The sequence below is a fragment of the Mytilus trossulus genome, unplaced genomic scaffold (assembly GCF_036588685.1).
Source record: "Mytilus trossulus isolate FHL-02 unplaced genomic scaffold, PNRI_Mtr1.1.1.hap1 h1tg000343l___fragment_1__unscaffolded, whole genome shotgun sequence".
In the NCBI taxonomy this organism is placed as follows: Eukaryota; Metazoa; Mollusca; class Bivalvia; order Mytilida; family Mytilidae; genus Mytilus; species Mytilus trossulus.
In genome coordinates, this window is record NW_026963332.1 from 921,801 (window position 1) to 993,889 (window position 72,089).

At 31.8% G+C, this 72,089-nt stretch overlaps 3 protein-coding genes across 3 annotated transcripts; 2 read left to right on the forward strand and 1 right to left on the reverse strand.

Annotated features, from left to right (window-relative positions):
• The first annotated feature begins 1,114 nt into the window (after window positions 1-1,114).
• LOC134701769 (vinculin-like) lies at window positions 1,115-10,084 on the forward strand. Its single transcript, XM_063562892.1, has 4 exons — window positions 1,115-1,241; window positions 1,743-1,833; window positions 3,907-3,915; window positions 7,379-10,084. The coding sequence occupies exons 1-4, from the start codon at window positions 1,233-1,235 to the stop codon at window positions 7,552-7,554; spliced, it is 285 nt and encodes a 94-aa protein (XP_063418962.1). The 5' UTR covers window positions 1,115-1,232; the 3' UTR covers window positions 7,555-10,084.
• Window positions 10,085-15,849: 5,765 nt separating this feature from the next.
• LOC134701789 (uncharacterized) lies at window positions 15,850-18,160 on the reverse strand. Its single transcript, XM_063562911.1, has 4 exons — window positions 17,634-18,160; window positions 17,186-17,429; window positions 16,364-16,978; window positions 15,850-15,966 (listed from the first exon to the last, which is right to left on the reverse strand). Exons 1-4 carry the CDS (start codon window positions 18,158-18,160, stop codon window positions 15,850-15,852), a joined length of 1,503 nt encoding a protein of 500 aa, XP_063418981.1.
• A 38,047-nt stretch (window positions 18,161-56,207) lies between these two features.
• LOC134701790 (protein PML-like) lies at window positions 56,208-58,650 on the forward strand. The gene is made up of 3 exons (XM_063562912.1): window positions 56,208-56,294; window positions 56,858-57,053; window positions 57,845-58,650. Exons 1-3 carry the CDS (start codon window positions 56,208-56,210, stop codon window positions 58,648-58,650), a joined length of 1,089 nt encoding a protein of 362 aa, XP_063418982.1.
• Window positions 58,651-72,089: the final 13,439 nt, after the last annotated feature.

Sequence of the window (72,089 nt, forward strand, 5' to 3'; positions counted from 1 at the left end):
ATTATTAAAAAAGGTGTTTTTCTCTTAGTCTTTCCCTTTGATTATGATTTTCCTTCCAGTCACAAACATTTTACCAGGAAACAGCACAAGTTGATACTCCTTATGAGCATGAAAACAAATACCCTGTAATTTATATTTTCTGAAGGCAATATTTTAAACAGTATATATATTATAGATTAGTGTAAACGATGTATATAAGGCACACACCAATAGCATTGTGTAAAATCAGGTGCACAATCAGTATTTATATCTTACATGATAAAATCTTTGTATGATAACTCAAACAAATATGGAATACACCTGTCAACAGTTCTGGACCACAAATCTGAAAAGTAATTTCATCAACTATTAAATAATGCAGCAAAAATAACAAGTCATTTGTACACTTCAATGCAAAGACTCAACATTCTATCATCTTACTAATGCATGAAACACAATACTTGTTAAAACCTTAAATCAATTGATCTGAGGGTCTGTGGTTCTGTAAATAACTAAATACATGAAAAATGTAAACAAAATCTAAGCATGCTTGAGATGCAGAAAAAGTCTGTCAAATCTTAAAAATATTCAAATATATTCTTGTTAATTATGTAAAGACATTTTACATGCTTTAAAATGAATGGCAGAATGAAAATCTTTCATCTTAATACGTTGTATCGATTATTATATGATTGGCCATTTTCTTGAAATGTATATTAAACTTTCTTTCTGTCTTAGTCTGTTCTCAACTCTGGCTTTGCATAAAATGAAATTACAGTTAAAACATGCTAAAACATTAAGGCTATGAGAAGAAATTACTGTCATTTGAAATATAGAAATCTTAGAATGCATTTACTTCTAAAAAATAATGTCACAGAAAAAATATTTGAAGAAGAAAAAGATTCATAAAACTTTTCATGTTTGCAATGTCCACTTTTATATTTGTACATTATATTTTTTTTGAATCATATATCATAGGGTACCACTATATATTTTTTTAATCATGTATCATAGTGTAGCACATATCATTATTCCAATGTGAAATGTATCCTTTTATTACTTGTAATGATTATTATTGAAATAGTAAACTATCTATTGGAAGTATTGCATTATACAATAATTGACTGTATTTCTGTAGAGGTGAAGGTGGTTCTAAGAAGGATCTGATCGCCACAGCTAAGAATATAGCTGAGTCATCAACAGAGGTGGCCAAACTGGCACAGAAGTTAGCTGCTGAGTGTACAGATAAAAGGATGAGACTGGTAATATTATATATGCTACTGATGGTGCAAGGGCTTTAAACCAGTCAAGGTTGTTAAAAACTTCCATCATCATTTTTTATGTAAAAGCACAATCATATATCATGGTCGTTAATCTAAGAAATTGTGTGAAATGACATTACTTCTTTTACTTATGAATCATAAAAGAGCAATATGTTAAGATCTTTATAAAATTTTGCATGCAACTAGCGATTGTTGAATTTCATCTTAATATTGATGAGGGAGGAGCTAGATAAGGCCATCTTTTCTGTACCTTATTGTCAATTTGAATTTCAAAATGAAAGTATTTTAGATAAATTAAATAACATCCTTTGTTTAAGTTTGTAATACCATTACATTATTTAAAACCTAAATCCCAGAAGAATCTCTCAGTTTAGTAAATTTTGCTGGTGATTAGTTAATCAATGTTTTTGATATCAGTAATGGCATTTAGACCTGTTTTAAACTTTGATAAATATTTAAATAGATTTTTCCTTTTGACAGAACTTATTGCAAGTTTGTGAGAGAATTCCTACAATTGGTACCCAGCTAAAGATTTTATCAACAGTGAAGGCAACCATGTTGGGAGCACAAGGTATACACTTATTTATCAATCATCAGCCTACCTTCATTTTTAATATTTTTACATTAATTTTAAATCTTTGCAAAGTTTTTATATACATACTGTAGTGCAAATTGATAATTGTTTTATCAATATTGGTTAAACATTAGAAGTTTAACATTTGTTTTGCTGCTAACTTTCTTTTGACCAGGGCAGTGTAGGTATTGTTAAGTTAAGCTGTGATCTGACCATGTTCTATATATTGTAAGTATAAATGATGCTCCCATAAAATCCTGTGTGTCAGGTAACATAGTATATCTAGAAAAAAAAAAGACAGGAATAAGATATTTTATAAATTGTATGGATTCAGCTATTTATTTAACCTTATAAACTTATAACCAAGATAGAAAAAAAAATCATCAGAATTTTGTTTTTGTAAATAACACGTTTTAGAGTAATGAATCAGTCTCCTTTAGTATACTTTTAATAAAAGAAAATAAGTAAACCCAATGATATTTAAGGGAGATATGTGAGATTTAAGCATTGCAAGTATGGAGCAGGCATATCCAAATACAACATTAGGTCCTTTACTGTATTTCAAGGAAATGTTTAAAGCTGTTGATCCCATGAAAATGTCATAATGATTTATTTCTACCATAGAACCTGTACCAGCCCCAGATGGTGGTGAAATATCTTGCGGTAAAGTTAATTTAGCATGGGATGACCCTGACTTGTAGTTGATGACTAATAATTGAGATTTTTCCTAAAGTTTGTCAGTAGTGATGATTTAGATTTGACCAATGAATGCAGTTTTTACCAGTGAATTTCCTCCCAGCACGTTATAATGACCACCACTAATCCTTGTGATGTGATGTTTTCAAATATGTTCCTACTGTTCAAATTTTGTATTTAGGGGTACCTCAAGATGATATGTTGACCTAATTATTGCTATAATCTGATCAAACTATAGACCACAGTAAACATGGTACCCTTTGTTGTTATTCTTTCTGGTTTACCTTCAGTATCATTCCTATCAGTAAAGTATTAGATCACTTGGCATTTTCTTTTCAAAGCTATGAAATTTATTTGAATTTTTAAAACTACAAAAAAATTTCAGGTAGGACCATGGTAAATGTAAGGTAAATTTACCAGAATTATTCTGCTTCATTCCAGTAATATTGATTCTAATACCTTACAAATGTTTGAATAGCTTAAGTTCAGTTGATAAACAAAATAGTGAATAATAAATAAGGTTTAGGTTAATACAAATAGTCCTATGTTTAAAGTTGTTCTGAAGTTTTGATGCTGGCTTTTGATATGACCTTTAATTATTAGTTTTCCTATGAAGAAGTGTTAACAAATAAATCTTGTGGGTGTCATTTCTTTTTACATCATCTCCCCTCTTCCAAGTTTTACAAAGACAATAGGGGATAAGGAAAACAACTAAGTTGTGTGCTTTCTCCTTCATATTTAGCTAATTTGATATTCACATGATTTGACTCCAGATTGATGTGATAGCACTGATTAAATTATTATAATCAATATGAGTTAGGAATTGACATACAAAAGAACCAACTATTCCAGACAAATATAAAATCCCAACTTCCTGAGTTTCATATGTATTTTTTTCCCTGTAAAATTTAAAAAATATGATCCTTTTGAGTAGTTAAAAATTCATCCTTATCAGGAATGTTCAGATCCAATATTGTCAGAGCAAAAGATGTATAATAGGAAAATGTATGGGTTAAAATGTTTTGGATTAAAAAGCTTTGATAAGCTTTCTTGGTTCCACTTTCGAATATATTATATTGAACAAATCGTGGATGGTAGTGTAAATCATAAAGAGGTAAGAATGTTGAGTACCATAAAAGTTTTCATAAAGTAAATCTTAATGGTAGAACTTTTGCTGGATATTGAAAATATTTGTATATAGTTATCAAAATAAACATTTTGTCTGAATCAAAAAAAAATTATGAACTGACCATTTTATGTGTTGGTTTTTAGTGTTAGGTCTTTGTGGAGTAATTGTCTATTTGGCCATTATTCCATATCATATTCTTATTTGTATATAATAAGTAATATTTTATGTCTTTTATTTATGAACAGAACAGGAGTGTATGAATTTTATATTTTAATGCTTTTTAATTCTTTACTGAAATCCTCTGACCCGAATGTTGACCCAGGACAATACAAATGTTACTAACCAACATTGCATATTAAGCATCATGATGACTACTTTCTTTCAATAAGCTCTACAATTTTAATGACACAATGCCTTTGCTTTCTTAAATGCATGATGAATATTTTGCCAATTCTTTTAATGATAAACCTACTGTCAAGACTTAATGCAAATTGTTTTTTCATTGTTGAATTATATATTTTTGAACTAAAAAAATTATCAGTCCATTCACATGAATTTAAAAAAAAAATTAAGCAAATTTTTATTTTTTAATGAGATCAAAATTTTACATACAAGTTTTAATAAATGCAATACTTATTCCATTGCATTTATTAGATTAATTTAAATTTTGTCTATTTTGAAATAGTAAAATTATTGAAATTTTATTAAAGTATTTCAGAATTTAAAAACAGAAACTAAATACAGCTGGGTTTATCATTAAAGTACATAGCTTTGTATTGATTGACAACTAATATATGCTTTTTTGTTTTGTTTTTATTTCTGCCTGCTTCTGTAACCTGTTGCCATGGAAACAGAATCCAGTAAGTTTAAGCCACAAGTGATGTATTTAATATTAGACAAAGGAGAATATCGGAAACTCAGGCTTCTACAATAACTTGACTAATTTTACTTATTGCTGCTTGTTGGGATAAGAGAATAACATATTTCATTAATCAAATGCATTCTTATCATTTAAAAAAAACTTACTTCATATTTCATGCAAATACTTTTATGACAGTGTAGGACTTTTATACAATTAAATTTTGCAAAGTTATGCAGGAAAATGGGAGTTAAATTTCTTGATGTTACGGTTTGTAGTAAATGTTTTACACTTTAAATAATGCAATTTTCTGCCAAAAGAAATAAAAATAATGACTAGATATTGATATATATATTGTAGAACCCTGAATAATTATCATTACTTATTGTGGTTATGGTTTATATGTGTCTCTATTGTCTGCAGAGCATGTTGATTATTTTTTAAATTATGCCGTGGATTGATTTATTTTACGTGGGTACCAATTTTAGTGGATTTAGGAAAATTTACAATTTCTAAAATATTTGATTTCATGGTTTTACAAAAATTTGCATACAAGCCTATAGAAGTTTGTAATTTGTTGATCATTTAAATTCCTGGTTCACCTGTACCCACAAAATCCACAAAATTGGTATCCAGCAAATAATGATGAATCAACAATATTTCAAACAAATTAAGTGCTGATAAAACCAATTGAAGATCTCTAGCAGGGACATATAATATGTTTAAAACTGCAGCTGCTAGGCACAGCATGATTTGTCTTTTGTCTTGTTGTTGAGCATGATGCAGTGTGTTTTGACTTGGACGTGGTACTTTAATATTTCTATACTTTGACTAACAAAAATAAGTCTTCATCAAGATTATACATGCATTGTTTGATTTGAATGATTAAAAAATGCCCATTTCTGCATCTGCATCTTCATATGAGTATGTTTTAAACAATTTCATATAAGAATGAGTATTATATAGATTGGGCTTGGTGAATAATTGTATAATGATTGCAAATATGGTACAATTTTGCAAGTGGTTTATTATTTAAGTCAGTGTATGTATGTGAAAAGCTTTAAATTTTCAATTGTAAAAAATGCTTATTTGGATCAAAAGGATATAGATCTTTATCTTTGAATTATTGTTTTTACTTTGATGCAAATATTATTCAGATTTGTATAATATAAAGTAAAAAAAAATCACATTTTGTATTGTTAAACCAAGTCCTTATAAAAGAAATTCCTTAACAGTAGGTTTCGGCTTTTCTGTGGTGAAAAAAAGTGAAGAGTTTCAAAGTTAATGTTTTACTTTCAGTACACAATCCTTACACCTAAACAGAAGCTTTTATATGAAATTAATCTTAGACATGTAGTTTATTACAACCTATAAGAAACTCAAATGGAAAATTCTGAAGCAGTTTTAAGTTTATCAATTTATATTAAAGGTTTCTTAGATTCAAATGCTTTGATATTTTCTTGATTCAATAAATATAAAAAACAAAAAATTCAGGAATATCAAAATTCAAAAATTCCATTATGAAAACCATCCTTTTGCAAGTGAAATAAAAGAACCATGTACCCCTATGTTGCTCTAATTTCATTTGTCCAAGGGGAATAGTTTAGAAAAAAACAGATTTTCAAACTTGTTTAATCAATTGCTGATATAAACCTTTGATATAAGTTTGATTTAAATTTAACAATAATTATACACATGTGAGTGCTAACAACACAAAATTCCATATTTTATATTTCCAAGGGATATAACTTTTTTCAAAATAGTTGATCAGCACTGGTTTTCCAGCATATCAAAGACTTGTAATTCAGTGGTTGTGGTTTGTTTATGCGTTACATATTTGTTTTTTGATAATTTTGTCATATAAATAAGGCTGTTAGTCTTCTCGTTTGAATTGTTTTACATTGTTATCGGGGCCTTTCATAGCTGACTATGCGATATGGGCTTTGCTCATTATTGAAGGCCATGCGGTGACCTATAGTTGTTAATTTCTGTGTCATTTTGGTCTCTTGTGGACCTTTGTCTCATTGGCAATCATAGCACATCTTCTTTTTTTTATATTTACTGATATAAACCTCTGATATAAGTTTGATAAAAAATCTTGCAAGAATTTAACATGTGATAGTGCTTACAAGACTAAACAGACAGACAGATGAAAGCCTGGTATTTCTAAGTCTTTTGCTTTGCATTGCTTTGGGGACAATAAATACTTCTATAGAAGTTGATAAATTTTCATGAAGACAATTTTAGATCAATTGTTTTAACAAAATATAAATAATAGCATATACATATTGATTTCTTTTCGTTTTTCAAAATACTGTTGTGCAAAAATTAACTTCAAGTATAGGAATGTCCAGTTTAAATACGTCAGAATTAATCTTATAAGTTATTTCACCTGGATTAATTTATTTTTTCAGTCGTGAATTTATCAGTAATTTTAGTTAAATTTCTTATATATATCATTTAGAATCATTTAGTTAGTGCATTTCCAAGAAAATTATAAATAATTCTCAGTTATATTTAAATAATGTTGGCCACCTTGAAGAACATGTGATAAATTCTTATAGACAAGCAACACCTCTTTGATGTCAGTCAGTGAGTGGTCTTAGATTATCGCTTGGAGATTGTTTATCAGCTATAGAACAGGTGTATTTTACTGTTGTTTTCTCACATTTTGCATGAAGTGTTAGACTTAAGCACTTTTAAACTTGAAACACTAAAGCAATACAATTTGACCTTAAAAAATCTATTAATTATAATTGACCAATTTTTGTAAATAGGAAATTGCCTCTATGTAGAAAACTTTGGAAAAAACCCCACTCTTGTTTCTAAACTTTAAAACAAGTTTTCTTTGATCGTAGGTTCTGAAGAGGATCAAGAAGCCACTGAAATGTTGGTTGGTAATGCCCAAAATCTGATGCAAGCTGTGAAGGAAACAGTTCGTGCTGCTGAAGCTGCCTCCATCAAGATCCGTGTAGACTCGGGGTACCAGATTCGTTGGCATCGTAGAAGACCATGGTACACCACCACTTCTTAAGAAAACCAATGCTAGGATTTTTAAATTGATAGACAATACAAATGAAGATCAGATATATTTACAATCATTTTTATCGTATTCTTAGAAGAACTATTAAAGATACTGTTTTAGATATGTTAACAGAAAAAAGATGTTTTTTTTTTGTAAAGCATTTTTGTTATATTTGTAGTAATGAAAAAATTTGATAAATGTAATCATGGAATAATACATCTAATTTGATGTAAAATTAGTGCTTTTTTTAGATATAGCAAAATATGCACACCTAGTGACTGCTGATATTTTTTCCACATTTTTTAGATGTGTAAATGTTTTGCATGGTACATATACTGTATATTTGTTCACACTTTTCATTCATTATTTTAATATAACACATGTATGTGGGTTTATTGTCAGCATTAATTTACAGCTATCTGTTGGAATTTCTTTATGAAATATTAACTTAAACACCAAATGTTCATTTAAATATTGCTTATTGAATAACTACAATATGTTGAGTAACGTGACTATGAGCCTGGTACCATGTTTTAAAATTGCTTATTGTATAACTGCAATATGTTGGGTAACGTGACTTAGAGTCTAGTAACATGAGGCTAAACTTTGTTTTCAATCGTGTGAACAAATAGGTTTTTACCAAATTAATCTACACCCTAAAGTTGTTTTCAGTTGTTGAACTAGATTTCTGAAGAAAAAATTTGATATAATTATCATTCCTTTTTATAAGACAAAGTACTTAAAATATTTTTCAAATAGTGCCTGTGAAGTAAAAACAAGATAAGTGAATTAATTCTCTTGATAGAGCAATTTACCATCGTTCATATTAATTACCAATTTGTTTTAAATGTCAGTCCACCTGTGAAATAGCTTCATTTTGATATTTGAACACGCTTTATTTTGGAAAGTTTGGTATGTTTATTTAATAGTATATTGAGTTTTTAGTTCATTTAAACATGTGAAAATAAATGGTGCTATGTATATAGAATATGCAAATAAATATGTAGTTTTACATAGATTTCTATCAATATCAAATTTGATGCATTTTATACATTAATGAGAATGAATGATGATACATGTCTGTAAAATGATTATGATAAAATCAGCCATTTTGTGTAAATTCTTACAGAAATCTTTGTATGTCATGAATTACTTTAAATTTAAGTTACAAGTATGGTATTTGTTTTAAGGTGATACAAATCCTAACAGCTTTTGAAAATTAATGTCTATTCTATCTGAAATGGCTAATTTATTAGAAATACATAAAAACTTTTCCTCTTCTTGAGGTTTGGATATTTAAAAAAAAATCTTAATCTGCATTGATAATGTAAGGTTGGTTGGTATGAGTTGCATTACTGAGATAAATTGTACATTTTGAGAGAAAGCATGTTGAGATGTTATTATTTTTAGTTTTATTTAATATATTGCTTGTTTGGTTTTATTATTGATTAGAATTTGTTTTTGTTTTTGATTGGATATATCTTGATAGGATTTTTTTTACTATATAAAAGATATTATGAACTTTCTTTTTTTGCTAAATAATTGAAGTAATGAACTGTCATGGTATCAAGAATCTGACTGCAGAATAGAACATTGTTTTTTTTTGGTGTTCAGAAAATTCTTTTCTAAGCAATATCAATTAAAAAACTTGATTCCTGCATAACTTTGTACTTTATAATTTGAAAATATCTAAAGTTCTCTTGTAGGTTTTATTCATATAATGTGTTGACCATTAAACAACGATTTAAAGAAAAGATTTAAAAACTTAATGGAAATAATAGTAGATTGAATAAAAGATTGCATTTTCAAATAAAATAGCGTGTGTGGCAGTAATAATAAAAATATGTTTCAATTATAATGGGGATACCCCCTGGATGTGCCTTTTTTAATTGTGTTTACCTCTTCTGATCCATTTGATATTATTGCAGACTTGAGGAAAGAAAGAGTTTACATTTAAGAAGTTTTTTTATGTGTTGATTAAGCTAGAATATATACATCATAATGAAGAAAAATATTCTCATATAGTCACTTGTTTGTTTGGGTATTAAAAATCTTTGATAAAGAACGTAATTCTCAGTTTAAAAAAAAGTGTTCATTTGTAAATTTATGAGTTGTTTTAGATATAGTTTGACCTACTGTTTCACAAAAGCAAATTTAGTGGCACAATTTAATTTTGAAATACATATAGAGTGTTTTGGAATATATTTAAATATCATATATTAAGCATATGTAGATGCTATTACCACCTGATGTTGTTTACCTTACAAAACCAAAAAGAAATTCTCCTTTCATGTTACATTTGATATGTGTTATCCTCCTTTCAATATTTTTTTTAATTTGTTGGTTTTTTAAAGTTGAAAAAAAAACCACACAACTTAATTTTGTCTAAATTGTCAATCATAAATTTTACACTAGCAACGACTTGCAATACCATAGATAGTCTTTCATATTTACCCAGTTGTTAGTTTATATATAGCTATTGGCTTATTTGTACAAGATATACAACTTTACAACCAATAAACATTTTATAGAAATAGAATGCCTACATTTTTATGTTTTAATAGTACCCACCGCCCTTACGACTAGATGATATAATACTGATGACTAGTATGCCCCATGTGCATATAGAATCTACCACTGTATTGAGTGTAAATAAAGGCAACAGTAGTATATTGCTGTTCAAAAGTCAAAAGTTGATTAAGAGAAAACAAATTGGTTTAATAAACCAAAACCGAGGGAAACTCATCAACTGTAAGAGGAAAACTATAAAACAAAACACTTTAGTGCAACAAAAAACAAACGAGAATGCAACATACATAGAAATTAACTATTAGATAAAAACTGCCATTATATGATATTTATCCATTTGAGACATTTAAATTCTCGAAAATTAACCAACAGGTCAGTAAAGGATAAAAAAGAATTAGTGAAAATGTAACAATAGCTTTTACTTCAAAGTCCAATGATACTTCACTTTTTGCTGTCAATAAGACAATTGGTACATCAATCCACCATTTTCTGCATTAGAAAATGCCTGTATCAAGTCAGGAATATGACAGATGTTATCCATTTGTTTGATGTGTTTGGACTTTTGATTTTGCCTTTTAATTTTGGACTTTCCTTGATGAATTTTCCTCGGAGTTCAGTATTTTTGTGTTTTTACTTTTTAGACTACATGTTCAGTTAATCTCCTCAAATAAAGCTATAGAGAATTTTAAATGTGAAAAATTCAGTCAACAATATGTCTTCTTGCTTCTTGATAGTGTGAAGAATATTGGTAATATAACAATCACACATTTAAGGAATGTGAAGGATTGGTACTAGCAAACAGTTTTGGTCTCTACTATAAAATTAATGACCAAGTTATGGTTCCAATATTGAAAGTCTAATCAAATGAATTAGCATCAGTCTTCATTATACACAATATCCGAATAACATACTTGGTATTTACAAACCAAATTTTGTTTGAATTTTTCATTGTCTGATAAAGATTACTCCAGTTTTGCTTCACAATTACCAGCATTCATTTAGCAATTAAAAACAATACTTCAGTTAATGAGAAACTGCCCAGGGAAGTGTGAATGAGATGCATACATCCTTAAAAATACATAAATGACCTCTTAGTTTTTTTTATACCAGTTTGTTAAATCCTTTTACCGACTGACATTTTGAATGAGTGAGAATTTGCTTGACGATTGATGATTAAATGACAGGAAATGCTGGTCTTATCAACAATACCGGGCCTGATATTTTTTGAGTATATGTGAGTCCCTCAGTGTTTTTTTGTTATCTAGATTTGTAACTTTCCAATAGATTTAGTAGATTTGGACATAGATAAACACCTGTCAATTTCATTTAATGAAAAGATACTCCTAAACGACTGTCATACAAGTGAGAGGTTTAGCTAGCTATAAAACCAAGGTTAATTCACTATTTTCTTCATAAAAACATGTCTATGCCAAGTCTGGAATATGACAGTTGTCCATTCGTTTGATGTGTGTGAGGTTTTGTTTTTGACATTTCATTTGGGACTTTCCTTTTTGAATTTCCTCGGAGTTCAGTATTTTTGTGATTTTACTTTTTATACGACCGCAAATTTTGAAAAAATTTTCGTCGTATATTGCTATCACGTTGGCGTCGTCGTCTGCGTCGTCGTCGTCGTCCGAATACTTTTAGTTTTCGCACTCTAACTTTAGTAAAAGTGAATAGAAATCTATGAAATTTTAACACAAGGTTTATGACTATAAAAGGAAGGTTGGTATTGATTTTGGGAGTTTTGGTCCCAACATTTTAGGAATTAGGGGCCAAAAAGGGCCCAAATAAGCATTTTCTTGGTTTTCGCACTATAACTTTAGTTTAAGTTAATAGAAATCTATGAAATTTTGACACAAGGTTGATGACCACAAAAGAAAGGTTGGGATTGATTTTGGGAGTTTTGGTTTCAACACTTTAGGAATTAGGGGCCAAAAAAGGGCCCAAATAAGCATTATTCTTGTTTTTCGCACAATAACTTAAGTTTAGGTAAATAGAAATCAATGAAATTTATACATAATGTTTATGACCACAAAAGGAAGATTGGTATTGATTTTGGGAGTTTAGGTCCCAACAGTTTAGGAATTAGGGGCCAAAAAGGGACCCAAATAAGCATTTTTCTTGGTTTTCGCACCATAACGTTAGTATAAGTAAATAGAAATCTATGAAATTTAAACACAAGGTTAATGACCATAAAAGGAAGGTTGGTATTGATTTTGGGAGTTTTGGTCCCAACAGTTTAGGAAAAAGGGACCAAAAGGGTCCAAAATTAAACTTTGTTTGATTTCATCAAAATTGAATAATTCAGGTTCTTTGATATGCCGAATCTAACTGTCTATGTAGATTCTTAACTTTTGGTCATGTTTTCAAATTGGTCTACATTAAGGTCCAAAGGGTCCAAAATTAAACTTAGTTTGATTTTGACAAAAAATGAATCGGTTGGGTTCTTTGATATGTTGAATCTAAAAATGTACTTAGATTCTTGATTATTGGCCCAGTTTTTAAGTTGGTCCAAATCTGGGTCCAAAATTAAACTTTTTTGATTTCATAAAAAATTGAATAAATGGGGTTCTTTGATATGCCAAATCTAACTGTGTATGTAGATTCTTCATTTTTGGTCCCGTTTTCAAATTGGCCTACATTAAGGTCCAAAGGGTCCAAAATTAAACTAAGTTTGATTTTAACAAAAATTAAATTCTTGGGCCTCTTTGATATGCTGAATCTAAACATGTACTTAGATTTTTGATTATGGGCCCAGTTTTCAAGTTGGTCCAAATCAGGATCTAAAATTATTATATTAAGTATTGTGCAATAGCAAGTCTTTTCAATTGCACAGTATTGTGCAATGGCAAGAAATATATAATTTCACAATATTGTGAAATAGCAAATTTTTTTTTAATTAGAGTTATCTTTCTTTGTCCAAAATAGTAAGCAAGAAATATCTTATTGCAAATTTTTTTTTTTAATTGGAGTTATCTTTCTTTGTCCAGAATCAACTTAAATCTTTGTTATATACAATATACAATGTATATTCACTTTTTACTACCAACTGATAAATTTAAATAATCTTTACCATTCAGTGATAACAAGCAGTTTTTTTACATCTTAATATTTTATGAAGTATTTAAATGAGTAGTTATTGTTGCAAACTCCATTAGAATATTTTAATTGAGATTAGTTTTGGAATAAGGGAAAGGGGGATGTGATTAAAAAATTGGGTTCAATTTTTCTCATATGAAATTTCATAAATAAAAAGAAAATTTCTTCAAACATTTTTTGAGAGGACTAATATTGAACAGCATAGTGAATTGCTCTAAGAGAAAACAAAAATTTTAAGTTCATTAGAACACATTCATTCTGTGTTAGAAACCTATGCTGTGTCAACTATTTAATCACAATCCAAATTTAGAGCTGAATCCAGCTTGAATGTTGTGTCCATACTTGCCCCAACCGTTCAGGGTTCAACCTCTGCGGTCGTATAAAGCTACGCCCTGCGAAGAATCTGGTTGCCTTTGTTTTTGATAAGTTCAACTTGTTTTATTATAGCAGTTACTCTTATTCTCTTTATAATTAAACGGAGGGAACAAGTGATCTTTTAAACCCACAATTTTTTGCATCAAAATTCTGGTACCATTGGTCATGGTTACTGTTTTCGCTTTTTGCCTGTCTTTCCTTTGAGCTGAGACTACTATAACACATAGTTATAGTAGTCTCAGCTTTGAGTGCCCAAAATAATAGGTATACTTATATTTTGACACTAAAATGAAAATGGTAATTTAGAATTTTGAATGTGTTTTATAGTTGTTGGCACGCCTGCGCCCGACGGAAATCGCAGTATGCGAGACACATATATTACTATATGTTGGCGTAGCGTAAACCATTTGTGTAAAGCTTTATATCTCAGAAGGAAAAACATGGATGCTTCATACCTTGTATGCATATACCTTATTCGACGAAGTTTCCGGCTGCTCATTATACTTGACCTCATATCACGGTTCAGCCTTTTTTTGTTATGTGAATTTCTCACTTCTTTGAGTTGTTGTATTACTATGTTTTGTATATAAGTTCCTTGCAACTTCAACATGTCTGTCTTGTCGGTATCATCGGACCTTGACCTCACTGTAATGATTCATTAGACAATTTTAGGTTTTTATTGTTTTGATTTGTTTACCAAATACTTATACCAATAGTTCAGCTTTGTTTGGTGTAAGGGATTATGCGTGCAATTTAGATGCTCCTCATAACAGAATCTTTGTTCCCTTATAGGTTGGTCCAAACCCGTTTTTCCATGCATGATTCAATATCGATTTAAAACTAAATTTGTAGAACTGTATAGTACAGAAGGATGCATCTATAAAAAACATTAATTAGAAATTTGTCTATTTATCGAATAATTATAAGTGGAAATATCACAACAAGTTTAATTTTGTACCCTGAAGGTCCAACGTTGAATGTGAAGATAGGTGTTGACAAAAAAAAATGTTAAATCTAAGTTTTATTGAATAGATAATTGTTATAACAGTTAATAGACAATAATAGACAATACTTTATTAATAAACCTCAGACACATAGGTGTACAAGAGGACATCATATATACACGTATACACATGTTTGTACTCAATACATTCACACTAAACATAATAATGCTACATACATGAGAAAATATAGCAAATGTCAATTTACAAACTACCATAACTTTCAACTAAAAACCAACATAAATCACAAGTATCGTGTAAGAATTTTTAAAAATATTGCTAAGTTTTTGTAAAGTTCTACATGACAAAATGTTAAAAGCTGTTTCAATTTGTACTCCGTTGGATTTGCAGTATAATATTGTGGAATATATTTATTTCTAAGCAGTTTTATTTCCTGTTTTTGACATTTAAAAAGATAATGAAATTCATCCCCTATTCCAATTCCACAAAGATGACAAATTCGTGCATTTTTTGGAATTCCGGACCATCTTCCCGTTTCTACAGGAATTTTTAAATTTGAACATCTGAGTTTTGCCATATAAATCCTGTCACACAGCTTCAACTTTATCAAATAGGTTTCCAAACGAAATTCCTCTTTATAAAATGAATAAAATGCACCTCTTGAAGAGTTATTCATTTGTGAAAACCAATGTTGGATGAATTGATCATTCAGTTTTTGTGAAATAATGTTCTTTAATCCCAGTTTATCCAATGGAAGTTGATTTTGCCAAATAAAACTAATTCCATTTTCGTCAAATATGGATTTAACGTACGTAATCCATTTAAATTTTGTGGGGTTTTGAAAATGTAATTTGAGCATTAATTTATACATAATGGAAGATAACTTGTTATTTTCCGATAACAAGTTATTCCAAAACAACACCATTTTACGTTTAATAATGGTTTCCAAAGGGAATCTTCCGAGTTCCCCATACACCATATAATTTGGTGTACTGCTTCTTAATTTCAAAATGTTTTTGAAAAAATGAAGGTGTATTTTCTCAATGCTTTCTTTATTTTCAAATCCCCATACCTCTGAAGCATATAATAAAACAGGACTAACCAATGAGTCAAAAAGTTTAAGCTGCCAATCGACGGGAATACACATATTTTTTTATTTTTCGGTATAGAGCATACAAAGACTTCTGTGCTTGAACAAGAAGTTTTTTTCGTGCTGTACAAAAGCTACCGTTGTAATTGAAAAGTACACCAAGGTAGCAGTAGGAATCAACTATTTTAATTTTTTCACCATATATCATAAAATTCTGATTTCGTTTTACTTTCCTTTTACTAAAAATCACTGCTTTGGTTTTGCTTGTGTTAATCTTAAGCTTCCATTTTTTACAATATTCTTCAAAACATACAAGGGTTTTTTGTAATCCTTCTGCACTTTCAGACAATAGCGCAGTATCATCTGCGTACAGTATAATAAACAATTTAACATACATTTCTAATGATTCCAAGCACAGCTTTGAAATATTATTTAGACTTTCTATATTATTTTCCACAAAATAACTTTCTAAATCATTTAGAAACAAAGAAAATAAAAAAGGTGATAGATTTTCACCTTGTTTTACTCCTGTATGAGATATAAAAAATTCGGAAAATTCATTTCCTTTCTTGACACATGTTTTTATATTTTGATACATATTATAGATCACATTAAATAGTTTACCTTTAATGTTTGATTTTTGCATTTTTTGCCACAATCCTGACCTCCATACAGTGTCAAAAGCGCTTTTAAAGTCTATAAAAGTGCAAAATAGCTTCTTACCAAATGAAAAATATATAGTAATTAAAGAATACAATACAAATATATTGTCAACAGTAGAGAATCCTCTACGAAAACCTGCTTGTGACTTTGAAATCAGGTCTACGTGATCTGCATAATTATTTAACCTGTAATTCAACATAGCAGAAAAAGTTTTACTAAAGCATGAATTCAAAGTGATTCCTCTGTACATTTCGGGATCAGATCTTGATCCTTTATTTTTAAATATAGTAATCATGATTCCATTAGACCAACTGTCTGGAACAATTCCAGTATCTAAAATCAAATTGAATAGCTTAACATAAATTGGCATTAAATCGTCAATTGTATTCTTTATATACTCATTTAAAATTTCATCACTACCTGAAGCTTTGCCATTTTTTAAGTTTGAAACAACTTTTTTAATTTCATCTTCTGTTACTGGACTGTTTAAAAATAACTCAACATCGTCTGATAGAGTATCAAATTCCAAATCTTGTTCGAAATCATTTTCTGTCTCAACAGTTTCATTTAGTATTTTAAAATGATCATACAATGCTTTTAGAGATATATCGTCATTGTTATCTTTTTTTTTACTATCATTTAGATTATTAAGGATTTTCCATAGAGCTTTTGTGTCCTTTTTAGAAATGTTACGCAACTCATCAGCAGCTCTCTGTTGATAGTTTGCAAAAGATTTATTTAATGTTATTTTATGTTCTTTACTAGCTTGTCTCATTTTACTTCTGTTTTCAGCATTTTTCAAAAAACTATATCTCTTTCGAGCTTTATGAAATTTTTTTCTACTCATCGAGCATTTTCTATTAAACCAAGGTTTTGAATTTTCATGTTTGTAAAAATGTTTATGTTTATGTTTATTTACCTTCCCAAACGTTTCTGCTGCCGCATCTTTAAAATTTTTGCTGATATCTAAAACTATATTGTTTATATCATTATTTACGGACAATTCGTCCAGTTTATTCATAACAGTGGTCAAAATACCTTCAGGATCATTATGAATTCGATCAACGTATTCAGATTTCTGTTCACTTTTCCACCTGACAAAAGTTTTATCATTTCTATTGTTGATAACAATTGAATCTGATTTACTAAATGTGGCCTGAAGTCTAAAATTTATAAAAGAATGACAATCAGAATATAACGGTATAAAGTCAGCAATTTCAAAATAAACAATCAAAGGGAAGAGCATTGATGAAATAATTAAATAATCAACAACACTTGAATCGTTACATGTTTTCTCCCCAATATCTTTATCTGATCCAACTCTTGAATTTGCAATATATAAATTATTTTTTCTACACAACTCTAACAGTCTATGACCATACTTATTAGGTCTACATGTACACTGAGACACTCTTTGTAAGGTGATTTTGTTTCGAGTCAGATTCTCATAATCATACAAATAATCTAATATATCAGCATCACAATCTAAATCAAACATACTAACAACTGACTCGTCAGGTATAATATAATCGGGTAAAGACCCAGTTTTTGAGTTAAAATCGCCGACTAGGGCAATATAACTATTTTCAGTGTTTGTAAGGATATTCAATTCATTTTCCAATTCTTCAAAAGCTTCTATAGTAGAATACTTAGAATTTTCAGGTGGTACATAAACACAACCAAAAATTACATCTGAATTAAGTGACAAAATTGATTTCGAAAGTTTAAACCATAAAACAAATTGACTCGCAGTATTATAGAAATTCAACTCTTTTTCTAAACTCTTTCTATAAATAACAACTATTCCACCTGATGCTTTTTTAAATTTTTTTCCATTTTTTGTGACATAAATAAAATCGTCTGGTAAGTTTAAATTATCTAAATCAGTTAACATCGTTTCAACAAAAATACAGATAACATGTTCAAGCAAAATGTCAATGAAATCAGGAGACAATAGTCTTTTCTTAACGGTCCACAAACATTTAAAAAACAAATATTTAAACTATCATTGTTAATTGTATATTTCTTAATAAATAAGTATAAAAACAAATGTAGAATGTCTTATAGATATAGGAGGATATGGTGTGAGTGCCAATGAGACAACTCTCCATCCAAATAACAATTTATTAAAGTAAACCATTATAAATTCTAATGCAATTATTTTGTAACAATTGTTCTGATTGGATGACAGCAAGCGTAAAATTCTCTATCTCCTTGTCTGTAACTAAGGAAGCCGACATTTTGAATTTCGGAATATATTGACATGTTATTTCTACAATAATAAACAAAAAACTCAATTGTTGCGTCTAAAAATCTTCTTTTTATCAAATTTTATTGCATTCTGAAGCGGCACAGAAGCCAGAAAACGCCCGGTGTTTATGTTTGACGACGGAAGCATACCTATGACGTGTAGGGACCAAAGAAGATAACATCTTTTCGCGGAATTTTCTTTTATGAAGATTTTACACCGAAATAATGATAGAAATTTAATTATAAACTTGTTTTGCATTAGAATAGAGATAACTGTATTGTATTTGAAGCTTTTCGGACGTCCATTGGTAGTTTTACTGTCGCAAATACCCGTTTACCTGTCTCCGCTCCGCGTCGCCAGGTAAACTAAATTTGCGACAGTAAAACTACCGATGGACGTCCTTAAAGCTTCAAATGCAATACAGTTATCTCTTAATTTGCACAACAGTTCTAAGGAAGTTCACAGCAATCAACGCCAATCAATCTTTTTAAATTATAGAAAGTACGTCGGCAATGGACGAAGATCGTTGCATTAGTGATGGAAATGCCGGTGGACGTTGAATAACTGTGGAGATGGATCGTCCTCTTCGCTGATTGGTATCTACAAAAGATACTTGCATCCCCGGTATCGGAATAGTTCCCTGTATTCTAGAAATATCTGAGAATGACCCAAAAAAACTTGTTTCAGATTGGTCACCGATAATGCTCATATCGGTTGATTGCTTCTTTTTAATGTATCTTTTTAAAGAATATGCCATTGGAGTACCATTCTTCGTGTTAATATCTGTAAAATATTGTCTACCTTGATACTGTCGTTTAATATCTCTCCCTTGTATTTTAGTATCTGTCACGATGGTGGTAACATCCAATGGTAGTTCAGTTGATTGTGTCGAGTTACTTGCTATCTCAGGGAGTTGAATCGTTCTGCAATTCCACTGTCCTTGTGTTTCTCCTATACTTTGTGTATTTCTCCTCTCAGTAGACACATAAGTAACGCCTTCAGAAGATTTTCTCACACAAAACAGTTCTAAAAGATAGCCTCTCCTTGGTTCTGCGAGAATTCCGAATGCACAAGGCGTTAACAACACAAGCAATATCTCGGAAAATGAATATAACACATTGGAGTCCGTCTTCAAAGCACAATTAAGATTTGTAAATTCAGATGTGATGCGTAAGATACCAGGAACTATGTAAAAAATGGCTTGAAAAATCAACGATATCATGAATTGTCGTAGTAAAATAGAACTCTTTGGGTCATTTGGAAATGTTGATGTCCTGGCTAAAGGTCTGATTGAATTATATCTCCTACTTCGGACTTTGTATAAACCAGCAATTGTAACAATGTTTAAAATGATAGATATCATAAAAGCGGCGTCTTTTCCAAGAAAGTTTAAGACCCGAATTATAGTATTTGTCGAATCAGAAAAGTTGTTCACCCATAGATTCACAGCATATGCAATGGAGAAAACACTCATGATAACTATTGAAAAAAGGAGGTTAATTTTGGAAGAGTTCTTGTCATTCGTTTGATCATTAGATGAACTGAGTTTTTCCGATAGTTTGTAACGATATACATTTAGTATCAAAATACTCCACGTGTGTATGCCATCGAAAAAGAAATTCGTTGTCTCTGAAATAGAAAAAAATACAAATATCTTAAATAGAAGTCATTTAAACATGTAAACAAGTTCTTCTACAGTATACAATTATATTTATGATACATATTCATATAGCTAGTGAAGAAATTAATATACGATTTGCTGTCTTGTTTATTTTTATGATACTTATATTCATTAATTAAGTATACAATAGCTTGTCTTTTATTCTTCCTTTTATAATTTTCATTTCCATATTCTGTCCGCATGACCTTTTTTCACCCCTATAAATTTCCTGATAGCTTTATTTTTCTCTAAATCACATTCTATGGTGCAAACATGTTCTGAAAAATTAGTTATACAAATTGTAAAACAATTACATACAAAACAAGTTTCTGCTTAAAATCTCTCCTTTACATGTTTGTTTTACGTTGTTTGTCCGCGAGTCAGTAAATTTATTTCCATGCTTACCTGTGCCGTTAAGGAAATCTATATTGTTCGATATATCTTTATGTTTTCCAATAACAGAAGAGACAAGGATGCATAAGCCCTTCAATGTGTTTGCTAAACAGGCAACAACAATGGTTAAATCAGTCAACTTGCGACGTGCTGAATTTTTTGTTGAGATCCACAGAAAAATGCTGTTAAATATTGTTCCTAGGAAAAGTAAGATAAAGTTAACCCAGAAGTATACCGGATTATCAAAAGGGATATACATTATTGAAAAGTTAGGTAAAATCTAATACAGATTTATTTCCTCGCGACTTTATATCAGCAAGGCGATAATTGATGCTGTGAATTTTGTTTTCAGTTGTAGTTGGTGTAGCAAAAGGTCAATAAGAAAATGTGTAGGCAACAACTTTATGAATGATTTTACCAAACTTGTCTGTAACAGTACATCCTTCATATTGACATTTGAATACATTCCCACGCAAGTTTGAAGTAAGAATAACAATATAAATTTGTTGCATTTGTAGCAATTTTCTGTTGTTAAGCAGGATATGTACAAAAACCTAAATACACTAGGGTCAAGAATGAAAAGCCAAATCCACATAAGGTCGAATTAACCTACTAGAGATTTAACCTTAGTTTCTGTTTGTTTTTAGAACTTGTTTATAAACTGAGATAATAAGAATGGTATGTTGCAAATCATGAAAGTACCAAAGCACTGCCCACTGAACTTATGATACTCTTTCAGATAAGCTGTCTATCAGCAGCAATATCGACCGAGTACTGGTATATAGAAATAATAGGAAGTATACTCTTCTGAGAGTTATTCATGTTTAACTCCGCCACATTCTGTATATATGGGCCTGTCCCAAGTCAGTAGCCTGTAATTCAGTGGTTGTCGTTTGTTTATGTGTTACATATCTGTTTTTCGTTCATTTTTTGTACATAGGTTAGGTCGTTTCCTCGATTGACTTGTTTTACATTTTCATTTCGGAACATTTTATTACTGACTATGTGGTATGAGCTTAGATCATTGTTGAAGGCCGTACAGTAACCTATATTTGTTAATTTCTGTATTATTTAGTCTCTTGTGGAGAGTTTTCTTATGGTCAATCCTGCCACATCTTCCTTTTTTAAATAAATATCTCCAAATGTTGTATTTCAATAGTGCCATACTTGAACTATCTCAAAAACCATGACTTGCTTTTAGACCTAATATTGCCTAAATAAAAAAAAAAGATGTGGTGCAAATGAGACAACTCTCCACAATAATGCATAAGATAATGATTGGATCTGTATATCTTTATAACGACCACTAGCAAATACTAAAAAAAAAAGACGATTTCACTTATGCTCAAGATTGTAGGCACATTTTTTTTTAAGCAGCGGTATGCTACTTTTGCCTTTATTATTTGAAGTACTGCATTATTGTATGCACTATCACCTACACTCAGATTGCTATTCAGATTCAAAATTAACCAACATGTTGATGGCGTCTGTATCAAATTTATTTGTGTTTGTATGAAATTTTAATCAGTGGTGGTGTATAAAATTGAGAATGGAAATGGGGAATGTGTCAAAGAGACAACAACCCGACCACAAAACAGACAACGACAGAGGTCACCAACAGGTCTTCAATGCAGCGAGAAATTCCGGCACCCGGAGGCGTCCTTCAGCTGGCCCCATAACAAATATATACTAATGATAATGGACGCCATACTAAACTCCAAATTGTACACAGGAAACTAAAATTAAAAATAATACAAGACTAACAAAGCCTAGAGGCTCCTGACTTGGGACAGGCACAAAAATGCTGCGGGGTTAAACAGGTTAATGAAAAAAAGTGAACGCATAACAATATGCACATTACAATTCAGTTCAAGAGAAATCCGAGTCTGATGTCAGAAGATGTAACCAAAGAAAATAAACAAATGACAATAATACATTAATAACAACAGACTACTAGCATTTAACTGATATGCCAGCTATCAGACTTCAATTAAAATGATTGAAAGATTATGTCTCCATCATATGAATACCAGGCCCAATTCTTCCCGTTAGGGGTTTAGTATCATACCATCATTACATATATGAGAAGAACGTAACCCGTGACATGCCAACAACTGGTTTTTAAATTAATGTGTTTAGTATGTTTGTTATGTATGTTTACACAGTTTTAGCTGCTGGGTCCTAAGTATAAGTTACATTATCCAATTATGTCTGCATGAGTTGCTCGCCCAATTTTTGTCAATATACGAACAACTTGCATGCAAGTCGGAGGTTGAAGTAATGATAAAACCTGGTTAACCCATCATTTTCTCCAGAAAAAGGCTGAACCATGTCAGCATTATGATAGTTGTCTTCCATGCATCCGTTGGTTTATATTAAGTAACGTTTGAATCTGTCAGGGTTTATAGACGCCTGCCTTTTTGAATTTCCCTAGGATTTCGATTTTGTTTGTACAATCAATTTCATGGATTTAAAGAATCACAGGAATGCAACTTTGAATACTATTACAGAGAACCATATTATGAGTAACATCAGCTCTTACACAATCAGGTTGACAACAGCACATACAGACAACCATGATGACAACCGCACATGCAGACAACCATGATGACAACAGCACATACAGACAACCATGATGACAACCGCACATGCAGACAACCATGATGACAACAGCACATACAGACAACCATGATGACAACCGCACATGCAGACAACCATGATGACAACAGCACATACAGACAACCATGATGACAACCGCACATGCAGACAACCATGATGACAACAACACATACAGAAAACCATGATGACAACCGCACATACAGACAACCATGATGACAACAGCACATATAGACAACCATGATGACAACAGCACATACAGACAACCATGATGACAACAGCACATACAGACAACCATGATGACAACCGCACATGCAGACAACCATGATGACAACAGCACATACAGACAACCATGATGACAACAGCACATACAGACAACCATGATGACAACAGCACATACAGACAACCATGGTGACAACAGCACATACAGACAACCATGATGACAACAGCACATACAGACAACCATTATGACAACAGCACATACAGACAACCATGATGACAACAGCACATACAGACAACCATGATGTCAACAGCACATACAGACAACCATGATGACAACAGCACATACAGACAACCATGATGACAACAGCACATACAGAAAACCATGATGACAACCGCACATACAGACAACCATGATGACAACAGCACATACGGGCAACCATGATGTCAACAGCACATACAGACAACCATGATGACAACAGCACATACAGACAACCATGATGACAACAGCACATACAGACAACCATGATGACAACAGCACATACAGACAACCATGATGACAACAGCACATATAGACAACCATGATGACAACAGCACATACGGGCAACCAGGATAACAACAGCACATACACACAAAAAGGATGACAACAGCACATACAGACAACCAGGAGTAGATTTAGGTTCACACTCAAAACAACAAATCAAGAGCTACTAGTGTTACAGGCAAACTCCAGAAAAACGTTAAATATTGTTTCATCCTTTCTAGTAAGTGATATTTTTTTCCTTTTAAGTTTCGTAAACACTTGTAGAACTAATCATAAAACTTTGTAGTAAAACATATAAAAATCATGGAATCATTTTCATTGTTTGGAGATTATAAAAAGCGCCTTTGATGTTTTCGATAGATTATGTGTTTTTAATGATTTTGTTCAATTCGGTTGAATGTGATGGATTTTTAAGGCAACTTTGAAAGGGACACACATATGAATACACAAAACTTGTTGATGTAAAATAAATTTAATCAACAAGCTGCAGGTTTTAAAATGCAAATCAGTCGAATAATAAAACAAACGAAAGCCCACTATTACATACAGTTCAGTTTAAAACTGAAATTTCTGTATTAACAATTCCTCTTTTCCTTATGTTAAGTTTCCTTGTTTGAAATGGCCAGTGTTATATAATAGTTAAGTTTTCTCTTATATTTGAGTTCGAATTCACATACTATAAGACGTGTCACCGTACTTTTCTATCCCAAATTCATGCATTTGGTTTTGATGTTATATTTGTTATTCTCATCGGATTTTGTCTAATGCTTATTTCGTTTCTGTGTGTGTTGCATTTTAATGTTGTGTCGTTAATCTCCTCTTATATTTAATGCGTTTCCATCAGTTTTAGTTTGTTACCTCGATTTTGTTTTTTGTCCATAGATTTACGAGTTTTGAACAGCGGTATACTACTGTTGCCTTTATTTGTCTTTTATTAATTCCAAGAGGATCAATAAACAAGGGTTTCACCTAAGATGGAGTAAGTTATTACTTTAAGGTCTTCAACTGTTTTGGTTTCGAGTACTTTAGATGGAGGAATCCAGTAAATCGCTTTTAATAAGTTAGATACACGAAATTTATAAATGTTTAAATATTTTCCAACACTATTAACTTTACAACCTTTTAAGAAGACAAACAGTTTCCCAGTAAGTTTAAAAACTTTGACACAACTATATTTAGAAACCAAATAATAAACAAAGACCGTTATAATTAAATTTTTAATCCTCTCCCATTGAACGTAACATTTACCTTTTTGACATTTGTCAATGGATCCACAAAATAAAATATTCATATTGTGACTGCTGTTATTTAGAAATGTTATCTACATATAATTTAGAAATGGTTTTTTCGTGTAAAGAAGCTCGTGTCTGCATGTGCTTCTCTTATTGGTTGTTCCTTATCAAGAAGAGATACACGTGGCAGAACTCATCTTCGTTATTCTGTTTGGATAGAAGGGCGGTATTTTATATTGTGAAGCAAATATTAACTTTAATTGTGCTATACCATGTAATAGCTGACTTTTAGGCCTCAAGGAAAACTAAAGTCGCTTTGCTAGGGTTCAGGATATTTATTAATCAGTAACGTAAAACACCCTGTAATAACAATATAATAAAGTTATACTAATTTTACAGATCAAATATAAATTAGTAATACACATAATAAGTATAATATTCTTTCATTACATATAATGGTATTATACAAAACATTGCACTTCAAAAATACATTTAAGTTATGAACATAATGAGATCAAATATTATGTTTAATCATCAAATCATAGTATTAATGTCTTTACATATAATATTCAGTTGTTCAGATTAACAACATTGATAAATTAAACAAATATTAAAAGCATCTAAAATCAAGGGAAATAACTCTTTATCAAAACTATGTGCTTAACATACTCCATAGTTAATTCAACCTTTTAAACGAAATATATTATAATTCTAATAACATATTACTAATCCTTACCAACTTGTGGAGCAAGGTTGTTACTGTCATGGCACAAACCAATTCAATTATACATACTGGTATATCACACAGTGATATCTTTATAACAGCTTACCAGTTCTGTAAACCAAAATTACAATGTTAAATAACGGATTTTAATGAAACCGTATTTAAACATAGACCTAATTATAAAACATACAATATATTTAATGTCCTTGTATATAATAAACATAACTCGGACAATACTTTAAATATGTGCAGAAACGTAGTTCGCTATCTAATACAACTTTGTTTATGTTTTCTATTTATAATCAATCAACAATGTTATTGTGTACGGACTAGTTCACACAACTAATACACGGTGGTATTTAAAATCTACTCATAACAAAGTCTTATCGAATACACCTCAAAGTATCGATCGGAATGTGTGTACTTCCTAAACTGATTTACATATAGCTCTAACGAATGACTACCAGTACTTTATATAATAAAACAAGTGTATAATATATGCATTTTATGTTGCGATAATACTTTTCGGGATCGTAGAGAAAAATAACCTTTCATACCAAAAATCATTCAATCTATGAAAATATATTAGAAATATTAATAAAGAAGTAGATAAAGAAAACTCACGTCAAACTGTCAAGTCTGTCAATACAAATACAATCATGACTATTCTTTCAAACTATAAGTTCTCAAACACTTCAATGGCTACTGGACATAAACGTCTGTCCATTTCGACTCCATTAGTCCTTCTAACTCTAAACAAAGAACCTCGGAACTGAGCGGTAAAACTTTAAACTAACCAATCAAAACCAAGTAATCATGAATAATGTATGGAAACGTTTCAGTGTAATAAAAGTTTATATAATACAATATGGTTTGAAGTCTATTTAATATTAACATAATTATACATCTTTATTTTACAATTACAATATATACAAAATAAAGAGGCTACCACATTCTCCCCTGTGTTGGAAAAATGACTTCCACGTCATACGACTCCTCCTCCCTCTGACGAAGAAATGACGTTCTCGGCATTCTAAACTAGTATTTCTCTAAGATGTTTTTTTCACAATCTCAATGATGGTACGTGTGATGTCATTCTCCATTCCTCTAAACATTCCGTCTTTCAGTTGTCTTGTTAACCATTCTACTTTCTGTAGTCAAGTTGATGTTTGTCCAATAGCTTGTTTGGTGATATAGTCTTTCAAATATGCAGGTGGTTTTCTAATTCTTGTTCTTGATGGTAATTCTCTTGGTGGTGTAGGAAGTATTCTACGTCGTCTGAGCCTTGCTGGTTGTTGCTGTGTATTATCTTGAGCCGTTGTATTATCTGTGTCTGCCTCGGTATCACCTGATGTGTCTGGGAGCGTACTGCCATCCTGCTCATCCTGTTTGTCAGAAGTATCACCTCTGTCAATCCGGTCAGTCGCTTCTTGACCCGTTATCACATCAGCCCCAAGAGGTGGTTCACCAGTGTTTATCTGTACTGGAGGGATAACGTCTTGTCCAAAACCATTCTCTTGACTACCATCAACTAACAACTGATCGTCATCAGCCAAGTTGACAGTCTCTTGTTGCCCATCTACCACAGGTACAGCATCACTGTTAGTGTTGCTCTGTGCGTCTTCCTCTGGCAAATAAATTATATAGCCCTGCTCTGACTCCTCGTCCGATTCTGTGTCAGTTTCCTCTTTGGTACTGTCGGAGTTCGTCTTCTTTTCCTCAAGGACTGTCTTTATAGGCGGTTTCCTTGGTGCAGGGTTTCTCTTAGGCTCTACAGCCTTTTCTAAACCGGGCAGATGTCCAATTGGTAGAAGGAGGTTCCTATGCAATGTTCTTTTGCGTCCTTCTCCATTTTCCTTCTGGACCACATAAACAGGTATGTCTCTGTTAGGCTGTCTAACAATTCTGTATGTGTCCTGTTCCCATTTATCTGCTATATTATGCTTCCCTTCGAATGCAACTACTAACAAGTACACGATCTCCAGGTTGCAAAATGGCTCCACGGGCTCTTTTATCATATCCTTCTTTCTGTCTTCCTTGTGCTGTCTTTGCTGAACGAGATGCAAGTTCATATGCTTTCTTCAGACGCTCCTTCATTGCTTCGGCATACTTTGTAGATGGTTCTTTAGTACCAGTATCCTCAATCCCAAATGCTATGTCCACAGGCAAACGTGGTTGTCTACCGAACATTAAAAAGTACGGCGAAAATCCAGTGGTTGTCTGTTTGGTACAGTTGTACGCATGTACGAGTCCAGCTACGTGGGACTTCCAATCTTTCTTCTGCGTAGTCTGCAGAGTTCCAAGCATATTCAATAAGGTACGATTGAATCTCTCTGTAAGTCCGTTACCCATAGGATGGTAAGGTGTTGTTCGAGACTTTTCCATTCCTGTAATGTTGCAGAGTTCTTTGATGATCTTGCTTCCAAAGTTCGCTCCTTGATCAGAATGAATACGACTTGGCAATCCATAATGTACAATGAAGTTGTTGAAAAACGCATCTGCTGTGGTTCGTGCGGTCTGGTTCTTTGTAGGAACTGCTAAAGCATATCTCGTGAAGTGGTCTGTGATTACCAAGATATCTTCATATCCTCCTTTTGATCTTTCAAGTTTCAGGTAATCCATGCAAACCAGTTCTAAAGGTTGTGTTGTTTCTATGCTGATAAGTGGAGCTCTATCATTCGGAGGTTGTTTTCGACGAATACATCTTTCGCAGTTGGTAATCCAGTTCTCAATGTCTCTGTTCATACCATACCAGATGAAGCGGTCACGTACCAATGATAAGGTCTTGTCTCTTCCCTGGTGGCCCATGTCATCATGTAAAGATGTGAGAACTGTGGATATGCAGTTTTCTGGGAGAACTAGTTGTCTTGAAGTTTCACCATCAGCTTCTATCTCTCTATACAACACTCCGTCTATAATCTTCAACTTCTCGTAGTTGTTCAGGAACCAGTTGTTGAGTGGTGAATAACTCAGCTGTTGTTTATCTGGTTTACGATGTTCACTTATCCAATATATCCAGTCTTTGATGAATCTGTCTTTGCGTTGTTCGGCTTTAACATCAACTAACTTCTGAGATGGTAATGAAGGATCCACAGATGCATCTAGAATAATCGATAGGCTCTTGTGATGAGGTTGAGCATGTTGTAGGTTACAGATGGCCTTCACTGACTCTGGTTGAATGGTTTCAGTACATCTAGACAATCCTGGAAGTCTAGATAATCCATCGGCATCTGCATTAGCCTTTCCTGGTCTGTATACAATGTTGAAATTGTAAGATGACAGAGCTGCTATCCATCTGTGTCCGGTAGCATCGAGTTTAGCTGACGTCAAGACGTAGGTGAGTGGATTGTTGTCCGTTACTACAGTGAAGGTATTTCCAAAGAGGTAGTCATGGAACTTCTCTGTCACTGCCCACTTTAAAGCCAAGAACTCCAATTTGTGGACAGGGTAATTCTTCTCGGATTTACTCAAACCTCGACTGGCATAAGCAATGACTATCTTCTTCTCATTCTGTTCTTGATACAACACAGCACCTAGTCCAAGCATCGATGCATCTGTATGAAGTTCAAAGGGCTTGGAGTACGATGGAAATCCAAGGATCGGGTGGCATGTGAGCTTTGACTTCAGTTGTTGAAATGCATCTTCTTGTGATTTTCCCCATATCCATGATGTGTTAGCTGGTTGTAGTTTCGTCTTGCGCTTTCGTGTCTTCTTAGGTGGTGGCATAAGATCAGTAAGTGGTCTGGCAATCTTCGAAAAGTCTTTGATGAACTTCCGGTAGTATCCAATGAATCCCAGAAACTGTCTTACCTCATCTGCAGATGTTGGAGGTGGCCAGTTGACAACTTTCTCTATCTTCGCTGGGTCGGGTTGTATACCATCTCTAGATACTATATGGCCAATGTACTTCACCTTTTCCTGGAAAAATGCGCACTTCTTTGGTGAAAGCTTGAGTCCACTTTCTCGTAGTCTCTGTAGAACTCTTTGTAGTCTATCTAGATGTTCTTCGTAGGTATCTGAGAATATAATCAGGTCATCAAGGTAGATGAAACAGATGTTCAGGTGCAAATCGCCAAGGATTTCTTCCATCAAACGTTGATAAGTGGCTGGACTGTTGACAAGTCCGAATGGCAGTCTGTTGAATTCATAAAATCCAAGGGGTCCTACGGTGAACGCTGTCCGTTGTTTATGGGTTTCTTCTAGCTCTACCTGATGATATCCACTTTTCATGTCTAGAACTGTGTAAAAGTTGTTTCCTCCCAGTGCATCCAGTATTTCCTCGCTTCTTGGCAATGCGTAGGCGTCTTTTTAGGTGTTCTGGTTCAATTGACGATAATCTATGCACATGCGCAGCTTTCCGTCCTTCTTGCGGCATAAAACAACGTTCGACGACCATGGTGAGTGAGAGCGGCGGACAATCCCAGCAGCTAATAACTGTTGCAGATGGTCACGTACTTCGTTGATCATTGCTGGAGGAATACGGCGATGTCTCTGCTTGAAAGGTCTTTCATCCATGAGATCAATGCGGTGATGAACTGCTGTACTATGGCCAATGTCTATGTCGCTCTTGCTGAAAACATCTTTGAACTGTTGGATCAAATCTTTACCTTGCTGTAATTGCACATCTGACAAGTTCGTTGGCATGGTAACTTGATGTGTAGGATCATCATCTAAATCAGCATCTATCTCTATATCAGCTACGGAAACTGGCTGTATCTCGCATAAGATGGCATTCGGCGAAATAGTAACTGTCCTAGTGGTGACGTTGCTTATGTGAACTGGAATAGTGCCATTGTTTCTGTAACTGTATGACAACAAGGTAGGAGCCACATCTAAGTCAGTTGGAATAGCTGCTTTCTCAGTAGGTTGTAGCATAGCACATACTGTGTGGTACGGTAACTCATGATCTGTGTAACCTTGTACAATTACATCTCTGTTTGGAAGAATCTTGATGGTCTTTCCTTCAGCTGATTTTACAAGTCCCAATTTATTTGACCTCTTCTGAAGTTCTTTCTCTCTCAATAGCAAGCATCGAAAGGTAAAGTACCAGTTGGTATGTAGGTTGACATCTTGAAGAAACCTTGAACTTAATCGTAACTTGACATCTTCCATGATTTCCTTTAATATGTTAGTACCAAGTAGTAGTGGAACCTCTCTGTTGTAATTGCTGTCAGGTACAACCAAAAATAAACAAAGATGACGACTACCATTTGTTGCTGCTCCTGGTAACTCTATGCTAGCTGTGATGTATCCTAAGTATGGCATATCTTTTCCATCAGCACATTCTATCTTGATGATCAGGTCCAATGGTTGAATAGGCTGATCTTGAAGATATCTGTTGTAAAACGTCTCGCTAACAGTACTAACTGTTGATCCTGTATCAAGTAAAGCTGATGTTGTAATGTCGTTGATCTTGACTGACACTTCGTTTGGACTTCCAAGTAAATCAGGTAATTCTTTAGATGACTGTTGCTGACAAGAGGCATAAGTACGGTCTTCAGCACCAATCTGTTGGAAGTTGTATGCCTTTCGAGAGTGATCTAGTATAACTCGACATCCTATGGCTATATGACCTTCATTTCCACATCTGTAGCATACGAAAGGCTTCTTTCTATTGTCAAAAGGTATGTATGGTTCATGTGGTAATTCCTGTTGCTGTGCTATATCATGTTCCTGATCATACCAATACGGCTTTTTCTTTCTACGTGATCGTCTACGTTTCTTTTTAGGTTGTTGGTTGAATATGTTGAGATCTTCTTCATATCTATCAAGGACGTGTCCAAGTCGTAATAACTCCTGCTTAAAATCCGAACTCGACATACTAATCTAAATAAATGTGAAAGTAAAAATATCAAACAAAAGTCTGAATGTGAATGAAATAATCTGTAATAAATCTATGTTCTATTCAGAACTTTCAGAATTCAAATAAAGTATGTAAATAAATCAGATATAAATCTGCAAAAGAGAATAAGAATCAGTGCAAAGTGAAAAGTGAAAAGAATAAATCAATAAAGTATGATGAAATAATTAAATCTGAAACTAAATTCAAGTAATTAAAGTAAGATCCTGAAATTCAAAAGTAATTATGTGAAAATAATCAAAACATATAATCAATATATCAAAAGAAATGTAAATATAATATATGACAAATATGATTAATAAAATCTGAAAAAGAAAATTTTATTAATAGAATCTCATGTACCTAAACAAGAATGTGAGAATTATAAAACTTTTACGTTTATAATCTCAACACAAAGATTACAACAATACAAGTGTTACAATGTAAGTATGTTTAAACAATCACAACAATCACATGTATCAATCACAATCAATGTAATGTATGCACTATAGATCAACAATATATGTATGTGTATCAATTTTCCAAAAAAATAAAAAAACGTTTTCAAGTTCCAAGATACTTCAAATCTCAACTAAGGACAATCCTAGTATGCTCAATGCTTATTGAACAAACTAACCTCCAAATCTGAAACAACGCACAGTATGAACAACAGTTCTTCAAATCTCAAATGACCAAAGTGAAACTACAAACAACAAATCAAACTACAAATATCTCACTCGACTATAATAAACTATCAATGTATAAGTCGAATGTCTAATTAAAGTCAAAGGAAAATCAGTATAAGTATATTAGTATCAAATTAATCACTTATATTCAAATACTCAATCAGTCATGGGATATTTCAACAATATGGTTATCACATAAAACTAATAACAAGTTATTGCTATATCATAATACTACACCAATATTATATCACCTTCTCTCTATGTATACAAACAATTTATAAAATATTTATCAGTATGTACTCATGTGAACATGAACAATCACATCTATGTTTAAAAAAATATTATATACAAAATCACATATTCAAATTCAAAATCTAGATATTACCACATATTATTCAATAATATGACATGATTATGTGTTTCACAAACTCATGGCTACTTGTGAGTCAGCCAACATAGATATAATATACTATCCCTGTATACAAAAAATAAAAATGAAAATCCTAAGTGTGTATGCAAGTGTTCTGTTTTTATTTCATCAATGCACAACTACAACTACTAAGTTCCAAGTATGAACTTCTATGTGTGTAGTATAAGTTGTGTATTGTAATAAATCAACTATGTAATAACACTAAGTGATACTAAGTCATGTAAGTATCAACCAAATATCTAAGTCCAAATGTAAACAAGTATAAACGTAACTAAATATGAATGTACCCAAGTATGAATGAACCTAAGTACAGATGCACCTAAGTATGCACGGAAGTGTAAGTTAAATCGGGTATCAACTGTAGTGTAATGCTAAATGTGTATGTGTAATCGAGTATCAATGTATCAATGTATGCTATCAGCAAATACCAAGTACTGTATGTATACTAGTGTATGTGTAAACTAAATTCAACTTAGTGTGTGTAATGTTTAAATCAGAAATAAAACATTAAAATGTATACAGGAATAATATATAAATGATTTACCTTCAATATGCACTAAGTATTCCACAGTATCAACTTCAGATCAATGTTAAACAATGATATCAAAATCAAATAAATTTCAAATTCACAATCACAAAATAACTAAGTTCTATTTCCAAAATTGAAAATCTTAAGTTCGATTACTATTTAAAGTAATTTCCGGGACACATGTACTGAACTGCACTGTTGTCTTTCGGTGTAGAATGTAAACATCCGGTAACACGCACATGTAGTTCTTTTGTTGATAAACAACACGTGGTGGACATCTCATGTGATCACAACAAACCATACTTCCGGAAACACGTGGTAACTATTGACATCGTAGGTAAACTCATCAGATTGCTCCTAGCGGTGATCTGTGCCATCAAAACCGGTAGTGGGTGCCAAATGTAATAGCTGACTTTTAGGCCTCAAGGAAAACTAAAGTCGCTTTGCTAGGGTTCAGGATATTTATTAATCAGTAACGTAAAACACCCTGTAATAACAATATAATAAAGTTATACTAATTTTACAGATCAAATATAAATTAGTAATACACATAATAAGTATAATATTCTTTCATTACATATAATGGTATTATACAAAACACTGCACTTCAAATATACATTTAAGTTATGAACATAATGAGATCAAATATTATGTTTAATCATCAAATCATAGTATTAATGTCTTTACATATAATATTCAGTTGTTCAGATTAACAACATTGATAAATTAAACAAATATTAAAAGCATCTAAAATCAAGGGAAATAACTCTTTATCAAAACTATGTGCTTAACATACTCCATAGTTAATTCAACCTTTTAAACGAAATATATTATAATTCTAATAACATATTACTAATCCTTACCAACTTGTGGAGCAAGGTTGTTACTGTCGTGGCACAAACCAATTCAATTATACATACTGGTATATCACACAGTGATATCTTTATAACAGCTTACAAGTTCTGTAAACCAAAATTACAATGTTAAATAACGGATTTTAATGAAACCGTATTTAAACATAGACCTAATTATAAAACATACAATATATTTAATGTCCTTGTATATAATAAACATAACTCGGACAATACTATTCTTTTATTCTACTATTTAGACTTTTATATAAGACTTTTAAATTAGTTGTCATCTAGATTGGAACTTTAAGCTTCGATTTAGTTTCCTTCCTTGGATTTAAGAAACTTGGATTTAAGTCAAGTTAACTTGGATATTTGTATTCCTTTTTCACACGTGATAACTTTTTATTGTAACATTATAATCAAGTTCCATTATCAACATTATGGCTACCAGAAAGTCGAAGAGACAACCGAAAAGAAAAATGCATTACGAACGTACGCCTGTAGACTCTAGCGAGGACCCATCCACGTGGAGTAAGACAAAACTCATCCAATAATTAAAGGGGATGGATATAGAAATTATTTAATAGTAATATCAAATCCAAACGAAAGGAGGCAACCGTAATTGAAAATGTATCAGAAGTAAATGTTATTAGTTTTTCGAGATATCGGAACTCAACAATTCCCCCGACGCAACACCCAATCATCAATCCAGATCCGGAGGCTATTCCGATGAGCAACATATGTAATGCTTTCGTGTCTATGTCTCAATGCTTTACGAGTTACCGTTACCCAACTTATTTGTTTACCCAACGGCAAAGAGATTTGTAATAACTTTAATAGATTCAGAGGGTGTCAAAAACGCACCTGTTCTTTCTTACATGTTTGCACCAAATGCCGTTCGCCAGGACATTTACAGGCTCTATGTGGAAAACGTCCATCAACAACTTTTTCATCCAATCAGACACCTCCGATTGACAAAGAAACTCCTTAGACATCTCGTAAAATGCGACTAACTAAATTTGATATGCACGGTACAACCTCGGTCAATGTCAAACAGTTTGAAAATCAACTTATGAATTATCTCGACAAACATTTCGTTGATTATTTATGTAATGGGTTACAATATGGATTTGATACTATGAATAAATAGGATAACATTAAAACAAAAGGATGTAGAAATGATTTAAGCGCTAGGTCACAGAAAGATACAGTTTCAGACCTTATTAACAAAGAACTATGTAACGGTTTCGTTTATGGTCCGTTTGAAAAACTACCTTTTGATGATTATCGAGCAAGTCCGTTAGGAGTTGCAGAGGGTAAATATTCTTTCAAAAAGCGACTGATTTTAGACTTGTCCGCACCGCACAACGATACACACGTTAGCATCAACAATCTTATAGACAAAGATTTGTGCTCTTTGTCGTATGTTAAGATAGATGACGCAATTCGTCTCATTACTAAATACAGGGAAAGGGAAAGTTCGACATTAAAAATGCATTTAAAATATATCCAGTGCTCCCGAATCAATGACCATTATTTTGTTTTAAATGGGAATCTCTATTATTTTTATGTGCGATTGTCATTCTGATGCTGAAGTAGCTCAAAATGTTTTGATAATATCTCTACAGCGATTTGTTTTAAAGCAGAACATAATAACAAAGTTAAACATATTCTACATTTACTGGATGACTTCCTTACTGCTGACCCTTCAGAGTTCGACCATGCTATTTATCCGATTAAATGTTCTACCTGCAAACAAAGTTGAAAGAATTTGCAATTATAATTTCCATAATTCAAAAGACTACATGTACGAAAAGAGAATTACTTCAACATTTAGGCCATTTAAACTTTGCATCACGTGTTGACAGGTAAATCTTTTGTTTCCAATCTTATAAAATTATCCACGAAGGAAAAAGAATTTCATTTCGGTGTCAATTTGCGCAAGGAATTTCGAGTTGACCTAGAATTTTGGCACCGATTTCTACACAATTGGAACGGAATAAACATGTTAGAATTATACACTTCTAATTTCGATTTGGAACTATAAACTGCATGATGCCTCTTCTACAATTGTTTACGGAGGTTATTATCAAGAAAAATGGTTTTGCTCGACATGGCCAAAAGAATTACCTTCTTTAATAAACGATAATGTGACAATGAGGCGACTGTAGCAATTGTTAAAAAAGGGAAGATCAAAATGTATCAACATTATGAAGCTTATGCGACAGTTAACGTGGTGAGCATGTGTAAACAACTTCCAGGTAACTGCAAAACATATTGAGGGTCGTAAAAATAACATTAGTGACGCTTTATTTCGTTTGCTTCGCTCCACATGCAGAAAAGCTGCCACACAACTGCCAGAGTGTTTACGAAGTGGTGTTGAATGAAACAGTCAAACAATTATGGACACATGCTGTTTCTAACTCAACAAGACCTTTGTATAATATAGGGTTTTCTCACTTTGTCAGATTTTTGTTGCTAAATGGTATTACATGTAATTCACACGATCTACCTCTTATATCAGAGGACGTTCTCCTCTTTTTTTTTTTTTATAGAACATTGTTTTAAAGTTTTGAAACTCAAACACACTACTATAAAAATTTACTCATGTGGTATAAAACATGCTTATCGAAGTCAGGATATCATGATCCTTTAGAAACGCCTCATGGCGAATTTTTACCAAGACTCACTCTGATTTTAAAATCTGTTAAACGCATACAAGGCTCACAAACTAGAATAAGGTTGCCGAATACTTTTCCAATTTTACAGGCAATCTGTTTCAGAATGAGAAGAGGCGTGTTTGATAAATATATTGATTGTTTGATAGAAACAACATGGAAAGTTGCGTTTTTTGCCTTTTTGAGATGTGGAGAATTTACCGTCATGAATGTTGATAAGTTTGACCCTCTAACTAGCTTGTGCATATCTGATATTATTTTAAAGATTGATTATGCTATTCTGAGACTTAAAGAATCTAAAACTGATCCATTCCGAAAGGGAATAGATATGAAGCTTTTTAAAATAAATAACTCTATCTGCCCTTTTTGGCTATAAAGAGATATATATTTAGGCATTCTGAATTTGGAATTCCATCTGATCCGCTTTTTATAACAGGTAAAAGGGAAGCTTTAACAAGACAATTTTTTTCTAGTGAAATTGAAGAATATTTTAGACCTTTGCAGTTATGAACCAAACTTGTATAATGGTCATTCGTTCAGATCTATATGATCAAAGTACTTGGTCGATGAAAATCAGATATTTATCGAAGATATATCAAAATTCCCCCAACTTCTATCAAATATGCTCAACAAAGTTAAACTGAGTCGTAAATTTATTTTTATATTTGTATATACTCATTGTGTTATATAGGATTGTTTCCTTATGTATATTAATACACTTTATTTTTAGCTTACGCGGTTAATTTTTACTTGTCTTTGAAACATGTTAATTATTGTTGATATATTGAAGGCTTAACCACATCACATCATCCTTTCGGGCACTCAGTTGATTCTCATCTGAGTTTTTGGACATTAATGAAAATTTATTGTCTGGATCTATAAACCAAATTTCATTTATTCGCCCAAGAATTCATTTGTCTCATCACCACCGTCAGTTTAACTCGTTCGGCAGCCATGCTGCGCTGTCTAAAGCAGTAGGGAGCCACGCTGTGCTCCCTCGGAACAATGATGTGTTCATTCGAACTAACGGGTGTGTCACTGCCTTTAAAAATTGCTTCTCATGAATGCAAATAAACTTTTAAGACAGGGACGGGTCACAATCTATACATAGCTGAGATGATTCCCAAGGGCCAAAAATAATTGTATAATCATAAACTTATGTAAATATATTGAATAAAATTTGGTAGTCTGTATTCTCAATTTTATGTTTAGAAGTACTTGATTTTCCAATGGGTGATGTTGACCGCAAATCGCCAATGAGACATATTGATTACTCTCACGGTCTTTATAAATGATCTAAATATTTATTTGTTTTACAGTTTGACTCACACACATATTATGTTCTCTACAGATGTCTTTACTTTTGCGGTCAGTCAAAACTTTGATGTATCACTATTTAATTAGTATTTGATAGGCACGTGCATAGTATGAAAGAGATATCCCGGACATTAAGCTGTTCTTCATCTAATTATAGAGTTTCGAATGTACATGGAATCTTGGGTCATTTAAATCTTACTATCAATTTATATAAAGACTTAAAAAATCTGAGGGAATCTCGTTTAGTCTTTGTTTTCTCCTTGGTTTTCATTGTTAATGTCTAGTGAGACACAGAATAAGTGTCCGTTTGTTAGTCACCAATTTTGTTATGTCTATCGTAGAATTAGTGCGTCGATTTCAGAAGAACTCTTTCATATTTCTGTCAGGAGCATACACGTGTTAACAAAGTCAATAAAAAGAGACACGAGATGTACAAATAAGCATGGAAAGATTAAAAGATAGAACATTCTAAAATGCACGAGGTCAACAATGTGTTTTTTGTTTCAGTTGAAAAAATAATTTTACATTTTGAGGTTACACATGTAGATAGTCATAAAACTGATTTTCATGTGATACATTCTTGTTTTTCAGTTCAAACGAGTAAATATGTTAACATGGTTAATGTATACCACATTCAAACAACGTGTGATTCTAATTGTCTGGCATGCTACACAAATCTTACTAACTGTAAAAATCAAAATGAAGTGTCAGTTTAGTTATTAAGAAATTTATAACATGGAATCACAAGGTAATAGGATTAAAATTGATTTGAACAAGGTGTCATGATCATACTCGTTAAAGTCTTAAGAAACCTCAAATTAAAAAAAAAATATGCATATGTTTTTTTTATAACTAAATGGATAGTTTTCATTATACAACTTATGTACATATACTTTTTTCTGAGGAAAATTCTTTAATTTGTCCACATTTAGAAGAAGTTTACTTATTTTTAATTGCTTGCTTCCAGCAAGCAATTCGCCGACATATTTTCCGTATGCATAGTGACCCGAGCGTAACCCTCCTCGTAAAAATCCGGTGACCACAATACGCATGGATCTTTCATTGAAATAAACAAATATCTGATTATACATGTTAAACACGTGCTCAATACCCATGCTTTTTGTGATTTGTTTACTATAAGGTTACAATCGGTAAAATTCGGCTTCAAAACACGGCTTTTAATGAGCAGCCATATTAGTTAAATCATAACAAACAGAGAGAAAAAAAATTGACTATTATATGATATATTTGCGAAAATAATGATAAAATCGTGCACAGAGGACTAAGTTTCTGATGCACACATGCATTGGTTCAGGAATTGGACAAACATTATTTTTCACCACTCACTCGTGACTTTATTAAAGTCCGTATTGGACACGAGACACACAATAATGTGTGAAAATATCTAAATTATATTCGGTCAACAATGTGACTTATATTAACAGTAAGATAATTGAATTTACCCTTTGAAGAAAAACGTACTTATAAAACTACTTTCATGTAATAAAGTATGCACTTAAAGTCACAAACGAGCAAATATGCTCAGTTATATTACATCACAAAAGAGTGATTCTTATTCTCTCTCTCTTGTAATTAAAATTTTGCTAACTGTTAGTTTTATAGTAAAAAAAACTAAATATGCAAAATATCGAGAACTTCTTGGAAATAAGAAAAATAATTTAAATCTGTCAAATTGTTTTGAACAACATGACAAAGTTTGAATTAAGTGGTGCAAGTAAATTGAAAAATTTGCATTTCTTATTAATACCTTTATTAAATAACTTGTGTGAGAAAAACGATGTTACTGATGTTGATTTAATAATTCCTTTTGTAAGAAAAGATTTTTGGGTTTAGTAATTGTTGTAAATATTTCTTCTTTCAAGTTTCAAAATCATTATGAGATATTCATTTTGGGATTTATTCACCTTTGTAATGTAAATAGAATTCCAGTATATTGGCCACCGTGTAGCAATCTTATTAATGCAAAAGCAGACATTTTTTTCAGGAATCATGGAACGGTTTTCTCACTTTGTCAGATTATTTTGCTAAATAGTATTACATGTAATTCACACGATCTACCTCTTATATCAGAGGACGTTCTCCTCTTTTTTTTTTATAGAACATTGTTTTAAAGTTTTGAAACTCAAACACACTACTATAAAAATTTACTCATGTGGTATAAAACATGCTTATTCGAAGTCAGGATATCATGATCCTTTAGAAACGCCTCATGGCGAATTTTTACCAAGACTCACTCTGATTTTAAAATCTGTTAAACGCATACAAGGCTCACAAACTAGAATAAGGTTGCCGAATACTTTTCCAATTTTACAGGCAATCTGTTTCAGAATGAGAAGAGGCGTGTTTGATAAATATATTGATTGTTTGATAGAAACAACATGGAAAGTTGCGTTTTTTGCCTTTTTGAGATGTGGAGAATTTACCGTCATGAATGTTGATAAGTTTGACCCTCTAACTAGCTTGTGCATATCTGATATTATTTTAAAGATTGATTATGCTATTCTGAGACTTAAAGAATCTAAAACTGATCCATTCCGAAAGGGAATAGATATGAAGCTTTTTAAAATGAATAACTCTATCTGCCCTTTTTGGCTATAAAGAGATATATATTTAGGCATTCTGAATTTGGAATTCCATCTGATCCGCTTTTTATAACAGGTAAAAGGGAAGCTTTAACAAGACAATTTTTTTCTAGTGAAATTGAAGAATATTTTAGACCTTTGCAGTTATGAACCAAACTTGTATAATGGTCATTCGTTCAGATCTATATGATCAAAGTACTTGGTCGATGAAAATCAGATATTTATCGAAGATATATCAAAATTCCCCCAACTTCTATCAAATATGCTCAACAAAGTTAAACTGAGTCGTAAATTTATTTTTATATTTGTATATACTCATTGTGTTATATAGGATTGTTTCCTTATGTATATTAATACACTTTATTTTTAGCTTACGCGGTTAATTTTTACTTGTCTTTGAAACATGTTAATTATTGTTGATATATTGAAGGCTTAACCACATCACATCATCCTTTCGGGCACTCAGTTGATTCTCATCTGAGTTTTTGGACATTTATGAAAATTTATTGTCTGGATCTATAAACCAAATTTCATTTATTCGCCCAAGAATTCAGTTGTCTCATCACCACCGTCAGTTTAACTCGTTCGGCAGCCATGCTGCGCTGTCTAAAGCAGTAGGGAGCCACGCTGTGCTCCCTCGGAACAATGATGTGTTCATTCGAACTAACGGGTGTGTCACTGCCTTTAAAAATTGCTTCTCATGAATGCAAATAAACTTTTAAGACAGGGACGGGTCACAATCTATACATAGCTGAGATGATTCCCAAGGGCCAAAAATAATTGTATAATCATAAACTTATGTAAATATATTGAATAAAATTTGGTAGTCTGTATTCTCAATTTTATGTTTAGAAGTACTTGATTTTCCAATGGGTGATGTTGACCGCAGATCGCCAATGAGACATATTTATTACTCTCACGGTCTTTATAAATGATCTAAATATTTATTTGTTTTACAGTTTGACTCACACACATATTATGTTCTCTACAGATGTCTTTACTTTTGCGGTCAGTCAAAACTTTGATGTATCACTATTTAATTAGTATTTGATAGGCACGTGCATAGTATGAAAGAGATATTCCGGACATTAAGCTGTTCTTCATCTAATTATAGAGTTTCGAATGTACATGGAATCTTGGGTCATTTAAATCTTACTATCAATTTATATAAAGACTTAAAAAATCTGAGGGAATCTCGTTTAGTCTTTGTTTTCTCCTTGGTTTTCATTGTTAATGTCTAGTGAGACACAGAATAAGTGTCCGTTTGTTAGTCACCAATTTTGTTATGTCTATCGTAGAATTAGTGCGTCGATTTCAGAAGAACTCTTTCATATTTCTGTCAGGAGCATACACGTGTTAATAAAGTCAATAAAAAGAGACACGAGATGTACAAATAAGCATGGAATGATTAAAAGATAGAATATTCTAAAATGCACGAGGTCAACAATGTGTTTTTTGTTTCAGTTGAAAAAATAATTTTACACTTTGAGGCTACACATGTAGATAGTCATAAAACTGATTTTCATGTGATACATTCTTGTTTTTCAGTTCAAACGAGTAAATATGTTAACATGGTTAATGTATACCACATTCAAACAACGTGTGATTCTAATTGTCTGGCATGCTACACAAATCTTACTAACTGTAAAAATCAAAATGAAGTGTCAGTTTAGTTATTAAGAAATTTATAACATGGAATCACAAGGTAATAGGATTAAAATTGATTTGAACAAGGTGTCATGATCATACTCGTTAAAGTCTTAAGAAACCTCAAATTAAAAAAAAAAATATGCATATGTTTTTTTTATAACTAAATGGATAGTTTTCATTATACAACTTATGTACATATACTTTTTTCTGAGGAAAATTCTTTAATTTGTCCACATTTAGAAGAAGTTTACTTATTTTTAATTGCTTGCTTCCAGCAAGCAATTCGCCGACATATTTTCCGTATGCATAGTGACCCGAGCGTAACCCTCCTCGTAAAAATCCGGTGACCACAATACGCATGGATCTTTCATTGAAATAAACAAATATCTGATTATACATGTTAAACACGTGCTCAATACCCATGCTTTTTGTGATTTGTTTACTATAAGGTTACAATCGGTAAAATTCGGCTTCAAAACACGACTTTTAATGAGCAGCCATATTAGTTAAATCATAACAAACAGAGAGAAAAAAAATTGACTATTATATGATATATTTGCGAAAATAATGATAAAATCGTGCACAGAGGACTAAGTTTCTGATGCACACATGCATTGGTTCAGGAATTGGACAAACATTACTTTTCACCACTCACTCGTGACTTTATTAAAGTCCGTATTGGACACGAGACACACAATAATGTGTGAAAATATCTAAATTATATTCGGTCAACAATGTGACTTATATTAACAGTAAGATAATTGAATTTACCCTTTGAAGAAAAACGTACTTATAAAACTACTTTCATGTAATAAAGTACATGTATGCACTTAAAGTCACAAACGAGCAAATATGCTCAGTTATATTACATCACAAAAGAGTGATTCTTATTCTCTCTCTCTTGTAATTAAAATTTTGCTAACTGTTAGTTTTATAGTAAAAAAAACTAAATATGCAAAATATCGAGAACTTCTTGGAAATAAGAAAAATAATTTAAATCTGTCAAATTGTTTTGAACAACATGACAAAGTTTGAATTAAGTGGTGCAAATAAATTGCAAAATTTGCATTTCTTATTAATACCTTTATCAAATAACTTGTGTGAGAAAAACGATGTTACTGATGTTGATTTAATAATTCCTTTTGTAAGAAAAGATTTTTGGGTTTAGTAATTGTTGTAAATATTTCTTCTTTCAAGTTTCAAAATCATTATGAGATATTCATTTTGGGATTTATTCACCTTTGTAATGTAAATAGAATTCCAGTATATTGGCCACCGTGTAGCAATCTTATTAATGCAAAAGCAGACATTTTTTTCAGGAATCATGGAACGGTTTTCTCACTTTGTCAGATTTTTGTTGCTAAATGGTATTACATTAATTCACACGATCTACCTCTTATATCAGAGGACGTTCTCCTTTTTTTTTATATAGAACATTGCTTTAAAGTTTTGAAACTCAAACACACTACTATAAAAATTTACTCATGTGGTATAAAAAATGCTTATTCGAAGTCAGGATATCATGATCCTTTAGAAACGCCTCATGGCGAATTTTTACCAAGACTCACTCTGATTTTAAAATCTGTTAAATGCATACAAGGCTCACAAACTAGAATAAGGTTGCCGAATACTTTTCCAATTTTACAGGCAATCTGCTTCAGAATGAGAAGAGGCGTGTTTGATAAATATATTGATTGTTTGATAGAAACAACATGGAAAGTTGCGTTTTTTGCCTTTTTGAGATGTGGAGAATTTACCGTCATGAATGTTGATAAGTTTGACCCTCTAACTAGCTTGTGCATATCTGATATTATTTTAAAGATTGATTATGCTATTCTGAGACTTAAAGAATCTAAAACTGATCCATTCCGAAAGGGAATAGATATGAAGCTTTTTAAAATAAATAACTCTATCTGCCCTTTTTGGCTATAAAGAGATATATATTTAGGCATTCTGAATTTGGAATTCCATCTGATCCGCTTTTCATAACAGGTAAAAGGGAAGCTTTAACAAGACAATTTTTTTCTAGTGAAATTGAAGAATATTTTAGACCTTTGCAGTTATGAACCAAACTTGTATAATGGTCATTCGTTCAGATCTAGTTCCGCAACTATTGCATGGAAAGCACGCGAAGAAGATCATATGATCAAAGTACTTGGTCGATGAAAATCAGATATTTATCGTAGATATATCAAAATTCCCCCAACTTCTATCAAATATGCTCAACAAAGTTAAACTGAGTCGTAAATTTATTTTTATATTTGTATATACTAATTGTGTTATATAGGATTGTTTCCTTATGTATATTAATACACTTTATTTTTAGCTTACGCGGTTAATTTTTACTTGTCTTTGAAACATGTTAATTATCGTTGATATATTGAAGGCTTAACCACATCTCATCATCCTTTCGGGCACTCAGTTGATTCTCATCTGAGTTTTTGGATATTAATGAAAATTTATTGTCTGGATCTATAAACCAAATTTCATTTATTTGCCCAAGAATTCAGTTGTCTCATCACCACCGTCAGTTTAACTCGTTCGGCAGCCATGCTGCGCTGTCTAAAGCAGTAGGGAGCCACGCTGTGCTCCCTCGGAACAATGATGTGTTCATTCGAACTAACGGGTGTGTCACTGCCTTTAAAAATTGCTTCTCATGAATGCAAATAAACTTTTAAGACAGGGACGGGTCACAATCTATACATAGCTGAGATGATTCCCAAGGGCCAAAAATAATTGTATAATCATAAACTTATGTAAATATATTGAATAAAATTTGGTAGTCTGTATTCTCAATTTTATGTTCAGAAGTACTTGATTTTCCAATGGGTGATGTTGATCGCAAATCGCCAATGAGACATATTTATTACTCTCACGGTCTTTATAAATGATCTAAATATTTATTTGTTTTACAGTTTGACTAACACACATATTATGTTCTCTACAGATGTCTTTACTTTTGCGGTCAGTCAAAACTTTGATGTATCACTATTTAATTAGTATTTGATAGGCACTTGCATAGTATGAAAGAGATATTCCGGACATTAAGCTGTTCTTCATCTAATTATAGAGTTTCGAATGTACATGGAATCTTGGGTCATTTAAATCTTACTATCAATTTATATAAAGACTTAAAAAATCTGAGAGAATCTCGTTTAGTCTTTGTTTTCTCCTTGGTTTTCATTGTTAATGTCTAGTGAGACACAGAATAATTGTCCGTTTGTTAGTCACCAATTTTGTTATGTCTATCGTAGAATTAGTGCGTCGATTTCAGAAGAACTCTTTCATATTTCTGTCAGGAGCATACACGTGTTAATAAAGTCAATAAAAAGAGACACGAGATGTACAAATAAGCATGGAATGATTAAAAGATAGAACATTCTAAAATGCACGCGGTCAACAATGTGTTTTTTGTTTCAGTTGAAAAATAATTTTACACTTTGAAGTTACACATGTAGATAGTCATAAAACTGATTTTCATGTGATACATTCTTGTTTTTCAGTTCAAACGAGTAAATATGTTAACATGGTTAATGTATACCACATTCAAACAACGTGTGATTCTAATTGTCTGGCATGCTACACAAATCTTACTAACTGTAAAAATCAAAATGAAGTGTCAGTTTAGTTATTAAGAAATTTATAACATGGAATCACAAGGTAATAGGATTAAAATTGATTTGAACAAGGTGTCATGATCATACTCGTTAAAGTCTTAAGAAACCTCAAATTAAAAAAAAAATATGCATATGTATTTTTTATAACTAAATGGATAGTTTTCATTATACAACGTATGTACATATACTTTTTTCTGAGGAAAATTCTTTAATTTGTCCACATTTAGAAGAAGTTTACTTATTTTTAATTGCTTGCTTCCAGCAAGCAATTCGCCGACATATTTTCCGTATGCATAGTGACCCGAGCGTAACCCTCCTCGTAAAAATCCGGTGACCACAATACGCATGGATCTTTCATTGAAATAAACAAATATCTGATTATACATGTTAAACACGTGCTCAATACCCATGCTTTTTGTGATTTGTTTACTATAAGGTTACAATCGGTAAAATTCGGCTTCAAAACACGGCTTTTAATGAGCAGCCATATTAGTTAAATCATAACAAACAGAGAGAAAAAAAATTGACTATTATATGATATATTTGCGAAAATAATGATAAAATCGTGCACAGAGGACTAAGTTTCTGATGCACACATGCATTGGTTCAGGAATTGGACAAACATTATTTTTCACCACTCACTCGTGACTTTATTAAAGTCCGTATTGGACACGAGACACACAATAATGTGTGAAAATATCTAAATTATATTCGGTCAACAATGTGACTTATATTAACAGTAAGATAATTGAATTCACCCTTTGAAGAAAAACGTACTTATAAAACTACTTTTATGTAATAAAGTATGCACTTAAAGTCACAAACGAGCAAATATGCTCAGTTATATTACATCACAAAAGAGTGATTCTTATTCTCTCTCTCTTGTAATTAAAATTTTGCTAACTGTTAGTTTTATAGTAAAAAAAACTAAATATGCAAAATATCGAGAACTTCTTGGAAATAAGAAAACTAATTTAAATCTGTCAAATTGTTTTGAACAACATGACAAAGTTTGAATTAAGTGGTGCAAATAAATTGAAAAATTTGCATTTCTTATTAATACCTTTATTAAATAACTTGTGTGAGAAAAACGATGTTACTGATGTTGATTTAATAATTCCTTTTGTAAGAAAAGATTTTTGGGTTTAGTAATTGTTGTAAATATTTCTTCTTTCAAGTTTCAAAATCATTATGAGATATTCATTTTGGGATTTATTCACCTTTGTAATGTAAATAGAATTCCTGTATATTGGCCACCGTGTAGCAATCTTATTAATGCAAAAGCAGACATTTTTTTCAGGAATCATGGAACGGTTTTCTCACTTTGTCAGATTTTTGTTGCTAAATGGTATTACATGTAATTCACACGATCTACCTCTTATATCAGAGGACGTTCTCCTCTTTTTTTTTTTATAGAACATTGTTTTAAAGTTTTGAAACTCAAACACACTACTATAAAAATTTACTAATGTGGTATAAAAAATGCTTATTCGAAGTCAGGATATCATGATCCTTTAGAAACGCCTCATGGCGAATTTTTACCAAGACTCACTCTGATTTTAAAATCTGTTAAACGCATACAAGGCTCACAAACTAGAATAAGGTTGCCGAATACTTTTCCAATTTTACAGGCAATCTGCTTCAGAATGAGAAGAGGCGTGTTTGATAAATATATTGATTGTTTGATAGAAACAACATGGAAAGTTGCGTTTTTTGCCTTTTTGAGATGTGGAGAATTTACCGTCATGAATGTTGATAAGTTTGACCCTCTAACTAGCTTGTGCATATCTGATATTATTTTAAAGATTGATTATGCTATTCTGAGACTTAAAGAATCTAAAACTGATCCATTCCGAAAGGGAATAGATATGAAGCTTTTTAAAATAAATAACTCTATCTGCCCTTTTTGGCTATAAAGAGATATATATTTAGGCATTCTGAATTTGGAATTCCATCTGATCCGCTTTTTATAACAGGTAAAAGGGAAGCTTTAACAAGACAATTTTTTTCTAGTGAAATTGAAGAATATTTTAGACCTTTGCAGTTATGAACCAAACTTGTATAATGGTCATTCGTTCAGATCTAGTTCCGCAACTATTGCATGGAAAGCACGCGAAGAAGATCATATGATCAAAGTACTTGGTCGATGAAAATCAGATATTTATCGTAGATATATCAAAATTCCCCCAACTTCTATCAAATATGCTCAACAAAGTTAAACTGAGTCGTAAATTTATTTTTATATTTGTATATACTCATTGTGTTATATAGGATTGTTTCCTTATGTATATTAATACACTTTATTTTTAGCTTACGCGGTTAATTGTTACTTGTCTTTGAAACATGTTAATTATCGTTGATATATTGAAGGCTTAACCACATCTCATCATCCTTTCGGGCACTCAGTTGATTCTCATCTGAGTTTTTGGATATTAATGAAAATTTATTGTCTGGATCTATAAACCAAATTTCATTTATTTGCCCAAGAATTCAGTTGTCTCATCACCACCGTCAGTTTAACTCGTTCGGCAGCCATGCTGCGCTGTCTAAAGCAATAGGGAGCCACGCTGTGCTCCCTCGGAACAATGATGTGTTCATTCGAACTAACGGGTGTGTCACTGCCTTTAAAAATTGCTTCTCATGAATGCAAATAAACTTTTAAGACAGGGACGGGTCACAATCTATACATAGCTGAGATGATTCCCAAGGGCCAAAAATAATTGAATAATCATAAACTTATGTAAATATATTGAATAAAATTTGGTAGTCTGTATTCTCAATTTTATGTTTAGAAGTACTTGATTTTCCAATGGGTGATGTTGATCGCAAATCGCCAATGAGACATATTTATTACTCTCACGGTCTTTATAAATGATCTAAATATTTATTTGTTTTACAGTTTGACTAACACACATATTATGTTCTCTACAGATGTCTTTACTTTTGCGGTCAGTCAAAACTTTGATGTATCACTATTTAATTAGTATTTGATAGGCACTTGCATAGTATGAAAGAGATATTCCGGACATTAAGCTGTTCTTCATCTAATTATAGAGTTTCGAATGTACATGGAATCTTGGGTCATTTAAATCTTACTATCAATTTATATAAAGACTTAAAAAATCTGAGAGAATCTCGTTTAGTCTTTGTTTTCTCCTTGGTTTTCATTGTTAATTTCTAGTGAGACACAGAATAATTGTCCGTTTGTTAGTCACCAATTTTGTTATGTCTATCGTAGAATTAGTGCGTCGATTTCAGAAGAACTCTTTCATATTTCTGTCAGGAGCATACAGGTTAAAAGGAAGTAAATATAGATCGCTGGCGCCACCTAGATTTTACATCCAAGATAATAGGTAGAAGTAAATTTATTTTCTGCTGCCTTGGTAATTAGAAATTAAAATTGAAATAGTGAGAAATGTGTGTTGGCCATTGGTGTAGAAATAGCGAGAAATTTAGAGAAAACTCTCTAAGACTAGTAAGATTTTCTGTGCCAAATTAAGCAAGGGGTGTTCTTCATTCATACTATTTCGAAAATTCCGGAACCGTTGAGTACCCTTAAAAAATGCCATTTTTCTATCAAAAAAGCGGCGGCACCATATGTGTTTGACCATTGCAATTACACCCAAAGGTGTTGATAATTCAGAATTCGAAAAAAAATTTAATGGATCTTTGATAGTGAAAAGGCAGGACCAAATAAGGCTACCATTGTCGCCTATGTAAATAATTACTTCCTTGTAACCTAAAGCAAAATGACGATTTCTGGCGCATCACTGTATTTTTCGAGATATTTTAGAAATTGAATCGGTAAATTAATAAGGTACTAAGTGATTAACTATATCAGAAGAAAATTGCTGATCGCCGTGAAACTATAGTCTATATCAAATTTTTACTGTTCTTTTGTTCTTCTGTCTCAGGGGTAGGGTTCATTGATTTACTGTAAAAACGAGAATTCTGTCAAGGACTCTGTCTTTGATAATTTCTCCTCATCCTCGATAACACTGAATGTATTTATGCACATCTAACAAAAGGGGGCCTATTTTTGCTCATATTAGCGATTTTGTTTTGCATTTTTATGGCTAAAATGTGCCAAAATGACCGTAAAATATTAAAAATGAGGTAAAAAATCAAAGGCCATACATGTTTCTCCTTAGTATCGTCGAATTGAATATTCTGAACACAATTCATATAAAACACATAACAGCAATCATGAATTCTTAGTTTCAGCATTTTTATAGTCTATTTCATAAAATATTTTGACTCTTATGCAACGGTGTCCATATATTCGCGATAAATCCATATAATTTGGACACAGTTATTAAATCACCAGCCTACAGTCTTTAATAGACTTCAATCGAACTTCATTAATCAAAAACCGCGTTTTAAATATAACCAAACAGTCAAAATAAGCTGGTCAATGGCCCCAAGTCTGTAAAAAGTAACGTTTTCTGTAAAGGGGGTACTTGTAAAGAAAGTCATTTTAAATGGTGAATAATTGTCTCTTTAATCCAAAAATTTGAACTTAAGCAGCAGTAGTATATAGTAATCGACTAACGTAAAGATTGTCCGATTTTATTTCAATATGTGTCAGTATAGGTTAAAAGGAAGTAAATATAGATCGCTGGCACCACCTAGATTTTACATCAAAGATAATAGGCAGAAGTAAATTTATTTTCTGCTGCCTTGGTAATAAGAAATTAAAATTGAAATAGTGAGAAATGTGTGTTGGCCATTGGTGTTGAAATAGCGAGAAATTTAGAGAAAACTCTCTAAGACTAGTAAGATTTTCTGTGCCAAATTAAGCAAGGGGTGTTCTTCATTCATACTATTTCGAAAATTCCGGAACCGTTGAGTACCCTTAAAAAATGCCATTTTTCTATCAAAAAAGCTGCGGCACCATATGTGTTTGACCATTGCAATTACACCCAAAGGTGTTGATAATTCAGAATTCGAAAAAAATTTTAATGGATCTTTGATAGTGAAAAGGCAGGACCAAATAAGGCTACCATTGTCGCCTATGTAAATAATTACTTCCTTGTAACCTAAAGCAAAATGACGATTTCTGGCGCATCACTGTATTTTTCGAGATATTTTAGAAATTGAATCGGTAAATTAATAAGGTACTAAGTGATTAACTATATCAGAAGAAAATTGCTGATCGCCGTGAAACTATAGTCTATATCAAATTTTTACTGTTCTTTTGTTCTTCTGTCTCAGGGGTAGGGTTCATTGATTTACTGTAAAAACGAGAATTCTGTCAAGGACTCTGTCTTTGATAATTTCTCCTCATCCTCGATAACACTGAATGTATTTATGCACATCTAACAAAAGGGGGCCTATTTTTGCTCATATTAGCGATTTTTTTTTGCATTTTTATGGCTAAAATGTGCCAAAATGACCGTAAAATATTAAAAATGAGGTAAAAAATCAAAGGCCATACATGTTTCTCCTTAGTATCGTCGAATTGAATATTCTGAACACAATTCATATAAAACACATAACAGCAATCATGAATTCTTAGTTTCAGCATTTTTATAGTCTATTTCATAAAATATTTTGACTCTTATGCAACGGTGTCCATATATTCGCGATAAATCCATATAATTTGGACACAGTTATTAAATCACCAGCCTACAGTCTTTAATAGACTTCAATCGAACTTCATTAATCAAAAACCGCGTTTTAAATATAACCAAACAGTCAAAATAAGCTGGTCAATGGCCCCAAGTCTGTAAAAAGTAACGTTTTCTGTAAAGGGGGTACTTGTAAAGAAAGTCATTTTAAATGGTGAATAATTGTCTCTTTAATCCAAAAATTTGAACTTAAGCAGCAGTAGTATATAGTAATCGATTAACGTAAAGATTGTCCGATTTTATTTCAATATGTGTCAGTATAGGTTAAAAGGAAGTAAATATAGATCGCTGGCGCCACCTAGATTTTACATCAAAGATAATAGGTAGAAGTAAATTTATTTTCTGCTGCCTTGGTAATTAGAAATTAAAATTGAAATAGTGAGAAATGTGTGTTGGCCATTGGTGTTGAAATAGCGAGAAATTTAGAGAAAACTCTCTAAGACTAGTAAGATTTTCTGTGCCAAATTAAGCAAGGGGTGTTCTTCATTCATACTATTTCGAAAATTCCGGAACCGTTGAGTACCCTTAAAAAATGCCATTTTTCTATCAAAAAAGCTGCGGCACCATATGTGTTTGACCATTGCAATTACACCCAAAGGTGTTGATAATTCAGAATTCGAAAATTTTTTTAATGGATCTTTGATAGTGAAAAGGCAGGACCAAATAAGGCTACCATTGTCGCCTATGTAAATAATTACTTCCTTGTAACCTACACGTGTTAATAAAGTCAATAAAAAGAGACACGAGATGTACAAATAAGCATGGAATGATTAAAAGATAGAACATTCTAAAATGCACGAGGTCAACAATGTGTTTTTTGTTTCAGTTGAAAAAATAATTTTACACTTTGAAGTTACACATGTAGATAGTCATAAAACTGATTTTCATAGGATACATTCTTATTTTTCAGTTCAAACGAGTAAATATGTTGACATGGTTAATGTATACCGCATTCAAACAACGTGTGATTCTAATTGTCTGGCATGCTACACAAATCTTACTAACTGTAAAAATCAAAATGAAGTGTCAGTTTAGTTATTAAGAAATTTATAACATGGAATCACAAGGTAATAGGATTAAAATTGATTTGAACAAGGTGTCATGATCATACTCGTTAAAGTCTTAAGAAACCTCAAATTAAAAAAAAAATATGCATATGTTTTTTTTATAACTAAATGGATAGTTTTCATTATACAACTTATGTACATATACTTTTTTTCTGAGGAAAATTCTTTAATTTGTCCACATTTAGAAGAAGTTTACTTATTTTTAATTGCTTGCTTCCAGCAAGCAATTCGCCGACATATTTTCCGTATGCATAGTGACCCGAGCGTAACCCTCCTCGTAAAAATCCGGTGACCACAATACGCATGGATCTTTCATTGAAATAAACAAATATCTGATTATACATGTTAAACACGTGCTCAATACCCATGCTTTTTGTGATTTGTTTACTATAAGGTTACAATCGGTAAAATTCGGCTTCAAAACACGGCTTTTAATGAGCAGCCATATTAGTTAAATCATAACAAACAGAGAGAAAAAAAATTGACTATTATATGATATATTTGCGAAAATAATGATAAAATCGTGCACAGAGGACTAAGTTTATGATGCACACATGCATTGGTTCAGGAATTGGACAAACATTACTTTTCACCACTCACTCGTTTCATATGACTTTAATAAAGTCCGTATTGGACACGAGACACACAATAATGTGTGAAAATATCTAAATTATATTCGGTCAACAATGTGACTTATATTAACAGTAAGATAATTGAATTTACCCTTTGAAGAAAAACGTACTTATAAAACTACTTTCATGTAATAAAGTATGCACTTAAAGTCACAAACGAGCAAATATGCTCAGTTATATTACATCACAAAAGAGTGATTCTTATTCTCTCTCTTGTAATTAAAATTTTGCTAACTGTTAATTTTATAATAAAAATAAATAAATATGCAAAATATAAAGAACTTCTTGGCAATAAGAAAATTAATTTAAATCTGTCAAATTGTTTTGAACAACATGACAAGGTTTGAATTAAGTGGTGCAAATAAATTTCAAAATTTGCATTTCTTATTAATACCTTTATCAAATAACTTGTGTGAGAAAAACGATGTTACTGATTTTGATTTAATAATTCCTTTTGTAAGAAAAGATTTTTGGGTTTAGTAATTGTTGTAAATATTTCTTCTTTCAAGTTTCAAAATCATTATGAGATATTCATTTTGGGATTTATTCACCTTTTTAATGTAAATAGAATTCCAGTATATTGGCCACCGTGTAGCAATCTTATTAATGCAAAAGCAGACATTTTTTTCAGGAATCATGGGACAAAGAGTATAAAAATGTTGAATGATTGAAAGAATTTAAAGAAAATTATGACAATTATCCTGAGGCCAACAAGATTTTGTTTGTTTGATACCTGGCACAAATGTTTAGTCTTATATATATCCGATGACATCTTTTTAAGTGAAAAAAAGCTCATTCAAAGTGTTATATTTTACACTGAAATCTTTATTTTCGACTTTTTGTCCTTTTGATATATTTCGCCTCTCTGTATGAATACTCTAGAATTGTAAAAATCAAATTTACTGTTTAGTGTTCTATATATTGATATACAATAGCAAAGTACTAAAACCGTTGAAGCAACACTAAAATTTATATTTGTCAATATTTTTTTACTAAGGTATCGCTTTTTTTCCACTTAGCTGTTTTCGGAATACTTGTCGTTATTATTTCAATGATCTCTTACTATGCAAAAAAAAAGAAAAGAAACTAGAATTACCATTGCAAACAATAGCGGATGTCACCCTTCCCCAATCGCCACTAAGTGGCAGGCATTTCAGGAGAAATGGACAGTGAATGCACACATATGCATGATTATACATCTTTCTGTAATTTTTTTAGTTCATTTAGAGCATTTAAAAACAAATCACATTTCTGCCGTTTTCATTTTCAAAGTCATAAGTCTCATTTATACTTGCCAGTTAACACTAATATTAAGTTTCATAAAGTTCAAAGCATTTGGATTTTTTTTTACATTTTTGCAGTTTCCATGGCAACAATGATCTTTTAAAAAAAAAAATCCAACATCAAAAGCCTCATTCATACTTACCATTCTACAATCATATAAAGTTTCATCAATTTTGGAGCATTTTGAAATTTTTGAAATTTTTTACATTTGTGATGGTGTCTATGACAACAGAGACCTGTCCCAAAATTAAAATGGTATATACCACATAAGTACACGGGAGGCACCATACCATCGAAGTTTCGATCAATTTGACGTACCATTTTTAAGAAAGTAAATGCCACTTTAAGGTTGTTGAATCATTTTGACCTGTTTTGCATTGTTTCCATTGTAACGGCAGACATTTTCGAAATTTCGACGCCAAATTCCACATCTACCAATATGTTGCTCATCGTTACTATAAAGTTTCAACAAATTTGGGCATTTTAATATTTTTGAAATTTTTGGTGTAGTTTCTGGATTTTCATTATAGTTAACTTTCATTAAGATTGGTACCATTGGCTCCGAGGAAAACTGCCGGACAAAATAGGTGGAAGAAAAATAATAATACAGAAAGAGAAACAGAGAAAAAGCAATATGTCACCCGACATTGTCGATCGGGTGACATAAAAAAGACAATAAGAAAATAGATTCTCTCATGCGTTTTCCATTATTAAATCTTGATCTTTACAAAATGAACTTTAATCAAATATAAATGTCATTTTATCCTGATATTTTGTTACAGTGGTTTTTTATTTCATATTTTGCTTATTGGCTTTCATGAAATTTATATATTGTCAAATGTTAAATAAGATCCAAAATCAGCTATGAATTATATAGTTTAATCTTAGAATTCAATAAAATGCAATTTTACCATTGTAGTCATTCATGCATAGTAACTTAGTACGCGAAAAAGTAAGTTCTATGAAAATAAGAAGTTTATGAAACTAGATTGTATAAGTGAGTTAATATACTTATCAAAGATACCTGACTTAAGATTTAGTACACCAGACGAGCGCACCAATACCTGCTAAGGGGTCAATAACACACCCACCAGTGTTGAACACGAGTCACACAATAAAGTGTGAAAAATTCTAAATTGTACTAGGTTAACAATGTCTGTTTTTGTAATAGTATGCAAATTAAATTTACACTTAGAAGTGAGACAAACTATTTTCCCGTGATAAAATCTGCTCTCCAAGTTCTAATAAACCAAAACGCACAGTTATTAAACATTTAGAAGTGTGATTTCATCGCTTAAAATTCTTGCTAACGCACTGTTTGGTTTAATGTTAAAGACGCTTATAAAATATGCATCAGCAAAATATCAAAACGTGGAGGTACTTTTGAATTTAAATCAATTTTCGAGTATGAAATCATAGTCATTGATTCTTCACCTTGTTTATAGAAATATTTATGTTCATGTAATGATAAATTGATTAATTTAGAATGAAACTTATTATACATGAATATCAGAAACAGTTAGATTTTCCACCTGCACAAAAGGACGTCAAACCTGTCACGGTCAACCAAATAGTATAGGCTCCCGGCATTTTGTTTATGAAAATGTCAGGGACTGAATTTTCGGCTCTCCCTTGACACCATTTGCGAGTATGGTCTTGATGAAACGATCATAGTCCGTATCTCCCCATCCAATGTTAATTTTCATAGGAAATTAGAAATGCTGATTTTGAGTTTTACTCAAGTTAGATTTTATGGGATTTTTGCTTTGTATATAAAGGGCACAATGATATAGATTAACTAAAACATTTTCTGTTGCAATTAGTTTGAGGTTAAATCTTAGTTTGACTTGACTACATAGTATTTGAATTTTGAGGGTCTGATTACCAATGAGCTGACTATCACACAAGTTTATTTGATTGATGAATGTCATAATAAATATACCAACACAGTGTACTGTATTCAGTCTGTGAGTAGAACAATCAAGTCCTTCTACATGTAGTAGCTTCTCTATCCATATGTCTGTCCTTCACAAATACCTATGTTGTATGATAACTAAATGTATTTTGACTGATTGATAATTAATTGACTAAGGCTGAAGTGACCCTTTATGATGCCTCATTTTGCTTCTTTTTAAGTACTTCAGACACCAAAAGCTTGCAACAAGAGAAGTTAGAGAAGATGACACTTATTCTTCTGGCATTGGCTTGGAAGACAACCTTTCAGATGACATTGAAGAAATTCCAAGTCCATCACTGCAACCTGCATATCAAAGTATTGAATGGTCCACTACAGTGAATAACATTTTCTTTGACATTGAAGCAACAGGCTTAGGTATAATTGCAGTAAAAAGATTTATCTCCACTATAGAAATTTTGAGTTGACATAGGTTTTTAGAATTGGTTTGATATGGTCATGTGTTGAAATTTCAACCCTATTTTTCATAAAAAAAAATTGAAACTTTATACATGTGTCTAAATTACCAGACAAATTCATTATAAAATTGATCAACTACAAAAATGATGAACCACACTAAAACATAAATTATATTCAGGTACTCTAAAAGGGTGAGATGTTTGTGCTATATATTATACTTGTATGCCTCCAAGATATTGTGTATTTAAAAAAATATGTGGTATGTTTGCCACTGAAACAACTCTTCACAAATGACCAAATAGCATAGAAATTAACAATAATAGGTCACTGAATTCCCTTCAACAATGAGCAAAGCCCATACTTCATAGTAAGCTATAAAGAGTCCGAAAATATGTATGGCTTCTTTGCTCAAAGAACAATGTATGGTCAAATATTAGGTCTCAAATTTACAAACTAAGTTTATTCTCAAAATGGACTGTTCAGTACCCAGGTTATGTTATAGTCGTTGATTTGACAATTTTTGCTTCAGTTTACTACTTTCTTGAAAACAAAAACGGGGATCAATGAGCATTCAAATAGTATAGATAATATGAATGACCGGCTTCAAAAGCTTGGGCTTGTATAGTTTAAAAAAATTCTAGTAAATGCATTTTTCAATTCTTATTGGCATGATTCTGTTGGCTAGTAGTGCTTGTTCAACATGCCTATCATGAAAGTGATTTACCAATATTATGCCTTTTATATTTCAGCAAGAAACTCTCACATAACACAGATTTCTGCAACATCTGACAAAGGTTCTATCAACACATATGTACTTCCAAAGAAACCAATAACACCTAAGGCACAGGAAATAACAGGGATCAAAGTTGAAGGTAGCAAGATGTTTTGCCATGACAAGGAAGTGAAATCTGTTGGCATCAAAGAGGCTTTAAAGATGTTAATATTATTTTTAGCACAATACAAGAAAAATGTAATTATAGGTCATAACATCAAGTCATATGACATACCAGTGCTGTTTTGTGCTTTAAATAACTGTTCAATTATGAATGAATTTTCATGTTCCATTCTTGGATTTTTAGACACACTACAACTTTTTAAATCTTTGTTACCTGGATTAACCTCATATGCACAATCAAATTTGTACAATACAGTATTAAATGAAACATATGACGGTCATGATTCAATGGAGGACGTTGTTGCTTTGAGTCGTCTTTTCCATCACTTGGCTCCATCAACAGAAGCAAAACAATTGTCATCTTTTTCCTTTGATTCATCTGCAAGGAGATATGACCACAACCAGAAAACAAAACTACTTCTCCCTAATTTGACACCTCTTACAGAGAAGAAAGTAATTACACTAAGAACTGCAAATGTAATAGCAGCAAGTGGCATGTCTTTTTCTCACCTACGTATTTCATATGCAAGAGATGGCCGCCAAGGAATAGAAGATGTTCTGAAAGAGGAGGATGTAAATGGAAAAGTGCGTGTTACCAAATCAAAGAAGATAGTTGATGCCATATCATACTTTTTCAAAAGTTTAAAACCAGATGAGTGATGTACTTTAGCATGTATCTTTCATATTTGTATATCCGAATTTGAACTGCATTCCAATTTTGCTTTAGGTTATTTCATATTCAAAATTTATTATATAGACTATGGTTTTCAGAGTGTAAATTTGTTTTGTTTAAAAAACTAATTGGCATGTAAATTAATGTTCAGGTATTTTTTGTTATTGAGAATGTTAATTTTTCTATCCATTTATTATCTGAAGCATGACATTTTGGTCTAAGCAAGAGTGGAGAGTCATCTAATTCTATTGATATTTTGGAAAATACTTTATTTCAAATTGATCATAGGGACTGTATTGTACTTAAAAAATATATCAGCTATTACAAATGATTTATTCTGAAAAAATAAAGGGGATAATATCAGATTATTACATGGCATTTTTCATATCGCATGTCCTATCAGCCCTAGGTTCAATATCAGCCCAAGAGCCGCATGGCTCGAGGGCTGATATTGACCGAGGGCTGATAATACATGCGATATGAAAATTACATGTTATGATCTTTTTATCATATGCTTCAACAATGGAGAACAATCACAGATTCATATATTGATTCTTTTACGAGGTTCCCAAATAGAAGTTCAAGGAGTGAAAAGTTCACGGACGTCGGACTCCAAATTTAGTACATTCGATATGAAATCTTTCTATCATATGCCTAAACTGAGAAGAAAAACATTTTAATTTTGACGAAGCGACAAAAAAATAATTAAAAATATACATAATGAACACTGTTTGGAAGAGTCAGCTATTTTGTAAAGTAACTTTCTAAATTAGGTTTGAAACTTTTAAAAAATGCATTTATTTGATAATTTGATTGGTTCTTTTTTGTTTTTGTTTTTTTTAATTATTTAACAAAATATTCTTTCCAGTATTCAAATAATTGTTTTGTATACTACTTTGTAATGTTTTTCAGTGAAAACGTAGCAGTGAGGTGTATGTGCCGGAATTTACCGAGTTTTACCGGAATGCCATGCGATAACGTTACGGAAAGGCATGTGATAACACTCGAAGCATGTGATAAATTTTTCATATCAGCCCGCTAAGCACCAATTCGAAAAATATGGAATTTACGTTAACTTTATGCTATTATCATACAGTAAAAATGGTATGATATTTAGTCTAAGTATATGATAATTTTGAGTATTGTCATGGACCTCTTACTGCACTTGTCAATATTTACATTGTAAGGGAACGTTGGTACCTGAATGGTGCCTTACATGTAATTGTTTTAATTCCCTTTCATTTTCAAGGTATAATAACAATTGTATCATATTATGGTATGCATGATAAGTTTATTAATTTTTCCAGTTATGATGTTAAAGGGTTAAATTTTAACAAAATTCTGGATTTTTGAACTTGGCTATTTTCCAGAAACTTCCTGTGATGGTCAACATATGACTGTGTGTTACAGATTGACAAAAGGAAAAAGTTGGAAAACTATGTTTACTAGCTAACATCACATAATAATTTGCTCCATAAATATACTTTAATTTTTGTTTATGAAGTTTTTAAAGTAAAATGAGGCAGTAATACTACTGAAATTGAACAAAATATGGGCAAAACCACAGTTTTTTGAAAATTCAAATTCAGTTTATTTTCTAATTCCAACATGGATTTTTTTCTTGTATCAGTTTTCAAGATCATAATACCTTCCTTATTAACTATTAATTATTAAAATATGGTTCTAATTACAATTTTAATTTTTTACCCCTTAAAGGTTGTAGAAAGTCTGGATTTTGAGTAAAATCTAGTTTTTGAAAATCTCAATTATGCTTATAAATTTTCTAATTCCAGCATGGATATTTTTCTTGTATCAGTTTTTAAGATCATTAGACCTTTCTTTTTAACCCTTAACTTTGAAATGTGGTTATGATTGCAATTTCCTATTTTGTACACCCTAAAAGGTTGTAAAAAGTGTAGATTTTGGGTAAAATCCAGTTTTTGAAAAATTCAAATGAAGATTTTTTTTGGAATTCCAACATGGATTTTATTCTTTAATCAGTTTTAAGAATCATTAGACCTTCATTCTTAAATATTAATTTTTAAAATGTGGTTCTGATTACAATTTCTTATTTTTTAAGCCTTTAAAGGTCGTAAAAAGTGAAGATTTTGGGCAAAATTCAGTTTTTGAAAATTGAAATGAAGATTTTTTTCTAATTCCAACATCGATTTTTTTCTTGTATCAGTTTTTAAGATCATAAGACCTTCCTCTTTAACTATTAATTATTGAAATATGGTTCTAATTACAATTTCCTATTTTTTACTACCTAAAAAGTTGTAGGAAGTGTGGATTTTTGGAAAAATCCATGTTATAGGTGGTGCTGAAATTTATCATCATTCTGCAAAACAAGTATTAAATTCTTTGCAATTTGACAAGAATTTATACTAAATATTATGAATTGTAATTGATTTATTGTTTTATGTTTTACTTATATGAGATTTTTTTTATTTAAAGGTAAAGGTATTTTTTCTATTGAAAATGGGAAGAATTACCTCCCTTTTCTGATTGTATGATAAAAAAAAATTTTGACATGGATTTCTTAATTAAACATGAAAACATGTTAAAAAGTGTTATATCTTTATTTTCTATGCCATTTTAAAGCATTCTAATTACATCAACCTGAGCAGCATACTCCCTTAACAAGCAAAGACCCACCAAAACAACATCTGATAAACAAATTTAATAATACTTTTAGATTTTTAGATGATATTTTGGCTCTCAATAATGACGACTTCAGTATGTATATTAATGAAATTTATCCTGCTGAACTTACTTTAAATAAATCTAATACTAACAATGACCACTGCCCTTTCCTCGATCTTGATATCTATATCACTAACGAAAAGCTGAATACTAAAATTTATGATAAAAGGGATGGTTTTTCATTTCCTATCGTTATTTATCCGTTTTTAGATGGTGACGTTACCTTGTCCACTTTTCTACATTGGGTAGAGGTATAGGGGGAAGGTTGAGATCTCACAAACATGTTTAACCCCGTCGCATTTTTGCGCCTGTCCCAAGTCAGGAGCCTCTGGCCTTTGTTAGTCTTGTATTATTTTAATTTTAGTTTCTTGTGTACAATTTGGAAATTAGTATGGCGTTCATTATCACTGAACTAGTATATATTTGTTTAGGGGCCAGCTGGTCGGGTTGTTGTCTCTTTGACACATTCCCCATTTCCATTCTCAATTTTATCTATAGGTGACCGTATGCCTTTCAACAATGACCAAAGCTTATACTGCATAGTCAGCTATAAAAAGCCCTGAAATATAAATGTAAAACAATTCAAACGAGATAACTAACGGCATTATCTTTGTACAAGGAATGAACGAAAAATAAATTTGTAACACATAAACAAACGATAACCACGGAATTACAAGCTCCTGACTTGGGACAGGCACTAATAAAGTGAATATGATGGGGTTAAAAATATATATCTGTTTGTTTTGCTTACAAATTATTGTCAATAAAATGAAGTTTATACGACTGTCATACGTAAGTAGCTTAGCTAGCTATTAGAGCAGGTTACTCCACCATTTTCTACACAAGCCTTAACAAGTCTGGAATTGACTTTTGTTTTCCATTTTGTTTGATTTTGCCATTTGATTTTCTGATTTGAATTTGCATTGGCATTGGAACTCGATTTTTTTGTTATTTTACTTCATACTCAGTCTGCTGATGTAAACCTTTGACATCAAATTTATGTAAATATGATAGGAACTGTATGCATGTGAAGTTAGCAGCCGGTTCGTTATTTGATATTCAATATCCAACCGGCTGCTACATGTGTAGCAGTCTGTTCGTTATTCAAAATTTAATCGAAAATCATAAAAAAAAAAAATACTTGATAATATTAAAAGCATGATTATCATAGTTAAAAGAACTGATAAAACAGGGAAGAAAAATACCAGAGGGAAAGTCAAACTCATAAATCGAAAATAAAAAAAACTAACGCCACAAGATACGTAGGAAATCGTTAAGACCTCATCAAGCTGTCGTAAATTATCTTTCTAATTTGCATATTTTCTTTATAACATATGGATTTGTCTCAATAAAACAACTTCAAAAGATTCACTTTTAAATACGATATGTCTTAAAACTAAAAGAAAAACTGAGAACTCTAAAAACATTTAGAAATACACAAAAAGAAATATTTATGGAAAGCTAAACACGTAAATATATAGTGAAAACCTACCTGAGACCACTAAACTGAGGTTATGACCCCCTGCTCTTTAATATCCATAAAATTCAACTAAATCTTAGACTCTATATATATAAAGGTTAGATGGAGGGCTAAGATTGTCACATTTCAGCTAAAAAATGTCAAAATTTAAGGCCAAAGGGCACAGGACAATGGCGAGAGCCCCCTGATCTCCCAATTTTGCTAATATAATTCAGACATTTAGTTAACAGATAGATACAAATGTGACTAAATGGAATTTGGGTACACTTCCTGTTTTCTATTTTTACGGAGCGCTCAGAGTGCCAGTTGGATATTCAAAATATAAAGTGTAAACTGTATAGAATGGTTGGTATGTAATTTTTTAGACTAGAACTTTCAAGAGAGAAGTTGTGATTGATGATTAATTTCATTCGAAACTAGCACTTACTTTCATAGTTTATACCTTCCTATTGACTTTCTCATTTAGTGCATCTCAACAACTCGACTGATCTTTATGTTTTGAGGATCTAGTTCAAAAGACGTGTATAATGTGTCATGATCATACTCGTTAATGAAGTACGCATTGGACACAAGACACACAATAATGTGTGAAAATATCTAAATTATATTCGGTCAACAATGTGACTTATATTAACAGTACTTTCATGTAATAAAATATGCACTTAAAGTTCAAACGAGCAAATATGCTCAGTTAAATTACGTTAAAAAAGATTCTTATTCTCTCTCTTGTTATTAAAAATTTTGCTAACTGTTAGGTTTACAATAAAAAAACTTATCAAATAGCTTGTGTGAGAAAAACGATGTTACTGATGTTGATTTAATATAAATCCTTTAGTAAGAAAATATTTTTGGCTTTAGTAATTGTTGTTAATATTTCTTCTTTCAAGTTTCAAAATCATTATGAGATATTCATTTTGGAATTTATTCACCTTTGTAATGTAAATAGAATTCCAGTATATTGGCCACCGTGTAGCAATCTTAATAATGCAAAAGCAGACATTTATTTCAGGAATCATGGGACAAAGAGTATAAATATGTTGAATGATTGAAAGAATTTAAAGAAAATTATGACAATTAGCCAGCAAAGTTTTTGTTTGTTTGATACCTGGCACAAATGTCTAGTTTTATATATATCCGCTGACATCTTTTCAAGTGAAAATAAGCTCATTCAAAGTGTTATATTTTACACTGAAATCTTTATTTTCGATATTTTGTCCTTTTGATATCTTTCGCCTCTCTTTATGAATACTCTAGAGTTGTCAAAATCAAATTTACTGTTTAGTGTTCGATGTGTTGATATACAATAGCAAAGTACTAAAGCCGTTGAAGCAAAACTAACCTAAAATTGATATTTGTCAATATGTTTTGACTAAGGTATCGCTTTTTTCCACTTAGCTGTTTCCGAAATACTTGTCGTTATTATTCAATAATCTCTTACTATGCATAAAAAGAAGGAAAAAAAACCAGACAACAACAAGTAAATAGATACTCTTAATATTAAATTGTAAATGCGTTTTCAATTATTAAAACAATCTTTACAAAATGAACTTTAATCAAATATAAATGTCAATGTATCCTGATATTTTGTTACAGTGGATTAATTTATTCTAGTGAGATTTTTTTTTTGTGGATTTAGAGAAACAATATTTAGTTGTTGGTATGTCAATTGACATTTTTATTTTAAATTTTGCTTATTGTCTTTCATGAAATATACACTGTTGTGCTGACATGAATTGTCATTGATATGGTTATATTTATAAATTTACTGTTCACAAATTGATTTTTGTGAAATACTAAGGCTTTTCTACCTCAGGCATAGATTAACTTAGCTGTATTTGGCAAAACTTTTAGGAATTTTGGTTCTCAATGCTCTTTAACTTCGTACCTTTTTAACTTTTTTGGATCCGAGCGTCACTGATGAGTCTTTTGGAGACGAAACGCGCGTCTGGCGTATATACTAAATTTAGTCCTGGTATCTATGATGAGTTTATTTATATATTGTTAAAAGTTAAATAAGATCCAAAATCAGCTATGACTTATATCGTTTAAGCTTAGAGTGCAATAAAATGCAATTTTACCATTGTAGCTATTCATGCATAGTAACTTAATACGCAAATAAAAGTAAGTTCTAAGAAAATAAGAAGTTATGCAACTAGATTGTAGAAGTAAGTTAAATACTTATCAAAGATACCTGACTTAAGATTTAGTACTAAAGACGAGCGCCCCAATACCTGCTAAGGGTTAGTAACACACCCAACAGTGTTGGACACAAGTCACACAATAAAGTGTGAAAAATTCTAAAGTGCACTAGGTCAACAATGTCTGTTCTTGTAATAGTATGCAAATTAAATTTACACATAGAAGTGAAACAAACTTATTAAACTATTTTCCTGCTCTCCAAGTTTTGATAAATAAAACACACAGTTATTTAACATTCAAAAGTGTTATTGTATCGCTTAAATTTTTTGCTAACGCACTGTTTAATGTTAAAGACGCTTTTAAAATATGCATCTGCAAAATATCAAAACGTCGAAGTACTTTGAATTTAAAATAATTTTCGAGTATGAAATCATAGTTATTGATCCTTCACCTTGTTTATAGAAATATTTATGTTCATGTAATGATAAACTGATTAATTGAGAATGAAACTTATTAAACATGTATATCAGAAACAGTTAGATTTTCCACCTGCATAAAAGGACGTCAAACCTGTCACGGTCAACCAAATAGTATAGGATCCCGGCATTTTGTTTATGAAAATGTCAGGGACTGAATTTTCGGCTCTCCCTTGACACCATTTGCGAGTATGGTCTTCAGGAAACGATGATAGTCCGTATGAAGAAGACAATAAATGGCTGGCCCGTGTTATGAGAGAGCCATATCTCTTGCATGTTAAAGATTCCCTTGTAGATTTTGAAAAAGAGCAGGCTAATGCCGCTACAAGGCAGCACTCGCACCACAAGGTGGAAAGTGATCAATAGAAGTTGCAACACTTGTTTCCCAATTCATTATAAATAAATAAAGCAAAGACTGGGAAACACGAGCCACAAATTGGAATTGTCCAAAGGTGAACATAGAAACCACATAATCGGCATAATATTTCACTCAACAGCTAATGAGAGAGTTAAAGATTCTGAAGGTTATCTTGCCAACGAAAAAACAAGCTAAGCTGGGACAATCAAAACTAAACAGACATGCCAGATTTTTTCCAATTCTGACAACAAAAGCATCGTTCCAGAGACAGGGATGTACGAATCACATAAAGTTTAACTTAGGGCGAAGAGATGAGTATGCGAGTTAATTTGCACCATGTATTCTATCTTTTATTCTTAAATCCTATGGTCGCTTACAATCGATTCTCTACAAATAAAGAATAATTTCACATAAGTAAAAATACATAAATTATGATAAGATACACATTAAACTAAACAAACAATAAAAACCTGTGACTGACCAGTTTTGACCACACAGCTACGGATATGACCATTACAGCTACTTGTGATCTCGACTATTCTACCTAAAGGCCATTATCCTCTCTGTACACGCTCATCAGCAACTAAAACAATATTGTCTATTTCAACATCTCGTTGTTCCCTCTGCCATTTGCTTCTTTGCTGCGGCTTTCTATCCCCTGGACATCCTTTTTGTTTCCTCCTTTCTTGCTTTTTTGGATGGGGACCTTGTCCTTTTTTTCCCCTTCTTGGGTTCTTGGAACGAGCACGTTTTGCTACCTTTCCGGGGGAGGCAGATGCTTACCTGCTCCTAGGCCTGGACTTGGATGAACGATGAGTTGGGCTTGGCATCCTTCTTGCTGGGTGATACAAGACTGATTCCATCATTTTCATAGCCTTTTTATCCTCTATAGACAAGCCATTCTTGCCTTCTCGTGCTCTATCATCATTTTTAACATTTAACGCATGCATATCTTCAATAGGACCACGAATAGCCCATCCGAGGCGTGAGCGAATTGCATATGATTGGTTTTCGTTACCGGACCTTACTTCTAGCGAAATATGACCGTTAGGTTAATCTGTACCAATTAACAACATGACATCGGTTAAATCAGTAAAGGGTATCTGTATATCGGCTAAATACGGCAACTTTCTTATATATACATTTTCTGCGGCAGATCGAGCTGAAATTGGATCCTTCTTTACTGACCAGACCTTTTTTTAAGACACGTTATCATTTCCGTCAATAGCTTTTACTTGTTAGTCAACTTCTTGACCGTGAATTTTACTACCAGAAGAATTAACAGTAGACATCTCGAAAGTGATTTATTTAATTTATGAAGTAATCGTTCATCATATAAAGTTTTATCTGCTCCATCATCTAGCAAGGCAAATGTTTTGCAAGTGTTACCGTTCCGACCCTTAACCAGGACAGGAATAATTCCTAAACAGTTCTTAATCATAGAACCTTTAGTAGCTGCGCAATTAACTGAAGGCTGAGTAGCTGCATGATCAAACCCGGGCTTTGACCAAATATGCAATAAAATATCATGCTACAGTGCATGCTTTTGGTTTTCTACAATTGTTAGCAAAATGCTTCCCTTTTAAACAATTATAACACAATTTTAACATGCGTACCAATTTATACCTATCATCTAAACTCAATGACTTGCATTTGCTACAAGATGTCAAATCTACACATGTACCTGTACAACATTTACATGTGTGCTCATATTTAGCTGTGTTTAAACTTTGAGTACTTAAAAGAGGGACGAAAGATACCAAAGGGACAGTCAAACTCGTAAATCTAAAACAACTGACAACGCCACGGCTAAAAATGAAAAAGACATACAGAAAAACAATAGTACACATGACACAACATATACAACTAAAGAAAAAACAACACGAACCACACTAACGTAGTAACCTTACTATTAACTGTATCATTATTATGATGTTTAACCCTATTATCAGTTTTGTTCTGATTGTTTTCTCTACAACGGTCGTACCCATACATAGAACTAGCAATGCGTGATTTTTCGTCTACAAATTAAGCTAAATCACAAAAACGGGGTTCTCTACCAGACTCACTAATTGAATGAGCAATATCGACCCATCTTGTTCTCAAATGCATAGGAAGGCGTTTAACAATACACCTTAAATTTTCAGAATTATCAATATCTGAATTAAAACCTAACTGAAACAATGTGATTTCACATTGTTGCATTTATAATGCCAATTTAGATAAACCTTCAATATCTGACGCTTTAATCTGAGCGCCGTACACTAATTTTTCAATAAATGATCTAGCAATTACATGTGGCCTACCATATCGGGAGTACAATATTGCAATAGCACGTTTGTAACCTTCATCAGAATCTAATAATACACAATCTTCTATACAACACTTTGCTTCACCTCTACAATACTGAATTTAAAAACTCAGTCTCAAACTATTATCAAATACTCTACCTTCAATGTTTGTCTCAAAGTTCCTTATAAACTTACTATAGTCTAACGGAGTTCCATTAAAAGTTAATAATTCTGGTTTTGGCAAATCAAACCCTTTGTGAAGTGTAGATGCGTTGAAAAGCCGAATCTATGCTAGAAACACTTACATCCGAAAATCCAGACTGAGCACTGATTCCCTGTGTACTGTTATTAATGTTCATCTTTGGTTTATCAGTTGCTGCAGTTTGTCCGGAAAGAGAGTTCATATTGATACATTCGTGTTCACTCTCAGGAACAGAGCTCTGTAATGTTTGCGAGACTGTTTGCGAAATGTTCCGAATGTTCATGATTCCACTGTTTGTATCTGTGTCTTCTTCCACTGCTTCTTGCCACACCGATTCTTCGGTATTGGCCTCTTCCATCTCGGATAGTTGATTAAATACCTGTTGTCTAAATATAATTTCTATTTGTGCACGCTCTAGTTCATGTTGTTCTGATAATTTCCTGAGTTTAAGTTCTGCGATGAGCCGCTTAGCTTTGGCACTGCGAAATCTAGATTGTGATGAAACTGAAGATCGTGAACTCAAACTGCTATCAATTGAAACTGTATCACTTTCTTCTGGTATTTCCTCTTCATGCGATTTTTCACTCGCGATATACTGGGAAAATTTATCCCTGAATTCTACAAAGTTCTCATGACAACGTTTATAGTTTACTTCCAAATTTGTTATAACTTCTAATTGTGTACACAAATCTATACACTGTAATTGTGCTAACTTAAATTGTTCAAACCTTAACTTTGAATATAATTGTTTTGCACGTTCCACGTTCTCATATGAAATTAAATTCTTCTCCAATTCTTTGTACAATTTAGTAAGCTGCGCTAAATTCCTACTACGAGTCCGTTTTACATCACCCAAGTCCAGACAGTCTTCATTCCGTCTATCGGTAGCTATTTTTTTTAACCAAATAGTCAAAATTCGGCACAATTTAGAATTTCCTCCAGAGTTTGATAATTGTCTCCAGAGTTGAGAATTGTACGAATCACATAAAGTTTTACTTAGGGCGAAGAGATGAGTATGCGAGTTAATTTGCACCATGTATTCTATCTTTTATTCTTAAATCCTATGGTCGCTTACAATCGATTCTCTACAAATAAAGAATAATTTCACATAAGTAAAAATACATAAATTATAATAAGATACACATTGAACTAAACAAACAATGAAAACCAAGTTCTCTCGTAAGTTAAATTACGTTTAAAATAATAATTAAAAGTTACGCATATTTCTAATAAATAGTATACAATGTTTTCTCTATTTAAATAAGTTTTGATGTAATAAAAAGAATGTATACATAAAAAGTTTCTTACCAACTATAATCTGTCTAATAAAAAACAATGTGCATCCGTATGTTATTAAATAAGTCTAGACGACGAAGCGCACTTCAAAGGCGTAACGTCATTAAACAGAAACGGGAAAATGTGTTGTTCAAAAGAGCGCAACGTAACATTAGCGCTTTCATAAATAAATAGTAAAAACTGTGTTTCGTATTCTTACAAGAATAAATGAATACGTTAGTTAAACAATTAATAAATAATAAACTTATATTTAAATTTTGAATATTTTAAATCTTACAGTATGCAGGAAGATATTTTCGAAACACTATTTCATCCAAATAATATTTGGAATTAAGCATGTGGAAAATTCCAATAATCCAGATTAAGAATGGCAATTCAAGTGACGACATTTATTATTGCCGACCATCGCCATGTTTGATATTTCTACGGCCTACACCAGTGTCCAACCCTAGATGGATGGAGTTGCAAGTGCAAGTGAGAATCCTGATTCACAACAGAGCATGCTATTCTAAACTTAGTATAAATCTACACAACAAAGGAGTAACACAGGATATTGATTTTGGAATAGTAGAAAAAGTAACCGCCATTTTGATCTAGTAAGCGTTCATATCCTGGTCTAAATGAAACAAAAATTTAACCCGAAAAAAATGTTTTCTGTCTGACTTAAAACAGAAAAATAATAATGAAGTTGCAGCCGGACTTCTTTTGAATGTTTTATTTGCAGTTAAAAGAGTTCATTTAACTAAAACAACACACAAATACAGAGTACCATTTCAATAAATGTATTGACATATGTCTCCATCATATAATGATTTTAAGAGAGAGCATTGCTTAATAATTATAAGAAATCATAAAACATGCATTAATTACGGTAAGCATTCACTGGAGAACAAAGTTTAGGATGGTCGATCTATTATGCGCAAATCAGCCAGTGCAAACTAAATACACCCAATTGTCTTAGACATATATTTATATAGAGTTGGGAGCATGATGTTTTTTTTACACTCCAACGTGTTGAAGTCGAAATCTCCATTCAAAAATGTTACGGACATAATCACGAATTGTATGACCATTATAGAATATATGTTTCGTTCACATATGACGATGAACATTTTCAAATACTTGACTTACAGCATTCCTTGTGAATGTTAATTTGGAAAAGCGCTTCGAAAACATAGAATAAAACCACTTTCATTTTCCTTTTTTGTGACCTATTTTGTTTTGTTTACATCGGTAATTCAATGTGTGATAAGATTTTAGACAATACTATTGAAATAATCAAATATTTTTTTAACCATAGTATTGTAGGAAATATATTTATTTAGCCCTTTTAACATTTTTTATTCGAGCGTAACTGATTAGTCTATTGTTGACGAAACGCGCGTCCTACGAAGTTATAAAATTTCGGTCCTGGTATCTATGATGAGTTTATTTGATTTGTATCTGTTAATTAATTTATGATAGATAATCGCTTTGATAAAGTACATTTTGCTGTTTAGAATAAGAAAAACTTCATATTTATCACGTCGATGCCTTGTATAGCCGACTAAAAAGTAATGTTTTTTTTTCTCATTGATAGACCATATAATTAAATTTAATTGTTTAAGATCCTTTTTATTTCTTTGATGTTGAATCTCTCCATTTTGCCTTTGGTGGATAGTTGTCTACTATGCAATCATATCACATCTATTTATTTGTTTATTAAATGTTCAACTCAGAAATCAATTGACCCTAGAACATGACACAGGACGACTTCATGCTATGTTATATTGATTGTGACTGTTTATTTAACGCATCATGTAAATGTAACGGAATTTGATGAGACTGTTATTAAAGTGAGAGGGTTAGCGCTATAGAACCAGGTTTAATCCACCATTTTCTACATTTGAAAATGCCTGTACCAAGTCAGGAATATGACAGTTCTTGTCCATTCGTTTTTGATGCGTTTTGTTTTTTGATTTTGCCATGTGATTATGGACTTTCCAAATTGATTTTCCTCTGAGTTCAGTATTTTTGTGATTTTACTTTTTATATCGGAAAAATGTTTTTTAAAAAAACCATTTTCGTATTATATAAATGTTAATATCAATAGGATAGCGAAAAGTTTCAGAAATGGGAGAAAGTATACAAATAAAGTTAAGAAAACATTAAAATTATTTTATCATTGTTTATTCAAGGTAAGAATGCTTTGATGATTTAAATTAATATTAATATATAACAAATGTTTCTTACATTTTTGAATGTTTAAAGTATCTTGTAAGTGTGTTTTGTACACTGTGTTTGTTTGTCTTATTTCATGCTAGTCATGGTGTTGTCAGTTCGTTCATTTTCGTTTTATGAATGTTTACTAGTTGTTGTTTTCTCTCTCTCTCTCTCTTTCTCTCTCTCTCTCTCTCTCTCTCTCTCTCTCTCTCTCTCTCTCTCTCTCTCTTTTCATAGTCTGAAAATATTGATGTTTTAATGTGATAAAATAGAAACAGT

Excerpts from the sequence above, each read along its gene's own strand:
- LOC134701789 (XM_063562911.1), bottom strand. The coding sequence starts at position 18,160 with ATGTTAACTGATTTAGATAATTTAAACTTACCAGACGATTTTATTTAT. Across the intron at positions 17,430-17,633 it reads AATAAGTATGGTCATAGACT|ACTTCAGGCCACATTTAGTA; the intron begins GTTAGAGTTGTG and ends TATAAATTTTAG. Across the intron at positions 16,979-17,185 it reads CAGCAGAAACGTTTGGGAAG|AGAGCTGCTGATGAGTTGCG; the intron begins GTAAATAAACAT and ends AACTATCAACAG.
- LOC134701790 (XM_063562912.1), top strand. The coding sequence starts at position 56,208 with ATGAAACTTATTATACATGAATATCAGAAACAGTTAGATTTTCCACCT. Across the intron at positions 56,295-56,857 it reads CTGTCACGGTCAACCAAATA|TACTTCAGACACCAAAAGCT; the intron begins GTATAGGCTCCC and ends CTTCTTTTTAAG. Across the intron at positions 57,054-57,844 it reads CATTGAAGCAACAGGCTTAG|CAAGAAACTCTCACATAACA; the intron begins GTATAATTGCAG and ends TTTATATTTCAG.